Consider the following 64483-nt stretch of genomic DNA (forward strand, 5'->3'; position numbering starts at 1 on the left):
GAAGGCAAATGAGGATAAGTGAGGTATATGGAAAGCACTCTGCCAATCTTAAAGTACTCTAAAAATGTTTATTAGAATCCAGGTAATATTAGTTCATTTTCCTTCATATTCATTTCCTTCCTTCCTTCAATATTTGAAGAATTTTAGTTTCTCTTTGAGGTTTTATGAATTTTTCCTTCTGTTTGTAAGATCATCCCCTCTGTTGGTTTATCTGCTTGTGTGCTATTAGGAATTTTGAAGACCTTTGTAGCAATAAAACACAGGAAATATTTTTATTTTGTAAAACACTTTTATATTAAACTATATTTTTTGTTAATTTTCTTCTATATTCCAAGACCATTTATGTCAAAAGTTGTTTTTGACTTTCATTCTTTAAAAACCTCTTTTGTGATTTCATGAAGACAGTATTGATTGTTGTCATTTCCCTTCTCTCTTACTTTTTGGATTTCTTTTGTTATTTTGTATTCCCCATCACTTGTTCTTTAGTACCTTTTCTACCAGGACATGAAGCTACTGGCTCTTAGCTTCCTTAGGTTGGGGACCATAGGAGTCACCAAGTCTGTCCCTACCTTGAGTAACCTTAAGGTAGCAGGTAGAGGTCTGGTCTTGAGACAGTTTTCCAGCCCCCTTTCCATCAGGCTTCAAACACTTTCTCTCTAGTCTTTGACTCTAAGCATCCCACATTTTTAGCCTGTCCCTATTCTTCTGCCTCCCCTAATCCTTTTCATAGGCTAGCACAAGGGTGAGGAATCTGCATCCTTGAGGCCACCCACTAATGGCCTCAGTCCTTAAGTGTGGCCAAGGATCTAGAAGGCCACAGGTTCCCCACTCCAGCCTAGCAGAATCAGTGCCAGCTTTGATGTGTGGGAACGTTGGTCAGGCAGAGTTATGGGTTTGCTGCTATGTTAGTTTTGCTGGTAGTCAAGGTGGTGATAGGGAGAATTTTAAATATTAAAGTCTCTTGGTATTGATTCATGAGTTCTTTACCTTCTGTGTGTGAGAGGGTGGGAGGAAGGAAGTACTCTTGTGAAATCTGACGTTAACTAATCTGTCTCTGGAACAGAGTTTCTCTTTAGAGCTTCTGTGGTTGAAGAGGTTTGCATGACCATCATCTTGCTTATCATGCCAAGTGGCATGCTGTAGTCTTGGTGAAGACAAGCTGAATCTTAGTGATCACATTTTTTCTTTCTACATGTTTAGAAACCATCAGTTATGATAAGAAACTTTAGAATTTTGCCAGAAATCAAGACCAACCTCATACCTATCGTATGCATGTTGTTTGCAAAACCAGGACTTTTTTATTTCAAAGTGTTACAAAACAAAACTTACCCTTCTCTAGGCTTGAGACATCTTGCCTGTTCTCCAGGATCTTTAAAAGACATATCTGTGATCTCTGGAAATTTGCTCCAGCTAGCTTACAACCTATGGAACTGGCCTGTCCTCAGTGACTCTTGACTATGTCCTCCCATTAGCTCAAGACCTAGTCCACTAAACATCTAAAGATAACAGCTTGAGGGTGAAAGGAGAGGATGAATGGAAAGCTTGAGGAGAAATGAGAAGGTTTGGAACTGTCAAAGTGTGGAGAGTTGAGCAAATTCCTAGACATAAGGAGCTCATGTCTAGGTGGGCTCCAGGCCAAATTTTATATGTTTTCTGGATGACTTTGGGCAAATCATTTCATTTCAGCCTTAGAAATTTCTTTATGACTTAAAAGTATCTTCAGTCATATGGAAAAAATGCTCTAAATCACTATTGATTAGAGAAATGCAAATTAAAACACTGATGCACCATCCCACACCTACCAGATTGGTTAATATGACAGAAAAGGAAAATGACAAATGTTGAAAGGGATGTGAGAAAATTTGGACACTAATATTCTGTTGGTGGTGTTGTGAATTGATCCAGCCATTCTAGAGGGAATTTGGAACTACGCTGAAAAGGTCATAAACTGCATAGGCAGCTAGGTGGTGCAGTGGATAGAGCACCAGTGCAGGAGTCAGGAGGACCTGAGTTCAAATCTCACCTCAGACACTTGGCACTCACTAGCTGTGTGACCTTGGGCAAGTCACTTAACCCCAGTTGCCTCATCCTGGGTCAGCTCCAGTCATCCTGATGAATATCTGGTCACTGGATTCAGATGGCTTTGGAGGAGAAGTGAGGCTGGTGACCTGCACAGCCCTCCCTCACTCAAAACAAAGTCAAGTGCAAGTCATGTCATCATTTCTCTGATGGCATGGTCTTCTTCAGCAACGAAGGATGAACACACAAACTGCATACCCTTTGATCCAGCAATGCCACTAAGATTAAAAAAAAAAGGGAAAAAGAACCTTTATGTACAAAAATACAGCAGCTCTTTTTATGGTTGCAAAAAATTGGAAAATGAGAGGAATGGCTGAATAAGTTGTGGTATGGGATTGTGATGGGATCCTATTGAGCTATAAGAAATGATGAGCAGGATGATTTCAGAAAAACCTGGAAAGATTTACATGAACCAATGCAAAGTGACATGAGTAGGACCAGGAGAATGTTGTTCACAGTAACAAATAGTGATATTTTTCTATCAACAACTGTGAATGACTTAACTGTTCTCAGCAATATTCTCAGCAAAATTCTCAATCCAAGACAATCCCAAAGGACTCATGATGAAAAATGCAATCCACCTCCAGAGAAAGAATGATGGAGTGTGAATGCAGACTGACTCATACAATTTTCACTTTTTTTGGTTCTAGTTTTCTTCCAAAAAATGACTCATGTGCTTACACATGTAGAGCCTAAAACCTATATCAGATTGTTTACCATCTCAGGGAGAGAATTTGGAACTTAAAATTTTAAAAATGAATGTAGAAGCTTTTTACATGTAATTGAGAGAAAAATTGCTATTTGAAACAAATTAATTCATGGGGAAAATAACTCCAGGTCCACGTTACCTTACCGAACTGTGTGGATCCAATGGGATTATATAAGTGCTCAGTGTGAATTGCTATTTCTAATGCCCTTAGTGGTTTTTACATTGATTTCAGTTGGGTGGCAAACTAACTGTTTGAATCCTGGACAATTTGCTGATCTTCTCTTGGCATCATTTTCCTCACTTACAAAATAAGGACATTTGATCTGATGGACTTTAGAGGCCATTCATCTCAACATCCATGATCCCATAATCACTAGAAACAGATGCAACCATTTAAAATATCATACTTGATGTATCCTGCTCTATTTTAAGAAATCTCTTAATGCCAAAAAATATCTCAGCGTATAAGCAAATGGAAAACCAGTTTAAGTTCAGAATTCAAAGAAAAATCTGTTTTGGACCATTTGATAGGAAAACTGCAGTACTTTTCTTGTGTTTGCTAAAAGTAGCATTGTGGCAACTAAGTTAGGAAAAAGCCAAAAAAAATGTATTTATCTTTTGCTACCTTTATTTTGATTGGCAGTGAGATTGGATTAGAGTATCAGATAAACCATGAACTTTTAATACGATTTTTTTCCCTCTAAGTCAGGCCCTTCTTTAGGAGATCTAAAAGGCTCTGACAATTACTTCACATTCCTGGAATTATTTCCCATAGCCTCTAACTTATTTAGGTTGGCTGGGGGTTGGAAGTGTATTAAACAGCACTTAGTAAGCACCGACCACATGATAGGCACTGTGCTAGGTACCGGGTATGTGAAACCATCCCTACCTTTGAGGAGATTACTATGTGCTAACATTTGCTAGCATGTATAATTACATTTGCTATAATAGGATTTCATCTACTGAGCATGGGAAATTGTGATTTGTGGTTTTGTTGGCAAAGGAAATTCCTGGTGAAAAAACTTCTTTCACCAGTGAAATAACAGGACCAGTTCCCTTCCCCAACAAACAAACAAAAAGCACAACTGACATAATTGTCAGTAGGAGAAGCTTCCGTTCCCTAGGATTTCATTTTAAAGCTGATGGTATGAAATGGTTTGTGACGGGAATGAAATACAATAAGAGTATTAATCTTAGGGCTTTTCAAGATGGCAAATAAGACTGTGGGTGGTAAGTTATTACCAAAATGCATGGATATTTAGTTTTTAATTATTGAACTGCATTCCCATTTTGAGCTTCCTATTTTGAGCATTAAGCTACTTCCAGGTGGTCAAATGAAGCCACCTTGAGGCAGTTAGGTGGTGAAGTGCATAGAATGCTGGATGTGGAGTCACAAAGACTACTTAATTCAAATCTAGTCTCAAACTCTTAGTAGCTATGGGATCTCATTAATGCTACCTCAGTTTCTTTTTCTGTGGAATAGGGTTAATGAACTGGGATCATTTGTAAAGTACTTCGAAAACCTTAAAAAGCTATATTAATGCTGGCTATGCTCATTATGATGATGCGGTGTTAAACCACTTTAAATCTCCCAATTGGTTTCTGTGCCTCCAGTTTCTTCCTGTCTCCATTTCATTTTCTACATATCAGTAGAATTGATATTCCTACAACATAAATCTGAAAGTGTTGGATTCTTCAATAATCTTCAGTGATTCCTTGTTCCTTATAGGATAAAATACAAACCCCAAAGTGTGCATTTTAAATCCCTCCACAATCTAACTTCCAGCTATCTTTCTGGTCTTTATATTTCTTTCCTTCATTTTTTTTCTTTTCACTCCCTTCCTTCCAACCTTATCATTTAATTGAAATTGTTCTTTTGAGTTACTGATGATCTCTCTTTTTTTTTTTTTTTTTTACTTTTATGAAATGTTTATTTAACAGGTCAACCTTCCCCTCCCCCCCCAAACTGGAGCTTCTTCTTGTTTCCATACTGTGTGTGGGTAATGACAAAAACAGCTGCTACGAAAGCTGAACAGAACAGACTATTTCAAGAGAGTATGGCTAACAGTGGCTTTAGCTTTGATTTTTCTTTCTGAAGGCAAAATATACATATATATATATATACTCTACAGATTACAACAAGGTGAGTTGAGCTACTTCTGGGGTTCTCATTGCCCCATCTTCTGGCCACTGGTTGAGTCTTGAGGGAGAAACTTGCCTAATGCCAAGGAAAGGGACTGGAAGCACTGCAGGGCCATGTTGGAAAGGCTGTGCACAGGAACCAGCAGGCAGGAAAGTGGCATCCATTAGACATTGCTCAGGGCGGCTACCCCAGGAAAAGACTTTGCCCTCCAGGAGCTGCAGACTGGTACCACCCCCAGCGCTCACATGGCTGACTTTGTCCTCAGTGTTCCATTTGGCACAGCAAGTGGCAGTATCCCCACCACCTATGATAGTGATGCAGCCCCTCTTGGTGGCCTCCACCACATTATTCATTAGCTTTTTGGTTCCTTGAGCAAAGGCTTCCCACTCAAATACTCCAACAAGTCTGTTCCACACAATCTGTTTGGCCCAGGCCACAGCTTCCACGTACTTCTTGCTGCTCTTGGGGCCACAGTCCAAACCCATCCATCCGGCAGGAATGCCATAGGCCAGTGTGGCTTGGCCAGGCTTGGCATTTTCATCAAACTTGTCTGCTGTGACGAAGTCAACAAGCAATGTGATCTTGACGCTGTTCTTCTCAGCCTTGGCCATCAGGTCCTTGACAATCTTGTCCCCCTCTTCATCAAAAAGAGAAGTTCTGATCTCCATGTTGTTGAGCACCTTGAGGAAGGTGAAACCCATCCCACCACCAATGATCATCTCATTGACTTTGTCTAGCATATTGTTGATCAACTGGATTTTGTTGGCAACTTTAGCTCCGCCCAAGATGGCCAGGAAGGGCCTCTCAGGGCTCTCCAGAGCCTTGGCAAAGTAGGTCAGCTCCTTTTTCATGAGGAAACCACATGCCTTCTGGGACAGATTCACTCCCACCATAGAACTGTGGGCACGGTGAGCAGTTCCAAAAGCATCATTGACTTAGACGTCCCTCAGCTTGGAGAGGGATGCTTGGAAGGCTTCCAAGTTTGGCTGGCTCAGCTTTGAACTTGTTCCCAGAAGCATCTTTGCCTTTTCCTTCTTCTTCTACATGGAAGCCAAGATTCTCCAGCAAAATGATAGAACCTTTAGGTGGGTTAGCACAGGCTTGCTCCACTTCTGGACCCACACAATCTTTCAGGAACAGAACATTTTTGCCCAGCAAGGATTTGAGCTCCACAGCCACAGGCTCCAAGGAATATTTATCAGGCATGGGGACATCATCAGGTTGGCCTAAGTGGCTCATCAGAACAACAGACTTGGCTCCACTATCCAAGCAGTAATTGTTGCTAGGAAGAGCAGCCTTGATTCTCTGGTTGTTATCTCTTTGTTCTTCATAGGAACATTAAAATCCACCCTCATGATGACTCTTTTCCCCTTCAGGTCTACCTTGTCCAAGGTCAGTTTGCTGGAAAGAGACATGTTGGCGGTGAGGAGACAGCGTACTCGGCGGCGCGGTGGCGGCTGGAGCTTGGCTTGCTGAAGTTAGGAGGTGCTCTGCACACTGGGGTCAGCACCTACTCCGATGATCTCTTAATTGTTAAATCTCATGACATTTTCTCACACCTCATCTTCCTTGTCTTCTCTTTGGCCTTTTAACATCATTCATTGATCATTTTTATCTCTATAATCGCTTCTTTCTATGTTTTTATGACACTACCGATCTCTCCTTTAACTTGTCTGATTGCTTCTCAGTCTCCTCTTCTAGATCTTCATCCAAGTTACAATTACTAAATGTGGGTGTTCCTCAAGGTTCTATCCTGGGCTCTTTTTTCTTCTGTATGGTATTGATTGATGATCTCATCAGCTCCCATGGATTCAACGATGATGATTCTCAGATCTATTTATCTAGCCCTACTCAACTACCCTCCTGAACTCCAGTCTTAACATCTCCAACTTCCAGTTGGACATCTCAACCTGGACACCTCAAACTTAACTTACTGAACTGACTTGCTATCTTTCCCCTCTTCCTACTCTGCCTATTATTTTTTAAGGGTATCACCATCATCTCAATCATCCAGGCTCACAATTTAGAGATAATCTTGGACTTCTCTCCCTGTTGATTCTATCTTTGTAATATCTCCTATATACTCCCTTCTCTCCTCTTAACACTGCCATCAGGCTGGTGTAGATCCTCATCACCTCACACCTGGACCATTTCAAGAGCCTTCTGGTTGGTCTCCCTACCTCAAGTCTCTCTCCACTCTAGTTCATCCTCCACTCACCTGTCAAATTGAGCTTCCTAAATGACAGGGCTGACGATGTTGACCATCAATAAACTTAAGTGGTTCCCGATTCATCCAAAATCAAAGGTTGTCTTTTAAAGCCTTTTATAACCTTACCCCTTCCTACTTTTCCAGGATTTTTATACCTTACTCTATTCCATGTACACTGGCCTTCCTTCTCAGAAGTACATTACTACAATTCTCACCTTCCCTGTTTCTGTCTCCTGGAGACCAATCAGTCCTAACAAACATGTATTAAGTGTTTTCTAGGTACCAGTCATCTTTTGTCTCAATGCTTACCTAGCCCTTAATCATTGAATGGGCATTGCCAAAGACAAACTGAGACCTGGGAAGGACCTTAGCTTAAAAAGGCCAGGGTCACCCAACTGTATCCTGGACTATCTCCAGTCACCTGGATTTTTGTCTTGCAACTGGACTTTGATGACTCTGGAGGAGAGAGTGAGGCCGAGCCTCCCTTAAATCAAATTTTGAGAATCTGAGGTCAGATTCCTTCCTTGATGATGGCTGACCCTGGGCAAGTCCCTTCAGTTTCCTTGGGCCTTATTTTCCTCATCTATAAAGATTAGGGACTTGTTAGAACCCTAAATGGCTTTCCAGGTCCTTGCTGGCTCTGTATCTACTACCATCGATCCTATGAGCCCATGAATTGAATCAGAACTAAATTATTTCAGGCCAAATCAAACATAAACAAGACAAAAGATATGAAGGAGGCGGTGGCAGAGAAGATGATTTTTAAAAAGGAGCACCGAGGTTCAGGAGTATAAAGAATTCAGAGGGTGAGAAGGAAAGAAGGAACGCCTCCCCCCCAATTCCTTGTCCCCTAAGTTGCGGGCGGGGCTGGGACCAGGGGAAGAAAGGGCGAGTGACGCCGCTGGGTTAAAGTGGGGATCCCGCTGCCAGCTGCAGGAACGCTCGCCGCGGGCAAACCCAGGGTGGGCGGAGTAGCTGTCCCAGCTGCCCAGGACCTCGGGGCTGGGCACAGGGAGGGCGGCTCCTGGGCGCCCCCTGGCCCGGCTCTGGGCCCTGGGCGCCCCAAGGTTTCCGGTGAGCTCCCGGGGCCGGTTATGACGACTCCCTCCTCCTCCTCCAGAGCCAGCCCCAGGCGCCGCCTCCTCCTCCTCCTTCTCCTCCTCCTCCTCCTCCTCCTCCTCCTCCCTCGCCGCCGCCGCCGCCGCGGGTCCTCCGGCTCCAGGTGGGACGCGCTCGCCCCGGGGCTCTCCGGAGCCCTGCGCCCTTGACGCGCTCTGTCCAGCGCTCGCCGCGGCTTCCCGGAGCTTGGCCCGGGCTCTGGCCACGCCGGCCGGCTGCCGGACCGAGGGCGCCGCCGTTCCCCAGCCTGCCCTCTGGCCGGCCGGGCTCCTGCTGCGCCTTGTCCCCTCCGGGGCCGTGCCCATGCTGTCCGGAGCGCGGAAAGGGGCCTCGGGGCACGGCTCGCATCCTGCTCGGCCGGTGGCGTGGGCTCAGGGGATGTCCTGCCTCCAGGACCGCCTTCGCACTTGCCGAGGCTCCCCAGCTAAGATGGGACCACTGGGGCCCTGGGGACCCGAGCGGGGGTAGCCCGATGTCTACTTTCCTCCCCCTCCCTGCCTACGTCCCAGCTTTTGGCTGGCGCGCTGGAGGGAGGCTGCTTTGGCCGAGTGTCAGGGGCAGGACCTGAGCGTGAGAAAGGGTTCTCAGCATTGGAGAGGGTGGGGAAGAAGAGGGGAGGGAGAGGAGGGAAGGTGGGGGGTGGAGAGACAGACAGACAGACAGACAGACAGACAGACACAGACAGGGTGGGGTGGGGGGAAAGGACTGTGGGAAATTTGGACATCCTCAGCCCATCATCAGTAAGGGCTCTTTTGGAGAGGGGATTGGCTGGAGTGATTTAGAGAGAGAATTAGCTGGTCTGGGATGCTGTTCCTTTCTATTTTTCTGAAGGTTTTAGGATCTTAGATTTAGGGGTGTAATGAACCTTAGAGATAATCTGGTCTAACCCATTTATTTTTGCAGAGAGCCAAGGTCCAGAGATGTTTAGTAACTTGCCTAATGTCACACAGGTAGAACCAGGATTTAAGCCCATGTCCTCTGAATGTAAATCGGGTGGTGTTTTTTTTTCAACTATGATGGGCTTTCTCCCACAGTAGCCCAGTAAGGTAGGTACTTTCTCAGTTATAGCCCTCTGTACACTCTTTTGCTTCCCTCTCTCTCTTTCTCCTAATTCTCCCCCCTCTCTCCCTTTGCAAACTCTTTTCCTTTCTTCTGGCTCCTGTGGAAATAAAATGGATGGCATGAACACTGAGGGACAAACCAGAGGAAAGTGTCCCTTCTCCAAATAACTCTTGAGATGTTGTTCCTCAGCCTACTGGGAAAAATCTCTCCCCAGCCCTGTGGGTTCTTTGAAGGAAGGCTGCCAGGTGCCCCAGGGCCCACTTTTTCCATGGCAGCCAGCTTCCTCTGCCTAGGACTCGTGGGTACATGTCCCAGGCAGGGAGCCAAGGTTCTGATCAGGCTTCTCCGCTTTTCTCCCATGACCTCAGCACTGAACTTCCATAAGAAACTCCTTGAATCTGTGGATTTTGCTAGGGTCAGAACAGTCAAGGGAGGAAGGAATTTGGACAAAAATTCTGACTTTGAGTTATGAAGATCCGGATTCAAGTCCTGCCTGTGAACACATTCTAGCCATGTGACCTGGATAAGTCACTTAAACCAGGCAAATTACTAAGACTGTGAGTTGCCTATCTCTGTCTCCATTGGTGTGGGGAGTTCCCCATACATGTATACAATGCATTGTGGTTTGCAAAGTGTTTTACAGATATCTCATTTGATCAACAGCTATTGCCCACATTTTGTAGAAGAGGAATGTAAGACTGAATGATTTGACTATGAATGTGGATCAAATAAAAACCAAGTCATTATGTCTCTGATGAGGTTTGCATAGTGCTTTAAGATTGGCAAAGTGCTTTACAAACATTTGGTCCTGCTGAGAACCATGTGAGGTATAAGCTATTATTATGTTTTATATATTTATATTCATATAAATATTTATATATATTATATTTTACAGATGAGGAACTGTGGGTTAGGGAGGTTGACTGGCCCAGGGTCACACAGGTGGTATGTGACGTAGGATTTGAACCCAGGCCTTCTGATTCCAAATTTATCATTCTGTACACTGTACACTTGCCTAGTCTCAGTCTTTGCAGTAAAGATGGTGGGGTCATCTGCTGAAGGAAAAGGAGAAAGTTTAAAATGATGACTTTTGGAAAAGTGATAGGGAATCAATGAGAAATGAGTAGCAGGCTTGCCACATGGCAGTAAGGATCCAGTATAGGTTACCAGTTCAGGTAAAACATGGGATTTGTTGAGTCTTATTTAACTAAGCATCAGCCAGAAACAGAACTGTTGTCAGGATCCAGTGAGATAGATAAGATATATAAAGTCCTTTATAAACCCTAAAGTTATATATCTACATCTGTCTATATATGTGTGTATATACATATGTATATATTTTTTACATGTCAAAACAATTTAACATTTTTTAAAAGTTTTGAGTTCTTTTATACCTCCCTTCCCTCCCCCCCTCCCTGAGATGGTAGTCAATTCAATCACACACACACACACACATACACACACACACAAACACAAACACACACACACATAATATGTCTCATCTGAAAGTTTGATATAATACTATATGTATTTGGGAAACAGTGGACAGAGCAGTAGTGACTGGAGTCAAATGTCCTGGGTTCAGATCCTACTTTGGACCCTTTTTTGCTGCCTGTGTAATCTTAGACAAGTCAGATCCTTAGGCCTCAGTTTTCTCAGCTGTGACATGAGGGGTTTGGCCTAAATGACGTCTAAGCCCCTTCTAGCTTCCCCTCTGTGGCTGATACGATACCTGTCTCCTAGGGTCAAAATAAGTTATTTGATAGAATTAGATATAGCGTATTGAAACAAAAGCTACGCAGGATGGAGGTTCATGGTGTCACGGTTTTTTGTTCTTCATCTTTCTTGAAGTCTGTCAAGCTCATAATGAAAAGAAAAGAACATTTTCAAAAATAAAAGTGATTTCTCTTCAAATTGGTTTTAATGGTAGAATTAAATAATTTTTAAAAATGTTCTCCAGCAGATATTAATGGCATTAAAGGCAGCTGGGTGGTACAGGGGATAGAATACCAGCCCTGGAGTGAAGAAGACTCATCTTTGTGAGTTCAACTCCAGCCTCAGATACTCACTAGCTGTGGGACTTTTGGCAAGCCACTTTACCTTGTTTGCCTCAGTTTCTTCATTTGTCAAATGTGTTGGAGAAGGAAATGGCAAACCACTCTGGGATCTTTGACAAGAAAACCTCAATTGGGGCTATGAACAGTTGGACAGGACTGAAAGTAACTAAAAAAAAGCCTTTCCATGGGGTTATAAGATGTTAGGTTTGGAGCTAGATGGGGTCTCACTGGTCATCTTGTCCAACTTCTTAATTTTTATAAATTAGGAAACTGAGACCCAGATAGTTGATCAAAATGGCACAGGTAGTTAGGAGCTGGTCTTTAACTCCAAAATCAGTATCCTTCCCACTGCCCCACAGTTACCAAAATGAAAACTTGACCCACTTCTCATTACTATTGTATTTCTTTCTTTATAGGTTTTAGATTCTTAAAACCATCACTAGCAGCTTCTGAACTTCTGAGATTAAATTGGTAAAATCTCTTTTTCTTATTTGTCAATATTAATAGAGTGAATTTGTAAAATTGTATTCAGATCACTTTAGATGACAGTTTTAGTTAAAGACATTAATGAAAACCAGCCCAGACCTCCTTCCCCTTTGGCTTCACTTGGTACCCTAAGCCCTCTGAACCACACAGAAGAGGTCACCGCTACTGATCTCTCTCAGGTCAATACTGGCTTTCCCCTTGTGTATTTGTGATAAGATGGCCTACACAAATTGGTGTCTTTCTAAAATCCACTCTCCTCCAATCTTTTCAGTGAAAACTAATATTAAAATCAGAGGTACATTGAATTCCTTCCCCCTACAACACAACATGGCAGAGGTGTCCTAGCAGAAACATTCTTTCCCTATGAGAAAAGTGGGGAAAAAAGTAGAAAAGTAAATTGGTAGAAGGGAGAGAAGGTGGATCTTTGCCAGAAGAAAATAACATTTAGTTTTTAAAAGTGAATCTGGAGTAAGGTCATTATTGGGCATATATTGTATTTGATATATACAAAGGTTCCAACTATTGAGAAATTCACCCAAGTGGTTATAAATGATACAAACTGAGCTTTATAAAAGTGTGTTGCCCAGGTCAAAGGTTAGTATTAGGAAGATTTTGCAAAAGCACGTAATAGGTATGAGTAGTCTGCAACTTGTAGTAAGTTGAGGTAAGACTTCTGGAGCAAGTTGAATGAGATCCCAGTAGGGGAACCTCTCTCTGTTCATGGAAGGAAACCAGCCTCCCCTCTTTCCTCTGAATCTCATCAGGAGGAGCATTTTCAGGCTGATCTAGGGGGCTATAAAGAGGTATGGAGCATCAGTCACCCCTTGGCTATTTACTGAGAGCCAGCTTACTGCTTGCTAGGTGCTTTGTTAGACAGAGAAATCGGGATCTTACAATCTAATTGGGAAAACAAACACGTTAAAAATTAGTAGAAATATACATGGAAATACACGATATATCACATGAATGTCAGTATACAGTATTAAACTCAAAGGGGTCAGAAATGACCATGGACTGACTCCACATAAGTAGGTAAGATCTGAGCTCAGTCTTGAAGGTTAACATTGGACTGGTTAAGGAGGAGAGGACATCCCAGGTTAGGAAGATTTTGCAAAAGCACATAATAGATATGAGTAGTCTGCAACTTGTTATAAATGGGCAAATTGGGAAAGAGACTGGAGGAAAAGGTATCATGTAGGTAATTTTTTTAGGGGGAAAGTGGTAGGCATTAATAGCTGGGGGCAGGACAGGAAAGGCTTATGTAGAAGGCAGTATTTGAACTTAGTTTCTAAGGAAATTAGAGCTTTGAAAGAGGCAGAGGCAAGAAACCAGTGTATTCCAGTGCAAAGGTGTGGAGACAGTAAATGGAATGTCACGTATGAGGAAAGACCAGTTTGGCTAGGCTTGTGAAAAGTTCCAAAGGGGAGTAATATGTAATGAATCTGCCAAGGTAGGTCAGGGCCAGAAAGGCAAACAGAGGACCTGATATCTGATAATAGAGGGGATAGGGAACCACTGGAGTTTATTGAGTATGGTAGTGACACATGGTCGGATCTACCCTTTGGAAAATAATTCCTTTGGCAACTGTTCAGGGGGAGAATTGGGGTTGGGAGAGACTTGAGGTAAGAGATCAATCATGAGCCAATTATAGTAGTTCAGGTGAGAGGTGATTAAAGCTTTGACTAGCATGCTGTGCTGTCTGTAAATGGAGACAAAGGGGATATCAGGAGTGGGGATAGGTATAAGAAATGTTGGGAAGGTAGAAATGATAAGATTAAGCAATTGATTGGATATATGGGATGAATGAGAATGAGGAGCTGAGGATTCCATTCTATTCAATTCAGTAAACATTTCTGAAGTGCCTACTATGTGCCAGGCACTGTACTAAGCACTGCGCACATAAAAAGAGGCAAAAGACAGTTCCTGCCCTCCTGGAGCTTATACTTTTATGGGGGGAGGCAAGATGCAAATAACTATACACAAAGCAAGTTATATACACGATGACCCCAAGGTTGTGAATTTGGGAGACTAGAAGCATTATTAGCATATTGAATTGAAGGATGTAGGAATTTTAGAAGAGGGGATAGGTTTTGGGGAAAAGTAATTAGTTCTGTTTTGAATATGTTGAAATTGAGTTATCTCCAGGGCATTTAGTTGGAAATGTCTAATAGGAACTTGGTAATAGGGAGACTGGAGCTTGGGAGAGAAGACTGAGTTTAGCTATGCAGATAGAAAGGATAACAAAGCCCATGGGAGTGGATAAGATCACTAAGAAAGAAGGTGTAGAGAGAGAAAAGAACTCACAACAAGGCTGGGGGGAGGGGGAGACACTCACAGGTAAAGGATGTGATACAGACGATGAACTAGCCCATTACATAAACCCAAAACCTGATGATCATAGAATTCCAGCTCTGGAGTTAGGGGGGCCCTTTCTGGTCATCTCACCCAATCTCCTTACTTAGGGAAACTTTGTCTCTGCGACATGAGGTAACAGTCAAGATAGGAATCTGGTCCCTTTGACTCTAAATCTAGTATTTGGTCTTCGATGCCGTTTAATAGGTGAAGTGAATTAATGATACATTTCCATTTGAATGACAGGCTTTCTTTCCCTGGCTACAATGCTAAAGCTTCTTGTGTTTGGGGTGCTACTTCATGATATTCTGGGGAGCAACCAGGATGAAACTTCTCACCTGAAAGACTTTCCGGAGGCACTGTCATCCACCTACTGGAACCTTCACTTGCCGGAAGAGCACATTCCTTACTTTCTCCACAACAACAGACATCTTGCTGCAGTCTGTGACAAAGACCCACAATGCCCTTATAAAGTAGGTCTTTTCCCCTTCTTGCTTGTTTATGAAAAGATATTGTTTTGGTTTCAAGGCATGTTGGTTTTTTGGCTGATGAAAGGCATCACTTGTTGCGTCAAGTGAGCTATTGCTTAGACTTCAGTGGATGCTGTTAAATGGCTAAGCTCTTATTCTATTTCTTTTCCATTGTGAGGGACATGAAAATAATAACATATACATGTAGAGCTTTAAAGTCTGCAAAACACTTTGCATCTATCACATTATTTGGTCCGTGATGTAAGTGTCATTATTACCTCTATTTTATAGATAGCAAAATGTACTTTGGAGATTGTTGAGGATCCATGATGGTAATTTGATTGATGTGGGGTTGTTATCGTTGAGTTGATGTTGCTCATTTGCAGTTTTCTTGGCAGAGATCCTAGAGTGCTTTTCCTTTTCCTTCTCCATCTCATTTTACAGATAAGGAAACTGAGACAAACAGCATTAAATGGCTTTCCCAGGGTCACCCAACTAGTAAGTGTCTAAGGCCAGATTGGAACTCATAAAGATGAGGCTTCCTGACTTCAGATCCAGCATTTATCCACTGTTCCACTTAGAACTTTTGGTTAAAAAACACCTTCCCCCAATGCATAACAGTGACTCCGCTGAAGTTTAGAATGCTGGATGGCTGCCTAGGCACATCCCATGGTCATACGGTTTATTTGTGAGGGGCAGGACTTACAAGGCAGAGTTGAATTTGGAGTCAAAGCGCCTGTGTTCACATTCTGACTTTGACGCTACCCATGTGACTGTGGACAAGCCATTATCTCCTTGGCCTCATAGGTTGGACTCTGACCTCTAAGATCCCTTCTATCTCTAACTCTACTATTGTATGATTTGATTCCAGCTTTTTATCTACTGAGATACACTGGCTTTCAAAATGTACACAGAGAGTGCTTAATAAAGCATGAATATATCTATATTACCCACATCCATAGATCCTGTGCCTGGTAAATAAATACAGCAAATGATGATGTAAGGATCATACATCTAGACCTTAAGGGGCCACTAACGCAACTCTCATTTTACAGAGGAGGAAACTGGAACCTAGTAAGATGATTTGACTTGCCTTAAGTCCCAAGGGGAGTAAATAGTTAAAATAGGATTAGAACCCAGGTTTTCATTGACTCCAAGTTAGTGCTCTATGGGCTGCCTCTCAACTTTTAAAAAAACAGCCCCAAACTACACAGGTTTTCAGAAAGCCTACAATGGCATAAGCCATCCGAACATGATTTGTGCACTTTGTAGAGGAAGCAAAATGCGTCACTCAGAAGGAAAGACCCTCACCCCACATCTCCTTGAAGCATCCTTGAAACACTTGGTTTCAGTATTAAAGTCTCTCTCGGTGGTGTCCACGTAATTAAGATGACAGCCACTTTGGCCTTCTTTCTGTTTAAGTGGGGTTGGAAATGACTCAGTTTGGAGCCCATTAAGACATTGTTCCGTTGCCAGAAAGATCAAAGCTGAGCATTGTAAGGCTTCCCTTCCCAGGCTTGTTAGCACAGGAAATGAGGTGGGGAAGGACTGCCTAGGAATCTAGAAGGAGTCCGTTTGTGACCCAGCAGGAGAGCTGCCATCCAAACTCTTGAACCAGGGCAGCCCATGTGTTTTCCAGCAGCAAGCTCATGCTTCTCTTTTGGAACCAATGTTGACCTTGATGAGCAGTGCAGTTGCTTTGATTGGATTACAAGTCTGGCCTTTCTTTGCCTTTCACTGGGAAAGCAGGGGAGTCTTGCAAATACAACTTCCATTGAAAAGAATCTCTGAGGACTAAATTTAGGGCTAGTCTGCCTACCCAGGGGCCATTTTAAGAAGAAATCTACATCAAAAAGATTTTTTTAAGTTGGCCTAAGGGGCTGCAGGTGTGATAGTATTTGTTGGCAAACTAAGCAATGATTATTTTTGGGAGATGGTGATGAAAATAATCTAAGCACATTTCATTTCAAAGAATAATTTCTTTTGTATTGCTTTTTTTTGTTTTTAAATAACTTTCATTTCCAAATATATCCTTCCTCCCTCACCCAACATCCTCCTCCCTACCTTCCCCTGTAACAAAGAATTTTTTGAAAGCAAAATTTTAAATTTTAAGATTAAAAAAAAAATTTAAAATTTTTTAAAAGCAAAAAAAAATTTTCAGCAAAACTAACCAACATATCAATTAAGTCTAACAGAGTATACAGTACTCCAAATCCACAGTCCCTCCTTCTGCAAAGAGGGGAGAGTGATACATTTTCTCGTTTCTCCTTCAGATCGAGCTTGACTACAGATTTCACAGCACTTGGTTTGCCCTTTTTTTTCTATTCTGTCCATTTACATAGTCATATTCACTGTATTCTTCTCCTGGATCTACTTATTTCATTTCCTGTAAGCCTTCCCACATGTCTCTAAGTTTTTCATATTCATCATTTCTTAGGCTGTACTAATATTCTGCTACATTCACGTTATACTTTGTGTCCCCATTGCCGCAGTTTGCAGGCATCTTCTTTGTTTCTAGTTCTTTCCCTTTCAAAAAATTTTGTTAGTAAATACTTTAATGTGGATAGGGCTTTTCGATTTTTGACCTCTTTGGGGCATATGTCTGTCTAGTAGTGGGTGATATGTTTAAGTCAAGTAACTTTTGAAATAACTTTTTCAACTTTTCAACATGGAGAATGTGAAGCCTTTACTTCTAAGACCCTAGTCTTGATATCGACGTCATTTCTTTTCTTAAAATGAGTCTAGGAGAATTTAGTCTCCTCTAGGATAGGGACTATCCTGTTTTTGTCTTTGTATCCTTTTCACTTAGGACAGTGTCTGGTGCCTAGTAAAGCTATGGGCCCAGCAGTAATATTGCTGGCTCAATACACAGTTTAGTGACATTTAAGGTATAGCTCCAAACTTCTTTCTAGACCAATTCTCAGCTCCACCAACCGAGTGTTAATGTGCCTGCTCTCCCATACTCTCTCCAATAATGATCATTTTCATTTTTGGTCATCTTTGCCAGTCTTATAGGTGTTTCATGGAACCTTGGAGTTGTGTCCATTTGAATTTCTCTATTAGTGATTTGTAGAATTTTTCATATATTTGTTGATAGATTGGATTTCTTCCTGTGAAAACTGCTTTTATATATCCTTTGTTATCAAGGAATGATTTTGATTTTTATACGTTTGAATCTGTTCCTTCCATATCTGGGATATGAGACCTTTATCAGAGAAACTTGCCACAAAAATTTCCCCCTTTTACCTCTTTCTATTCTAATTTTAGCGGCATTGGTTTTGTTTGTGGAAAACTTTAAAAATTTCCCATAATCAAAATTGTTTATTTTGTCTTATATGATCCCTTTAATCTCTTTTAGTTATGAGAAATTCGTTTTTTAACGGCTTGCATCCAAATGAGACTTGAGTGTTAGCAGAAGATTCTAACAGTGTGTGAAAATCATGATTCTGTTTCTATTTCAGAAACATTTAAAGCATCTTGAATCCTGTTGGGGCTATGAGAAATCATGCAGGCCAGAGGCTCGGTTTGGCTATCCCATTTGCAGTTATGTGGATATGGGATGGTAAGTTTCTTTCTCTCTTTCTCTCTTTTAAAAATCTTGTATTTTAAAAAAATCTTATTGTATCTATTGTTTTCCTGGATACCCAACCAATCAGTAATTGAGTATTTGTTAGGTATCTCTTATGTTTCAGGAACTTTGCTAGGTAGATATTCAAGGTGGCTGCAAAAGCTGCCCCGCACGTTAATTAATCTGGCTCCCTTTCTCCCCTAGCCTTGAGAGAGAGGTCTGTTATCTTCTTTTGGGTTCCTAGGGATAAAAACAATGGCTTTATGGAGATTTCCCTCTCCGTAATACTCTGGAAGATAAAACTCTGGTTCCATACAATTCTAAAGGGGAAAATTAAGTATAAAAATCTTTTAAAAATCTATGAAGTTAATGAAGTAAAACTGTACTAATTAGCAGGCTGTTATCTTAGGTTCCAGGGTATAATTCATTCATTCTGCTTAGGATTTTATTATGAAGCCATGAATATTTGCTAAGACTTGATTCTTATTTTCATGATCACTCTTGGGTCTCTTTTAACTTTAGGAATTAGAAAAATAAAAATTGAGTATATTTTTACAAAAAGGTTAAGTATTCTGAACTTTTAAAAAAATAGGACTAATACCATTGAATCAGCTCAGGAAATATTCTGGAAACAAGCGGATTTCGGTTACGCAAAGGAGCGTCTGCATGAGTTACGAACCCTCTGCCAACCTATGGAAATAGTAGGTATTTTGTTCTTAAAAATCCTACATTTTTCATTTCAAAAATCATTTGAATTCCAGTTTTTAAGAAAAATCATAGATTGTACTGTGGAGTATATCCTTGTGGCGCAAAGATGAATTTGCTAATTGGATATTTCCTTAGTTTGTATCAAAATCTCCCCCTTTTCCATCCCATGTATTCAGTAATAATAAAGACAGCAGGGCATGGTTTACTCTCTGAGCCTGTTTGGTTAATGATAGCAGGGTTGCACTCTGTGGAGATGGAAGGGAATTCCTATGCCCAAAACACAGATCCTTGAGGTATTGATGACATTAATGATGCTTTGGGTTTAAGATTGCTTCTTCCTTGTGGAGAATTTTCAAAAAATTGAGGAATTTTATTATGGCTTATCTTTATAATTTCCCTCTGAATCTGGGAACAGGTGATGTTCTCCCCATTTTGCCAATGGCTATTGTACGGGTTACCCAGAGTCATTGATTCATCAGTTTGTGGCGGTTGGGCTCAGGTTTCCAAATTTGTAGGATAATATTTAAATCTCCTGATCCAGCTTGGGGTTTGTGCTCCAGTCGGATCCTAGGAGCCTAGCCCTAGAGCTGGAAAGAACTTTAGAGGTCACGGAGTCCATCAGCCTCATATATACGTATTAAGGAATGGAGCCACAGAGAAGTAATTAACCCAAAATGTTTCCCTTTATCTCTTGGAGGGATTGTGAAATTAAAAAAAATCCCTAAACTAAATTAATTCAAATTATATGAAATTATAAAACTTTACTCCCTTTTTCCCCCTCAGCAATTTGGGATAGTTCAATTGAAGTTCTCCTAAAAGCATAATCATAGCACTAGACTGATCCTGCAGGACCTGAGTTAGCTTTGTATTAGTAACAGTGACATTGCTGTACTTTGGCTAGAGAGACTAAGGATAGATCTGTGGATGATCCTGGGAAACTCTTCAGCTTATTCTGAATGGCATCTTCTAAAGTGATGGGCCAGATATTGTTCCACCCCATATGCAGTCGTGACACCCAGTTTTAGAAGTGTGGAAGGGGTCACAAATGGAAAAATTTAAGAATTCTATACCACCAAAATGGCACCAGTAATGTTTTTCTTCTATGGAAATTGGGGAAATGAATGTCATGGAAAACTTCAGAGTTGTGAATTTCTCTAATTATTAGTGATTTGTAGCATTTTAAAATATATTTGTTGATAACTTGAATTTATTCCTGTGAAAACTGCTTTTGCATATCCTTTGATCCTGAGAAATGGTTTGGATTCTTGTTTATTGTTGATTCCTTCAGGGTGATTCGTGGCTGGTGTGCTCACGCTACCTTCAGTACTGCAGAGCATCAAACTTATACATCGATCTAAGACAAGTGAAGAGAAATCATGACAGGTACTTTTATGGCTCATCTAAGTTCTGATGGACTCAATCAATCCACAAACATTTATTAAGTGCCTACTATGTTCTAAGCATTCTACGAAGTGCTGGGGATTCAAAATGAGGTGAAAGGCAGTCCCTGTCCTCAAGGAACTTATAATTTAATGGGAGAGACAGCGTACAAAGAAATATATGCAAAGCAAACTATATACAGGATAAGCAGGAAGTAATGGAATTAGCCTATCCTTCTCATGGGGGCTAGGGGTGCAGGGCCCCTGTGATCTGGAAAATCCATGTAAAATATTTTGGCCTTCCCTTTGTACCAGAGAAGAGCTCTGAATTTTTCCTTTTTTCTTTTATGGGGTGCTTACAGTACCTTATGGTAAAACTTGGGTTGATATTATACAAAACTAAACATGTATCTTATGCATTTCTGAGTTTCTAAACTTTCCCTGTGTTGTCTTCTGGTCTTCACATGTTGTCTGCAGCTTCTACAAAACTCCGCAGAAATTCCCATTTAATTTCTTCCAAAGGTAGAGAACCTGCAGCCTCAAGGCAAATCCTTTTATTAAAGGGATTCGTTCAATAAAACTTGGACACAGTCAAACGGCTGCACTTGAGGACCTAGAGAGCTGCACGTGACCTCGAGGCTGCAGGTTCTCCACCCCTGTATGCCAACCCTCAATATATCAAAATGGCAATGGGGAAAGTCGAGATGTGGAAGGGATAACTGTAGAGGGAAGGCACTGGAATTTAGAGATATTGAGGAAGGCTTCCCGTAGAGGGTGGAAATTTAGTTAAGACTTAAAACAAGGTTGGTCAGTAGTGGGAGCAGCGGGTAAAGGAGGGAAGCATTTTGGCGTGGGGGACAGCCGGAGATAATGCCTGGAGCTGAGAGATGGGATGTTTTGTTTGTGGAGGCTGGGGTCACTGGATCAAAGAGTGCATGTTGGAAGGAAAGGTGTAAGAAGACTGGAAAAGTAGGAGGGGGCGGGGTGATGAGGGCTTTGAATGCCAAACGGAGAATTTTATATTTGATCATCGAGGTGAGAGGGAGGCTATCAACTTTGCTTGACACAAATATATTAGGAAGTTGGAGATCGAAGCCACCATCTTGAGATTTTGTATGGAATATATACATTTATTGTTGAGAGTACATAACTCAGTATCTACTTCCATACGTTCTATTCCCATCAAACTTGTCTCTTTGCTTTTCTATAAATTTGGCACTCTATCTCTCATCTCCATGCCTTTGCATAGATTGCCCTTTACCTGGATTGTGAATCCTCATGACTTCTGACTCTTAGACTCCTTGGCTTCCTTTAAGACTTGCCTTGGGAAGTCTTTTCATATCCCCCTACTTGTTACTCTTTTCCCCTGCTGAAATTGTGTTGTGTTTATTCATCTTTAGAGAGGCAAGAAGGCTAGGCTTCAGGTCTCACCTCTAATACAGACCAGCTGTATGACCCTGGGCAAGTCACTTAACCCATAAATGCCCCAAATAATTCACTAATACTGTAAGTTACAAAACAATTGCTGGTCTCCATTGGTAGGGAGAACTTTCTCATCAAGAGTTACCTACACCAAGGAAATCACAAATTGGATTTAAAAAAATCATTTTAAGTGTTTTATTCTCCCAGCAGAATGTAAGATTCTTAGGGGTAGGAATGGTTTTTTATTTTGTCTTCGTGTTACTAGCACCCAGGGTAGGCCTTGTAGCTACCAAGTATTTAGTAGTACTTGTTGGATGGAATTAAATGTGCATGTTTTGATCCTGTCTGTGTGTTAAGTCATATCAGAAGCTACTGGGTGTTAACTTGATGTTTGTTTATTGTGAAACAGATTTAAGGAAAATTTCCTACAGAAAGGTGACATAGGAGGTCATTGTAAACTTGATATTGGCACATTGATATCTGAAGGTCAACGTAAAAGCCCTCTGCAGTCTTGGTAAGAGTAAAAAAAAATTCTCTCTCTCTCTCTAGATATATATCCTTGACAGGCATGGATTATCTACCTGTCTTCTGTTTGTCTGTCTTTCTGTCTGTCCATCCATCCATCCATCTATCCATCCATTCATCCACTCACCCACTCATCCATCCATCCATCCATCCATCCATCCATCCATCCATCCATCTATCTATCTATCTGTTGAGGCCCTCTCCCACTTACACTCCCTGCCTCCTCATGTCAAAGAGATCACAGGTGCTTTTGAATGTTTAAATATAGAGAGAGAGCGATAGAGATTGGCCCTGCAATTCCATGGCTGTAGAGATACCAGTGTATGTTTCCAGATGAGGAAACTTCTCATCTGGGAGTCAGGGCCTTCTCTGCAACTCACAGCCTGAGAGAGTTGCCTGGAGCACTGAGAGGTTAAGGGACCTCCCCAGGGTCACACAGTTGGTACATGTCAGACTCAGAACTTGAACTCAGCTCTTCCTATGTCTGACACTGGCTCTTTCGCCAAATTGTTTTCCAGTCATGTTGACATATTATCTGATTTTGGTGTGGCAGTTTAAATTAGGAAAATATCATATTTCTAGAAAAGACAGAGCTGGTCTTATAAAGGGATTCTGTTGCATCACACCCCAAAGAAACATATGTATATTAGAAATTCAAGGTAGGCTAATATCTCTAACAACACTTGACTTATCATAAACATCAAAGGGGAATAGATTCGTATTTACCAATTAGAGTTCATCAGAGAGTATCTGTGACTTCATACGTTGACAGTGATGGGAGGGAAACAGAAACAGAGTGATAGAATCACAGAGCTGAAAGAGCCTTCGGAGACCATGGAAGCCAACCTGTAGCTGGATGAGAATTCTCCCAACAGGACCCCTAGCAACTGGGCAATTAATTTTTGCTTCATGATCTCTAGTGAGGGGGAAACCCAGGGCAGTCCATTTGCCTTCTGGATAGCTTGGATGATTAGGAAAATTTTCCTGTCATCAACAAGCCTTGTTGTTGGGTGTAAAACCTGAAGCCAAAGGAGTTTCACATTCTATAGGAGTGATAGTAATGCAGTGATGTCTGTTTATGATATTGATATTTGAGTAAGAATAATGATATCTCTGTGTGGCAAACCATAATACAACTGTTTTCTACAGTTCATAATTGCTGTGTTTGGAGACACGGTTTGATTCATAGCATATATGGAGCAGTGGAAAGCAAGCTGGATGTAGGGTCAGAGGACCTGCTTTCCAACCCCACCTCTGTCATTTAGTACTTTTGTGACATAGGGCAATCCATTGGGTTCCTGGGTCACAGTTTCTTCATTTATTGGACTGGGTGACTTCTGAGATCCTTTCCAAATCTAAAACTGTGAGGCCAATGTAGTATTACAGTTCAGTATTTTGTACTCTCATTTTTTAAAAATAAAGATTTCTTTATGATGAGGTAGGTAAGTTTCTCAGGATGTTTTTTGATGTGGCTTTTCTATTTATGCTGAAACAGACTTCATTTACATTCAAGGAAATTATGCTGTATAACCTGGGACAATGCTTTGCAAGAGAGAACTGATGATCCATTTTTCCCGTAGTAGAGGTTGAGATGTGTCACTATATTCTTGAGGCACCTGATAATGTTGAGTTGAGATCTTTCTCAGAGATAAAGGGACCTTAGAGGCTAGGTTCAACCATGATGAAACAGATCAGGAATGAGGAAACTGATGAGGAATTTACAGATGAAGAAACTGAGGCGTTAAGAGGTGAAGGAACTTGATCCTAACCCTTTCAAGCCCGTAACCTGATTGGTGAATGCCACAACTGGCTGACTATTTCAGGGGGCCCCAACCATGCTTCATTTTCCTTCCCATTCCCAGGCCATTTTTATCTCAGCCATCTTGTCATCAGGGCCTGGGTCCTGACCTTCTCCCTCCCCAACATGCAGTTCTGGAACCATCATTTAGTCAGCATTTCTACTGCTCCTGCAAAGAGTGTGCCAATCTAGTTCCACTCTGCTCACTATTCCTGTTACTTTCCAAACCAAAGTACCCTTCCGTAGTCACTATTATGCATAATTTTTCATTATTAGGATGTATGTATAATAGAATACAATATATATAGCATAATGTAATATAATATAATATTAGCATGATATAACAGTATGATATGTAATATAATATAGCATGATATGATACAACACATGATATAATATATAATATGATAGGATACGATATAGTATAGTATAGTATAGAGTAGCATAATATGATATGTAATATAATATAGCATAATATAATATAATGTAATGTAATATATATAAAACATAACCTAATATAATATAATGTCATATGTAACAATATAAAATATAGTATAGTATAATAAAAGCTTGTTGAAGTCAGGATCTGCCTTTGCTTTGTGTTTCCACTCTAAGGCACATAATAAGTACTCAACAAATGCGTTTTTATTCATTCATTTTAGTCACTCATTGCCTAAGGTCACCCAGGTAAGTGTCTGAGGCAGGTTTTGAACCTAAGTCTTTCTCACTTCAAGTCTAATACTGTATTCACTAAAGCATGTTCATTTTTTCTCTACCTCTGACTCAGGAAAACTTCCCTGACTCCTTAGGCTCTAGACTACTTAGCCTTAAGTTGCTTAAATTTTTATTTTGCAATGCTACATCAGAATGTAACTCACTGGTTTAAATTTAAATTTAGTTTAATTGTTCAGTAGATTGCATTTTACTTCCTCTTGTATATTTTGCGCCTTAAAGTTGACATCAAGTTACTTAGATGCAACTTGTAACGATTGTAAGAATTCCATCTATCCACTTGTTCTAGTTCCAAGGACAGGGAATATCTCTAATTTGCCCAACTCTTCATCAGGAGAGGAAAGAGTTGTTTGTTTTTGGATTAAATGTAAAATAGCCTCATTTGACCTCAAAGCTGCTACCTTGGTTTCACTGGAGTAATTAATGTTGGCTGTCCCAGAAAGGAAATCTGTCTCCCACAGACTTGTAAGTTACTAGTTGGCAGCAGAGAGTCTCAGAATCTGAGAAGCGTGTCATAATTGATCGTTTCAGGTTTGCCGAACTACAGACGTACACAGAGCTAAGCTTCAAACCTATCGAAGATGGCAAGTGTGACATCGTCGTTGAAAAGCCAACCTACTTCATGAAGTTAGATGCAGGTAATGGATGGCTTGTCTGTCTGCTCCTTTTGAAAAGATGCTCTTTTGTTTCTGAACTGGCCTGGGGGATGTTTCTCGTTGTTAACAGTGAAGATGCTGTATATTCAGTAGTGATCACCTATGATGATTTCCTTTGGCCACAAAAGTGGAAATATGGTATCAATTAGAATTGGATATTCACCTTGGGCAGTGATTGGAGCAGTGAATTTCTTTTCAGTCTTTCCTAGCTAAATGAAAGTAGGGTAGGTCCCTGGGGAAGGAACTAAATTGGTAAGAACTTCTTTTCTCTGTCATATCTTACAAGGAATATTCTTCAAAGTGACAGAGCTGTCCAGTTTTCTTTTGATTGTGCTCCATGAAAACTAATTTAATTAAAAGTCGTTTTCATACTCAGGGTAGGCAAAATTTTTTTAAGAAACCTTTTCAAGGTGAGCTTTCTAATGTAGTTTTTTCATGACTGAAGGATTCACTCTTGTGAATTTTGAAAAATAAAATGATTTTTTCCCATAAAGAGCTGTGTCTTTTGACTACAAACCTATTATTTTAATATTTAAAATCACAGCCTATTTCTGAGTTTGAAGTGTTGGCTATAATACATTATCTCCCTCATTAGGAGAGGCAGATTACTCTGCTTCCCCTGATCAAAATTCATGAAAGGCTGGGCTTAAAGTGAAATATAGACAACTTTCTGTCATGAATCTTTCAGAATTATCACAATTTATTGATCGTATTTCTAATGTGCCCCGCCTTTTGAAGACATAATTCTTATGTAAGAAAGTTTTGGGTTTAGAACTCAGACAAGTTCAGGTGGTTTTTTTTTTAAAGTAGGCACGGCAAATAAAAATGAAATGATCAAGGTTCTGACTCATTAAATAAAAATGCAAATTAAAAATAGTCATGAGAAACAGTCTGTGAAAGAACTGACTTCACAGTGAACATTTGAAATTTATGTACATGCTGACAAAAGTATGTCAAGTTAAAGCAAAATGTTAGTGTGGAGATGTGCTATTTCTTCTCCAGATTCCTAACAACCAAGGTCAAAACTAGGGCAAAACAACTGGGGCTTTGCTCCAAGCTGCTGATGTTTAGAGGGTGCTGATAGCCTTTACACTTTTTCAGCATAGAAAGAATTGCATTTAGCACCCAATTAGTGAAGATAATTAATTCAAATAAGAAGTTACTAGATGGCTCATTGCCTCCCACCCCCTACTCTTGCCAGCTTCTACTTGACTTGTTCACTTCCAGTGGCAGCTTCCCTGTATGGAGGTGGGGGAGGAACTACACCTTCCTCTCACCCTTCCCTTTCCCATTCTCCCTCCCTATCCTGAATTGACTTGGTTATGGCTCTAACACTACATACAAACCATGATTGTCATTTGGTTTTTCTTTTCTTTCTTTTAAAAAAAATTCCTGGTAAAACTTGGGTTATGAGTTTGAGTATCTCTAAGTATAAGATTTATTACAATACAAATTCTTCAGAGGGGGTAGGGCCTGTGTTTTCTACCTTTTTTTCATTCTTTAGAACATTTTATATAGTTTGGGGACCACTTAAGAGCCTCAAGAAATATTGCTGATACATTGAATGATGAATGAATGGGTATTTACCAGGTACTAAGTTATTGGAATACAAAAAAAAAGTTGCACAGTCCCTGGGCTCAAGGAACCTGCATTTTAATAGATAATATTTATATGGATATGTTTACGGATATTTATAGTATAATGTGAGAGCAGTGTCCTGGACCCTTTGGGCAGTCTGGTGAAGCCTATGGAACTTTTCTAAGAACAGTGTTTTTAAATGTATAATATACAATACATAGAATTACCCCCTCCAAAATATAATGAAATGCAGTGCAAATATGTGTATATATATATATGTATATATATATGTGTGTGTGTGTGTGTGTGTGTGTGTGTGTGTGTGTATGTGTATGTATGTGTGTATTTCAAGTTCGTGAAAATCCAGCCTCAGATGCTTTAGATGCTCTGTGATCCTGCACGATTCATGTAACTTCCCTAAGCCTCAGTGTTTTTATCTATAAAATGGGGATGATAATAATAGCACTTACTTCACCAGATTGTTATGGGGATCAAATGAATTAACAAATGTAAGGCACTATATAAATGCAGGCTTTTATATGAATTAATTTTAAGAAAAGAGAGTTACACCCAAATGGGTAAGTGATTAATCTGGGATCTGGAAAATGGCTTTTGTTTGTTCTGTCTTTGGACCTATGATTTCATTGTTTTAGGGAGCTCCCTCTGCCAAGCCCAATTGAGAGGGTCACACAGTCAGTATGTATTAAAGGCAAGGCTGAAGCCCAAGATTTCCTGACTTTGTAACTAGATCTCTAATCACTACCCCATACTGCCTCTCATTTGGAAAATATGAAAATATAGTCTTTGTGAAAATCTAGTAAATCTGTATCTGAGAGAGTGTAACTAGAACGGGTGACTTTTATAGTTATCCTTTGTTTCACCATAGGAATAAAGCTGTAACGCTTCATGTTTTCAGGTGTTAATGGGCACAGTGTTTCATTTTATATTCAACATTTGCCTTCCTTAAAATGCATTTTTTAAAAAAATGCTAGTCTTTGGGGTTCAATTTAACCTCACAGAATTCTGCTGGAGCAGATTATTGACGTAGGTTTTGTTTATAGAATGGTGAGAGCATGGACCTTAATTTACAAAGTGTGGGCAGTAACCTAGTGATCTTTAGAATATGAAAACCTTGGTGTCCCAACGCCCCTTACCTAGTGTATCCTGTTTTTTACTAATGCCCTTCCAGAATGGAAATACCTCTACAGGGACAGGAGGGGAATTTCTCCTGTCCTGACTTGTAGCTTGGTAGGGATTTCCTCATAGAAGCACTGTTCTAAATGGCGGTTATGTTCTGCAGAACAATCTACACTCTAGTTCAGCTCCACTGTGGATGAAATCAGTTTAGCACCATTCATGGATTCAGAGCTGGAAGTGGCTTTAGAAGTCATGAATCCCACCCCCATTCCATTTTAGGTGTGAAATAACTGACATCAGAGAGATCAGGTATCTTGCCCAAGGACTCAGAAGTGGCCAAACTGGGATTTGAAGTCAGGTCTTTTGCCTCTTGTGGCCTGGGCAGGGATTCTCATTTGCCCAAGGTGCTTTAGGGCTCTCTGTTTTTATCAGTCATTCATCAAATGCTAAGCACTGTACTAAGTGCTGGGAATACAGAGAGAGGCAAAAACCAACCTCTGCTCTCAAGGAGTCACAGTTGAATGATGACATGCTAACAACCCTGTGCAAACAAGATAGAGACTGGAGAAACTGTGGCCAATTTCAGAGGGAAGGCCCAAGATTAAGGAGGGCTTCTGGTACAAAGTAGGACTTAAGCTGAGGCTTGAAGGAAGTCAGGGGGTGGAGCTGAGGAAGGAGATTGTTTCAGGCGTGGTGGACAGCTAGGGGAAATGCTTGAAGTCTGGAGATGGAGTATTGCATTTGAGGAACAGCCACGAAGCCTGTGTCACTGGGCTGCAGAATAACTGGAGGGGAGGCAGGTGTAAGGAAACTGGACAGGTAGGAAGGGGTCAGGTTGTGCTGGGCTTTAAAGGACAAACAGAGGATTTTCTGTGATCCTGGAGGCAAGAGGGAGCCACTGGAGTTTAGTGAATACAGTGGGGACCAGAGCCTACCTGTTCTTTGGGAAAAGCAATTCAACAGCTGAGTAGGAGATAGATCAGAGAGAGGAGAGACTTGAGGCAGGGAGACTGATGAACAGATCATTGCAGAGCTCCAAGTGTGAGGTGGTAAGGGCCTTCAGCAGGTCTTGCAGTGCCAGAGGAGAGAAGGGATTTTATAGGAGATATGTTATGAAGGGAGCACTAACAGAACTGGACAGTTAATCAGATATGGGGGAGAGAAATTGTAGATTCCTTCAGTTACCTTTGACATAGAGGCAACATGATACAGCAGTAACTTGGGTTCAAGGCTGTTCTGATCCTTACTGCCCATGTGGGCAAGTCACTTTTCTTTTCTGGACCCCAATTTTCTCTTCTTTAAAATGAGGGTGCTGGATTAGATGGCCTCTGATCTTTTCTAGCTGGAAATTTGTGAGGAGCCTCTCAGCCTTCCTGAGTCTCTGCTCCTCGTCTGTAAAATGAGATGGCCTTGGAGGCCCTTTTGAATTCGAAATCTATGATTCTTGATTCTTTTTGGTTAATGATAGATTTCTTTTCTTCAATACCAGGTGTTAACATGTATCACCACTTCTGTGATTTTATCAATCTCTACATTACTCAGCACGTTAACAATTCCTTCAGCACAGATGTCAACATCATCGTGTGGGATACTGTGAGTAAGACTGTGCTGTGTCCAAAGGCATTGCTTCCTTCAGTTCTCTCCTCTTCTCCCTTGTTCTCTCCCTCTTTTTCTCTGTCCCTCCTTCCCTCCTTTTTTCTCTCCTTTTTCCCTCTTTTCTCTCCCTCCCTCCTCTCCATTCTCTCCCTCCTCTCTCTCCTTTCATATTTCCTTCTCATTCTTTTCCTCTCTCCCTTTTCTCCTCTCCTCTTCTTTTTCTTCTGCTCTTATTTCTTCTTCCTCTCTCTCTCTCTTTATCTTTCTCCTTTCTTCCCCCTCTGTCTTTCTCTCAGTGTGAATATAATGGAATGTGACTGACTTCCATGAGACACACAGAAATGTGAATGTTTATCCTTCATGATTGACAATGATACTGTTGAAGGTAGAGAGCACCAAGTCTTGTGGTGCTGCGATTTTTTGGTGCATATTTTGTTGAGAAGATTGTAGAGTCTTTCCATTCAGCATAAAGATGAGGGTGACCTTTTGTTTAAGTAAATCTTATTGATTCCTCTCATGTCTAGATACAGCCTCAGCCCATAGCATTGACTCATCCCTTGTAGCAAAGAAAAACAGGTAAACAACAAACCTGATGCTGACGACTGTGCCTGGCACTGGATTCAATGCTCTCCTTCCATCCTCCCCACTTCTCTACTGAGAGCAGACCTCGATATTTGTTCTCTAGGACCAATGTGAGTCACTGAAGTTACTCAGAGGTCCATTGTCATTGACTGTTGTTTTCATTCATGTTGTTATGGTCATTGCTATGAGCACAGTGCTTGGCACATAGTAGGTGCTTAATAGGTGTTTATTCATTGATCATTGTTCCTTGAATCCATTTGGATGAGTTGAAAGGTACTCTCCGTCTCACTTCTGTTGACTTTCTTTGTGAGTGGGCTGCTCTCTCTCTGTCCTGGGCATCTTGACTGGGTTATGACAACCCTCCCAGTGTCTTCCAGTTCCCCTTCTGGCCCCTGTTCACGCTGGGTCACCCATGACCTCAGAGTGACTAAGTCTAGTGATTTTACTTTTCCAGTCTTCAACATCTTTGACCTCTTTGCAGCATCTGACCCAATTTGAGCCTCCCCTTCTTGGTGTTCTCTGTTGGCTTCCATGACTGCTCTTTCATGGTTCTCCTTCTTTTTGCCTGAACCCTCCTTCATCTCTTTTGAGGGGTTCTCTTCTTCTCTCCACTATGCTTCAATGACCTTCATTATCCCCACTCTCCCCCTGTTTTATTCCTTTCTTTTCTATTCCCTTTCCCCCAAATCAGAAAAAAAAGCAAAGCCCTTGTAACAAATATACGTAGTCAAGGAAAACATATACCGGCATTAGCTGTGTCTAAAACCTATTCAACATTGTAATCCACTATTTGAATGAAGATACTGAAAAAATGCTTAAGACATTTGCATTTGCGTTAAGACATTTGCGTTTCTCATTCACGATATTTGCATTGTGTGCAAGGGATTTGCAAAGTAGGAACCAGAATATTTTGATTAATCTCCCAAAGTCTAGGAGAAGGGGAAGGGAAGCAAAGATGCCAGAGGAGGACTGCCTATACAGAACATTCACAGTGTGTCAGGAGGGTTAGGGGTAGACTCAAAACTGGGGTGGGGGCTGGCTAATACCCTGCAGAGTGAAATCAAGATTAAAAAAGATCTACTAAGGTTGGAGTGAGAGTTATTTTTACCAGGATATAAAATGTTGTACTTGGGATCCAAAAATCAACAGCATAGCTACTCAGTGTGGGGACAACAGTCTTAACCACAGCTCATTTGAGAAGAAAGATTTAGAGATTTTAGCAGATGAGCCACAGTGACTATTCTTTCTTCTGTGAAAATCCTTAGTGCAATGCTTTTGGCCTATCCCAAATTTCTTTCTTTTTGGGGAGGCAATCGGGGTTCAATGACTTTCCCAGCATCACCCAGGTTGTAAGTATCCAGTGTTTGAAGCTAGATTTGAACTCAGGCTTACCTCACTTCATTTCACCACTCAGTTACCCAAGGGTGTCCCAAATTTCACATGGCAAGACTTCTCCTGTTACCTTTAAGAAACAGTAAAAAAAAAAAAAAAAGTGATTTTCTATGTCATTTTCATGGAGCCTCAGTTTTCTCATGTGCAAATGGGGTGGATATTAATAGCTAATGGCTAATTTGAGATAGTTTTTTAAGGTTCACAAAGTGCTTTTACATACATGATTTCATTTGATCCTCATAGCAACCTAGTGAGGTAAGTACTGTTATTATTCCCATTTTACAGATGAGTAAACTGAGGCTGAGGGAGGTTAAATGAGACAGCTAGTAATTGTCTGAGACAGCATTCAGACTTGGGACTTTCTCATTCTAAGTCCAATACTCTACCAGTCAATCAGCAAACATTTATTAAATGCTCACCTAGTGTTGGGGATGCACAGAAAAAGGCAGAACAGTCCCTTTCCTCACAAGCTTGCTTTCTAGTGGGAGAGTCTACATGTCCATAAGTAGGCATATGTGAGATTCTGGCAGACTAGATATGATAATGAAAACAGTAACAACATTAACACTAGCTAGCATTTATAGAGTTCATTAAAGGTTGTAAAGTACCTTACATGTATTATCTCTTTTGATGCTAATAGCAGGTGTTATTTTTAATCTCCATTTTGTGTATGAGGTGTTTGAGCAGACAGAGGTTAAGTGACTTGCCCAGGATCATACATCTAGTAACTGTCCAAGGCAGGATTTGAACTCAGGTCGTCCTGATTCCATATTCTGCACCCTATTTGCTTGACACCTAGAAGGGAAGACACTGGCCAGAGGGGAAGCAGAAGAAGCCTTCTGCAGAAGGAAGCTTTGCTAAGGATTCTCAGAGGCTGAGGTGAGAAGGGAAAGGATTTCAGACATGGGGGACAGTAAGCACAAATCCACAGAGATGGGAGATCCTATGGTTCGTATGCGAGGAACAGTAGATGTGGCTGGACAGTGTTGTTCATGCTGAGGAAGACAGTACAAGAGGAAAAGGGAGGACAAAGAGCCTTAAGTGTCAAGCAGAGAAATTTCTATCTGATCCTAGGGGCAGGCTCAGATACTTCCTAGCTGTGTGACCCTGGGCAAGTCGCTTAACCTGTTTGCCTCAGTTTCTTCCTCTGTAAAATGAACTGGAGAAAGAAATGTCAAGCTACCACAGTACCTCTGTCAAGAAAACCCCAAATGGGGTCACAAAGAGTTGGGCATGACTGAAAGGACTCGACAAGAAAACCAGCAGTAGTAAAAAAGGTAATTAGGGACCAGTGGAGTTTATTGAGTAGGGAGGTAGCATGATCAGGCTTGTGTTTAGGAAAATCATTTTGGCAATGAAGTTAAGGGTGCATTAGTGCCAGGAGAGACTGGAGGCAAAAAAATACCATGAGTCTATAAATAGAAAAAAAATTCCATTGTTTTGCTTGTTTATTTCTCCATAATAGAAAACTTACATTTGGAGGAGAAAGGGCAGGAAAGTATCCAGAGGGAGATCTTACTGAATTATACATCACATCTCTAAAAAAGAGATGAATCAGAATTACTCTTTCATTATAATTTCCCTTCCAAAGGTACCTGATTTTGTTTAAAGGAAGGGTCTGGAAGTACCTTTTCTAATTGTAGCTCATTCATTATTGAGCGTTGGCGGAGATGTTTCCCTTTAGGTGATATAATGAAGAACCTTACTTCAGAACTCATCACAGAGACTTGGAAAGGAGGGATTTTTTTTTTTTAATCAATTCATCCAACAAAACTCAGCAGCTTTGATAAGAGTATGACATCTGCCCAGATGTGCACATGACAGAATTACCTTCACCATTGATTGAATCTTACAATTCAATGTATAAGTGAAACAAGCTAACCTCTTTTCTCTCAGTAGCTATTATTGTGTGCTATTGGTTGCAATGATTTTATAGGGAATTAGGCAAGTTAGCCATCCATCATTGATGAGGTTAATATCACAGACTTCATATAGCTTTTATATATATGTGACATTACAGTGTTTCAGTGACTCATTGTGGAATTCTCTTACTGTGGGATTCCTTTTCTAAAAGTGGGGGAATTAGCTAAATTACCCATCAATCTTTGATGAGGTTAATATCACAGGCTTCGTATAAGTTGTATTTATGACATTACAGTGTTTCAGTGACTTGTTATGGGATTCTTTTACTATGAGATTCCTTTTCTAAAAGTGAGGGAGTTAAGCAAGTTACCCATCAATCATTGATGAGGTTAATATCACAGACTTCGTATAAGTTGTATTTACGACATTTCAGTGTTTCAGTGACTTGTGGATATCTGTTACTAGTAATCTCTTTATGGCATCCAGAACCCACACAAAGTAATATTGTACACAAATAATAGAAAACAATAATGAGAACACAGGCATTTTTTAGAAAAAGAGCCAGTGTTATATAGTGGCCAAAGATCTGACATCAGCGTTAGGAAGTCTGCCTCTCATATATGTAGGTGTTTGACCCTGGGGACATCATTTAACCTTTCAGATCCCTGGCAGCTCTCTAAGACTGTAAGTTGTAGTTCAGATCCTCTTCACTGGTAAAGGGAGTTTTGTCATGGAGAGTAACCTATGCTAATGAATTCATAGATCTAGGGCAGGAAAGAAAAGGCATTGAGCACATTCAAATCCTTTTACATACTAGCTGTCCTAGTATCTCATTTGAGTCTTACAACAGCCTTGTGAGGTAGGTACCCTAGATGCCATTATCCCTAGTTTACAAATGAGAAGACTGAGAATCAGAGGTAATTTGCCCATGGTCACACTGGTAATGAGTGCCAGAGACAGGATTTATACCTCTGACTTTCTGATCCCAAGGTTGACTTTAAGTCCAACAGTCTACATACCACCTTGGCTTTCTTTCAGTTATGTTGTAAGGGCTACATTCTTCATGAAGCTGTCGCCTGTCGCATTAACCCTTGTTAGAGCTCTTGTATTAATTTTGTATTTATTCTCTGTAGAAAGCCCTGAGTGTACACACTGTCTCTCCTATTACAGTGTAAGTGCTTAGAGGGCAAGGCCATCTTCCCTTTGTCATTGTAGCCCCAGTGCCAAGACAAGGTCTGACGTTTAACAGATGCTGATTGGATGCTTGATTGTGATTTACAACAAAAACAAACAAACGCCAAGAAAGAATATCATGAATCTTTTCAAGTGAACCTGGTGGGAAAAGTGACATGGAGCAGGCTGAGGAGACTACTTTTGCTGTTAAAATATTACTTCTGTTACGATTTACTAAGGCAAATAGGATGGGCACTTCCTCAGGTCTTTATTTTTTTCTTGACTATCAGAGAAAAAAACTATCAGTCCTTTGGTTAAGTGTTTTAGCCAGCAATTCCTTTATGTATATGCTTGACTACTTTGGATCACCAAAAAGAGAATGTTAAATGCCTGGGCAACCACTTATGCAGCCTCTTTGAAAAAATCCCAATTTCCCTCGCAATTCCAGATTCCTCTGTTGTAGTTATATGTGTGTGTTTGCTTTTGTTTGTGCATTTTCAGAGCTCGTATGGATATGGGGACCTGTTCAGTGAGACTTGGAAGGCATTCACCGACTATGATATCATCCATTTGAAAGTATATGATTCAAAAACGGTACTGAAAAATTTACCTATGATTAACCTGTGGGATAACAGCATGCGATTATCTAGTTTATCATTATAATTTAAAAAATACAACATTGCCACTTATTGACAATCAAAAATGTGTCTTTTAAAAAGGTTAGTTCTTTTTTGTAATTTTGCAACAGTCACTTTCAAAGAAGGAGGAGAAGGTGCCCCCACACCCCACCTCCTGCTCTTTTGCTGAGCTGGGGAACATTGTTTTTAATGTGTTGATTAGTTTTATTAAGTGTTTTCCTTCTTCCAATTTAAGCAAAGTTTCTTTGTTAGAAGGGATAGCTCTCGAGGAGTAGGCAGGGGAAGAGGTACAGCAGGAATGTAGGTGATGGAAAAACAAAACTTAGTAATAAAACTTATTTTAAAAAGTATCATCTGGTGAGCAGGTGGCAGAGAAGATCAATGGAAAGGTCGCTCAATTTGGAGTCAGAGGGCGTGGGTTCAAATTCTGGTATTGCTACTTGATAGTTATATGATATTGCATAAATGATTAACCTCTAGCCTCAAATTCCTAGGGAAGGATGGTCTCTGATGATATATGTATATATGTGTATATTGTGCATATTATATGTGTATGCACACATATAGCATATATACAGTACATGTACACACGCATATATACATTATGTTCAACAAAATACATAATAATGCTACATAGATAATACTAATTTGCAGTTTTTAAAATTACTATATGGTCTGTGAGGTTTGGCACCACAGTTTTAAACAACCCTTTTCTGCAGGTGTGTTTCAAGGAAGCTGTCTTTTCCTTACTTCCCCGGATGAGATATGGATTGTTTTACAACACACCACTTGTGAGTATTCTTGAATAACTGGGTATATAAATTTCTACTGTAGGGACTTGGTTCTTGGCACCTTTCAAGATGTAGGTTATGGGACAACAAAATCAACTTTTGGGAATGGGACCGAGCTTGGATATGATAGCTGTGACTTTGATTTCAGATCTCTGGCTGCCAAAATACGGGATTATTTCGAGCATTTTCCCAACACGTATTACACAGACTGAACATCACACGGGATGGACCACAGGTATCCTGTATATTGTGTGTCCTAAACTTGACCTTTTTCCTTGGTGACAATTAAAACCAATAAAAAGAAGAAGCTCTATTTATCCTTCCCCACCTTCCCAATCTATGAGGATTGAGCATCAAAAGTTGTCACTTTGTGGAATGGTGAGTCACCAGGGATGTTTCTCGGAGAGAAGAAAGCAGATTCTCCTCTAGTCAGTCCCCTTCACTTCTTTGCCCATTGACCAAACTAAATAAAACAGACAGGAAACAGTGAAAAAGAAGAAAAATTGTAAGCTGGTTAGAATGTTAGCTTTTTGAGGACGAGACAATTTGGATTTCACCTTTGCTCTTGTAGTGTCTGCTCAGTGCCTGCATGTACAATAGTTAGCTAGCCCTAAGGGCTTGGGGAATTGACATGCTCTGTCCCTTGGCTATGATGGGAGTGTGTTCACCATGGGACCTGGCTGGCTAATGATCCAGATGAAAAGGATGCTTAGAGAATCCTGATCAAAAGAATTTTGAGAATAATATCCAATTTAGTGAGTTTCTCTATTGAGAGCAGCCAGCGTTATTACATGATATATGTCCTAAGTCTCAGATCTTAAAGATTATAAAGATCTTAAAGATTATAAGACTTTTGAAACACCCTGTCTATCCAGTCAGTATTACAGCATAATTTGCCTTTTCTATTTGAATGCAGGATGGAAAAATTCGTGTCACCATCCTCGCCCGCAGTACAGAATATCGGAAGATACTAAACCAGAATGAGGTTGGTTTTTGTTGAATATTTTGATTACCGTCACATTGAATTTACTTTTTTCATAGTAAAGTTTTATCCAAATTAGTAACTTTTACAAGCATAATAAAATGAACTCTGGACCTGGAGTCCAGAAGACCTGAATTCAAATCCGACCTCAGACTCTTACTAACTTTGGGATCCTAGGCAAATCACTTCACCCCTCTATCTCAGTACCTATGTTCATGAGAGTTATGAATACCGTGATAGTCCCCTACCCAAGACCCTTTCTGAGTTCACTTTTCAGATCTCAGAGAAGCAATTTGAGCACTGGCCCTGCAATTTAGAAAATCTGCGGTCAAATCCCGCCCCTCCCAAATACTGGCTGAGGGACCCTCCCCTCAGATGATGCTTCAGTGAAAGAGAAGGTGCTGCTTTGTTTCAGTAGAGGAAATACCCCAGACCAATGAAAGAAATGGAATCATAGTTCTAGAATTAGAAGTCATTTCAGAGGCCACTTAGTCTAGCCCTCCCCTCCCCACCTTGCATTTTATAGATGAGGAAACAGGCCCAGAGAGGTTGAGAGATTCACCCAAGGCCACATAGGTAGTGAGCATTAAAGGCAGAAATCGAACCCTGCTCCTCTGACTCCAGAGCGTCTTTCCATTGCACCATGGCTGCCTCTGGGATTGTTATTTGTGTGTAAATTGATCAAAAAAGGGCAAAGCTTATGAAAAGCTACAATAAATTACAATGAACTAGAGTGGAGTGGAGAGTTCTGTCATCCTGCCTCATACGTGTGCCGTCACATACCACACTGATAGGCAATGCAGTAGAAGGAAGCCTGGGGCATTTGGGAGGACACTAATTTTGTAAATTGAATTTTATTATTTTTCTTTCAAATAACAGCAATCTATTGTCTCTCCCCCATCTCCTCTACTTCTATTGGGCAAAAAAGTAAAACCCTTTTAACTAATAAGCAAAGTTAAGGCAAACTAATTCCTGAATTGGCTGTGTCAAAAAATTATGATCAGTGTGCCCTCTGAGCCCTATCACTTCTCTGTCAAGAAACTTTTTGTCATGGGTTCTATGGAATTGTGCTCAGTCATATCACTGATCAGATTTCTAAGTCTTTCAAAGTCGTTTGTCTTTACAATGCTTTTGTCATAGGGTAAATTGTTCTTGTGGTTCCACTTAGCTCATTTTGCATCAGTTTATGTGTCTTTTTTTTGGGAGACTAACTGAAAGGATGATGCCTATACGGTCCCAGACTGAGAAGAGAGAGTGTGCAATCCACCATGGTGTGTGACTCTTGGAGAGCCACATCTGGTCTGCTTTTCAGACCTCTTTCATTGGTGTCAGCTCACATGTACTGTTTGACATCAGAATAAATAGAGTTCCCTTCTGTGAGATACTGGAGTGCAACAGGCCTCTCATGATGCTCAGAGTATGTTTTCTCTGATGGGCACTAGCAAAACATGGACAATGGCTACTTTATTATAGACTGTGAGCATGTGGCAGCCAAGATGGATGTAAGAATAGTATTATCAAACAATAGAATAGCAAGATCAACTTCCCAACAGCAGACATACTGACTCCCTGGCCCTTGTTTCAGAAACAAAGTGGCTCTTCTTTGGGGCCATCCTCATAAAGTAGAGGTGAGTTTGAAGGCAGCACCAAGTTACTGGAATGAAGGTGGAGAGCTTGATATTGCACCAAAAACCAGTAGATCCTGCATCATGTTTCTTTCTTATTTTATAATTATATATCCCTTCTCTTCTTCCCTATTTAATGGGTCATTCCTTGTCATAATAAAAGAGAGAGAAGATTGCTGCCAACTCTGCCCTTTGCTACTTCTGTGATCTTGGGCAAGTAATCTCTTTGGGCCTCGATTTCCTAATCTATAAAATTAAAGGTTATGTGCTTTCCAGGGAAACACTTTACTTTCCAAATTAGTAAATTTCCAGTTGAATACTCTAGGACCTGGCAGTTCCTTCAAAGCTGGCATTTTTGATTGAAAGTTCAAACTTGGTTAATTCTCCTATGGAAAAGGAAACTCAGATTCTCCTACTCATCTTCAATTGTCCTTTCCACATTTTAGGGGTTAGTGGTGTGGCACTCTTTGGATCAGGAAAATTCCCGTCAAATTTTTCGGCTCTTCCTGAATTCTTTTTCTTTTATGGGTTGTTTACAGTACCTTATTGTAAAATTTGGGTTAAGTATTTGATCTTAGGCTATAGTATACAATACTCTACATATATTTTATATGTTTCTGAGTTTCTAAACTTTGTCATCTGCTAGCCTTCACATGTTGTCTGTGGCTTCTGCACAACTCCCCCCAAATTTCCATTCTTATGCTGACCCAAGATATAGTGAAACCATTATGGGGAAAATCACAAAGTAGAAGGGATAACTGTAGTCCTCATTCAGCTCTGATGGAAATGGTTTGTGAAAATCTTGGAACTGTCTAGGAAGGAATACTGTCTTGTTAGCATTTGAGGGGGAAATTATTTCTGTCCCCTTTTGTCACAGGAACAACCCTGTACTATGTTACAGAAAATTTGCTAGTTCAGGGCTTTTGTCATTCATTATTACCAAATGGGAAGTGATTTATAAGTCAAGGCTACATAATGGTGGTTTTAGCAGGATGAGACCTAGTGACCTCCTTTTGTTAATGGAGTAAACATTTCAGTCTAAAAAGCATTCAGAGGGTTTCCCCAGCAAAGAATGACCTTGGCTTGCATTTTCAGAGGACAGATTAATATTTCTAGCACCAGGGAAAGGCACAGAGCTCACTTGTCACTGTTAGGATATCAAACCTTGTAATAGTAACATCCTGAATCCCAGCCTCTTTTTTATGTTCTGATTGAAAGTTAGATGAGGAGGCTTTGTTTTCACATGTAGTTTTAGCTTTGATAACTTTTTGGGATGGTAAGAAAGGAGATGAGTGAAGGAATTTCCAATCTAAATGCTTCTCTTTCTTCCTAGCTTGTAAATGCATTGAAAACTGTATCTGCATTTGAAGTCCGAATAGTAGATTACAAATACAAGTAAGTATGGAGTTGTCCTTTATGCCTGTGCTGACTTTTGCTTTGAACCTCATTAATGGAGAGTCAGGGCTTTTTAGTCTGATGTCTTCTGTAGACAGGGAATCATTAATTTTTCAAGTGTTTATGGAAAGCAGATTTGCATTGGGATTTTAAATCCATTCTGCCCGTGTTCTTAAAGAGCCTCAGTCTTTGTCACATGGTGATGTTCACACACGTCTCAGTGAATATCACTGGGATGGGATCTGCTGTAGAGGCTAGAAATATGTGGGTATTGTTTGAACAATGACAAAAAAGAAAATATTGATCATGTGCCTAATAAGTGCCAGGCACTAGAATCTGAGAGAAATGATTATTTTTCTCTTGTATTAATAACCAATTATTGAATTAGGACCAAGGTTTTCCCCCTTTTCTACTTCCTCATTCAGAAATCAGCCCCTGTAGGTTATTCAGGCAGTTTTTGAAGTGAAGCACTGATGATGAGAGGGAAAACTCAGATCTATTCAAAAGTTAAAGAAGTTTTAGTTTAGGTGAACTGATGGATATTGGGTTTTACTCAGGTCTGGGAAAAGTGGATTCTATTGATAAGTCTCTTTGACCAAGAGTAATTGATCATGTTCCTCAGACTCTCATTAGAATAAGCTCACCTCTCATTACTTATTAACCAATCAGAGTTGATTGCCACTCTCAGGAATACTCACTTTTCAAGGGCATATAAGCATTGAGTAGGTTCCATGATGAGTCTTTCGCATCTGAGACTGTTGTTGACCCCTCTTATTAATGATATGCTAGCATGATTAATGAAATGATTCATTACCAAGGAACTATGTATCTAGAACTTTTTATATGTTACAAAACACAGATAAAGATGAAAAACAGGCCCCCTGCTCTCAAATTGCTTACATTCAACTTGGGATAAATACCATATGAACGAAGCCCTTACCCAGTATGAATGAAACATTATACATCAAAGGAAAAATGTAAAGAAATTAAAAAAAAAGCGACCCTTTCCTGAAAATTGGGAGTAGCTGGCTTGCTCTGGTCACTTGAGTTGGGGTTCCTGCTCAATCAATCGGTCAGTCAATGAACAGATGCACTTATTAAATGTCTGCCAGGTGCCAGGCTATATGCCAAGTGCTGGCAGATAAAAATACCAAGAAGGAAACAATTCCTATTTGTACGGAACTCACACCTTCTAATAGAGAGTAAACAAGTACTTATTTTAGTATATACAGCATAAATAGGAGGTGAATAAATACAAATATATGTGAAGTACACAAGGTAGCCTGGGAGATCAGGAAATGCTTCAGGCAGCAGATGGCTGCTGAGTTGCTTCTTGAAGGATGAGAGGGATCCTGTGAGATGGAGATGAGGCATTGGAGTGGCTGGTGTAAAGCACTTGATCAAGGCATTTATTAAGCACCTACTACTATGTACTTAGCAGGGAGGCCATCCAAAGACAAAAATGAAGCAATCATTGCCCTCAGGGGGGAGCTAAGTGATGCAGTGGTTAGAATGCTGGACCTGGAGGTAGGAAGCCTGGATTCAAAACTTAGCTCTGGCTGTGAGGACCTGAGCAAGTCTTGATGCCTTGGTTTTCTGGGCAACTTGCTGACTTTAGGGGGTCCTTTCCTGTAGGGGTTGGCCTGCATGGCTGCTGAGGTCCCTTTTCATTCTTAAATTCAGTGATTGTTGTGTCTCTGGATTAGCAGAGGGAGTTTCTCCACTAGGAATCTCCCATACCAGTAAAACCGTGGCTTGCATCTGAACAAAACTTGAAGGCAGCGATTATGTGCCCGGTCCCACTCCCAAGACTGTCTTTCCTAAGGCTAAAGCAGGGTGATCATTGAGATGGTGGCTGTTATAGGCCCCCTCTGAGGATGGGACAATGTGACAAATTCAAGGGAGATTTTGGTGGTGAAATTGGCAGCTCCCTGAGGGTTTTAGGTGGGGGAGAGGAAGACATCAAGGGAGATGACTACGCTTTAATTCTGTGATATGGATTTATTGTGTTTTACTGGAATTGGGGGTTTCTAAGTTTGAGTGCCTGAAAGAACAGCTATCCTGTTCATGCAATTTAGAGTTGTGAGATATTTGTTAAACACCTGCTGGGGGCAGCTGGAAGAGATAACAAAATAAATGTCATGCAGATAAAGGACTTTTTGGGTCCTTGTGCCAGAAGCAGTGAAGGACTTTAGGTGGCTGCATAACTGGCCTCAAAGCCTGGAAGACCTGTGTTCAGATCTCTTCTCTTACTCATATTAGCTGGGAGGCCTCTCTGTGCATTGATGAGGACTTTCTTCATCTGATAATTAGTCCTCTATGCCAACGAATGACATGTCCAACCCTTATCCCTTTCCTGCTTAGCACCTAGTAGGAGTCTAATCAATGCTTATTGAATGGAAGTTTACAACCTGATAGCAGATGATGCAAGCGTTTCTCATATTCCACCTGTTACTGAGTTCTTTTTTTCCTCCCTACATTTTTCTCATGATATTTCTCCTGTGTGCAGGGAGATTGGGTTTTTGGAACAACTGAGAATTACGCACAACACAGACATATTTATCGGCATGCACGGAGCTGGACTGACGCACTTGCTTTTTCTCCCAGACTGGGCTGTGGTTTTTGAACTGTGAGTTCTCCTGTAAGGACTCCTTGGTTGGGTCCTGTCTTTATTCCTTATGCTGGTACTTGAGTGTGGCTATATGTTGTCATCACATAGGGATGTATCTCCCCACTGATGAATGTCTTTTACTTTGTCAAGTAGATGAACTCAATGCTCATCCCAAGAAGAGTCCTTTTTCCAAGGTCACTCAGTAAATCCATTGTGAGGAAGATAAAGAAAGCCTTAAGGCTCTAAATAACATAATACTGTTGTCTTGTGTTACCGCCTGTCAATGTTATTCTTTTATTTTCTCCCCTTGGTTTCACAGAGACATTCTGGTGTAGTGGATAAACTGTTGAACTAGAAGATTTTCAAATCCCTCCATTAGCTGGATGATCTTAAAAGTAACTTCCCCTCTATGGGTCTCAGTTTTCTCATCTGTAAAATGAGGGATTTGGACTCCATCCCATTTCTAGGTCTGTGATCATATTAGGGATTCATTCTTGGAATAATTGTAGTCAGAAGTAGTTGAGTGACAAATTTTTTAAGGAAAAACATACCACAAGTTCACAGTGATCAGATTTCAATGCAAATTATTCTCTATGTACTTTGAATCTTATACTTGAATTGAGTTAGCTATGTGGATTGTAGCTCTAGAGCTGGAAGGGACCCCAGAGACATCTAGTCCAATTCCTTCATTTTATGAATGAGGAAACTGAGACCCAGGGAGTTTATGTCTTGTCTAAGGTCACACAGGTAGTGTCAGAGGTGAGATGTGAACCTAGAGCCTCTGCTATTTCTACTGTACCACATGCAGTAATTAGACTTTTCAACCATTTGCAGTTATTGACATCTGTGTGAAATATCTAGATAATTCAGGCAGATGATCTGGTTCACAATTATCTGGTTCCTTGCCTCTGCTCTTTATTTCTCTGCCTTGACTTGATAATAATCATAGTAATTGGTATTGATAGAGTACTTCCAGGGTTATAAAGTACTTTTACAGACATGATCTCATTTGAATGTTACAACAGCCCTGTGAAGCAGGTAGTAAAGGAATTAGCCTCAGTTTACAAATAAGGAAACTGAGGTAAGTTGACATACCTGCCAAGGGTCACAAAGCTAATCAGCATCAGAGGCAAGTCCAGTGTTCTCCCTACTGCCTTAGGCCTCATCTCTTAATAGATATGGCACTAGTATTTATTTATTTTTAAATTCATCCTTACCTTAAAGATAGACCAAACAGTCCATTTCTGGTGACTTTTTAAAAATGATTTCACCTTTTCCTTATTGCTTAGAGATGAAAATCTATTTGTACTCCTAAAGTGGTCTTTTTCAAGGAGGCTTTTTATTTTCTTAGGGATTGTTTTCAGGTTGCTGGATGATAAAGACTTTATGAGGATATTATTTGTGAAAACCTTTATGTTTCTAGGTATAACTGTGAAGATGAACACTGTTATTTAGACCTAGCCAGGCTGAGAGGGATTCACTATGTTACCTGGAAAAAAAAGAGCAAAGTCTTCCCTCAAGATAAGGTAAGTCCTGCCCAATCTTATATTTTTGTTTTTAATTGGACTAAAATTAAAATTAATTTCCTAAGTCCTTATCGTTGTTCTTCCCATTTATAAAATTAGTCTTAATGACACCATTAACTTTAAAAAAAGTGTTCATATTTTTTCTTTTTACATATCCTACATTTCTCTCAGTAGCATGTCTCCTTCTCCCTCCCAGAGATCCATTTCATATGACAAGAAATGACACCATTAAACTTAAGCATGAAACATTGTTAAATAAGAAACCAAAAAGTAAGGAACATTTACTCAATAGAAGGCACAAGTAGGAATAATGAGAATATAACAATCCACTTGTAAATCTGGATTACCACTCTTTCACAGGATCCAAAAGTTAGAGTAAGCAACAGCTTGTAGGAACTGAGGCACATGTGTAGGAGATCCCATGTTTTCCTAGGAAAACTCAAACTCTAGATTGCAGGTCTAAATCTTTGATCTCTTTAGGGGATGGACTGTATGTACCACACCCACATTTGCTGGGTGAGATAGTTCCTCTTCTGAGCCTCTCTGCTCTTTTCTTGGATGAAACCTCTGCTCTGCTCCTATTATGCCTTTAAAGCAGTATTCAGCCCGTTTAAACAGTTAGCAGCCTTACAGCTTGGGGTATCCCGATACTTTTTGAGCAAAAAGCATTCTCTTTAATCCTGAAATCTGCAATGGTATTTGTTCTCACTAGGGTCTGGGGGATTCCCACTCCTGTGCAATAGAAGGCTTGAAAAGGTAACATAGGCAAGCCTTTTGGGATTTCCTCTCTTTCAAGTTGTAGATGGAAGATGTAGAGGTCCAGCTGTTGACTCACAAAGAAGGATTATACTTTTAGCCAATCAGTTCTTTCAAACAGCAGAGTTACCATCCAGTCACATCAGGTCCCTGTATCTATCACAAAGCTACTCTCTACCCTACTCAGCTACTGTCAGACTGTTGGTTCATTTTCTTCTTCTGTAGCCTGACGTCTTGACGTCTTTCAGTATCTTCTCTGATCTTTCTGTCTTTTATGGTTGCTGATGCCTGATTGAACTTCTGATTTCTAGCCTCATTCAACTTCTAATGACTCAAATCAGGGGTCTCTTCATGAATAGGGAGTGACCCATCTCTAACTTAGCTTGAGAAATTAAAATTCTACATTTCTGTCAGAGGTGACACATAGTTATTATGTAATAGTCCCATAGTCCCAGAACAGATCTTTGATCCTTAAACATCACAGTCCCGAAAAGTCAGATTCCAAACAGCTGCTGGGAAATGGATGCATTGGAGTCATCTCTACAATCAGTCAGGTCCTGCTTTCACCCAATTTTCTCAGAACTCTGTATCTCTTCTCAGCAGCCTCCTCCCCCCACCTTTTTCTCTCCTGGGGGACTGCTTTCCTCTCTGGTTATTTCAGCATAGTCTGTGTTTCTCCACAGTTGGGTTTCTTTTTGTTTCACATGAAATATTCTTTTTTTTCACCTGCCCCTTTCAGCCAATGAAATGTCCACCTCAGAAAGGGGTAGTGCCTTGTGATTGGACTTTGCACCATAACAGAGGCTTGATAAATGCTTGCTGAGTTATATAATTATAATAATCAAACCTGGACTGGAATAAGAGATATAAGAATTCACGTCCCACCCTTTGCAGAGATAGAGGACTGTGGGTATATAGAACGTTGCATAAACTGGAAGACTTAGTTGTCATTTTGGTTAGCTTTACTGAATTGCTTCCCCCCTCCTTCTTTCTTTTTTACCTTAACTCTAATATATAATGTGAACCATGCTTTATGTGGTAAAAAATGGAACTCTAGCCAGATAAGAAGCAATATTTTAGTTAAATTTTTCCTTCAGAAGGAAATAAAATAACTTGTGAAGTGATGATTTTCTAAGTGATTTGAGCTCCTCTCTGGGTAGTGGAGAGGAAATATTTATTGGGAAATGAAGATAATAATGTAAAACAAATATCAATATTTTAAAAAAATGATTGACTGAGTATTGGGACTGGACATGTATTTTCACCCATATAGGGAACTCCTTGGTGGGGAAACTCATTAGACAAATGTAAATTGACATGTTCTCTGTAAATGGCTTATGGAATTTCCTCAGGCACTGATACTTGTACAGTTACATAGCCAGTAGATGTCAGAGGCATGATCTGAACCCAATTCTTGGCTTTGAGTTCATCCAGCTCTCTATCCATTGTACCATGCTGGAGGAATTGAGTTTTATAAACCCCTTTCCCTTCAAAATATTCAGTCAATTTTGTTCAATTTTTCAAGGGTATATTGAGCCAGTTCCAGGTGAGTTAGCCTTGGGAAGATAAAAATAACAATTAAACAGTCTCCCCTCTCAAGGACCTCAGATTCCACTTAGGGGAAGTCAATAGAATAGGAAGATAAAGACTGAGCTTATGATTTTACTGGTGCAGGGAAATCCCAGATGAGGTACTTTTCTCTACTAGTGCAGGTCAACACCTTCTCATAACAGTGATATGGCTACTGATCCATACAGAAAGAACCCTGGGGACCGCATATTGATTGAGTTTTAAAATGTTATATTATCAATGTTTTATTGTATCTTTATTTATCTTGTTAAATATTTCCCTATTACATTTTAATCTGGTTCAGGCTGCACTCCCACTGGGATCTGGCATTATGTTTGACATCTGTCTAAGAGAGTTGCCTAGAACAGAGATGCTAGAACCAGATTAAAATATAATGGGGAAGTGTTTAACAAAATAAGTAAAAATATAATACAACATAGGTAATGCTAATTTGTGGTTTTCTAGGTCAGCATGTGGACTACAGGGATCATTTTTACTTGAGTTTGCTCAAAACGTTGAAAAGTTAAGTGACTTGCTTAGGGTCACACATGATACCTGACTTTAAGGCTCTCTCTCTCTACTTATGATGCCAAGCTTCCTCTTGAACAAATACATGCATTTTTACACATACATGTACATATATATGTATGCATACACATGTACATTTATATATATATGTAAATTAAGTCAACAAATAAGTCAATAAATACTCATTGGATTGAATTTTACCTCCAAATAAGCTACTTGGAACTACAATATTGCAAATTACAGTAGACAGTGACAGAATTGCACAGTTTTCTTCCTATGTGAGAAGCAAAGACCTAAGGAACATTGGTTGTTCACAAATGTTTTCTGTTTCTGCAGGGTCACCACCCAACTTTAGGAGAGCACCCCAAATTTACAAACTATTCTTTTGATGTAGAAGAATTTATGTCTATTGTCCTTCTGGCTGCAGATCATGTATCTCAACACCCAAAGTGGCCATTTAAGAAGAAACATGATGAACTATGAAAAAGAAATGCCAATTTCTGTTTTTCCATCAATTTCACTGGAGTGGAATGGAAACCAACAGGACCTAAATACTAGAGCACTCAAGCTCACAGTTTTTTAAACCAAAAAAGTGCCATATTTTGTACCAAAATGCACATCTAGAATGTTGAAATATCTGGACTATGGTCTTTGTTGACTATTCTTTCTGATTTCTCTATTGTTGCTATTTATCAAGACCTTTGAAGACTTTTGCACTGATCATTTTAATTTTTCTATTTTGTAAATGTTTTCAGGCTCATAAGAATGGTCAGTTTTTTGCTGAGTGATAATGAAAGTTTCATGGATGTGTCACTGAGCATTCTGGCCTCAGAATCTACAAAGGTTTTGTTGTTGTTATTTTCAGCTTTATTATATGATAGTGATTGTAATTTCAGTCATCACTTCAGCTTATTTCTGACATATTTGGATTTATAAAAGCGTAAATCTAGAGCCCAAAGGAATCTTAGAGGTGATAGGATTAGAGGAGTATAAATTCTGGGTTTGGAGTCTAACTATAACTCATGAGAGCTTGGACACTTAGAGAGAAGGAAACCCATGAGAGAGGGAACCTTGGAGTTTGACTTTCATCTAACTAAGACAATTGATTGACAAGAGAATCTAACTCATTTTACAAAGAGGAAATCAAGACCCAGTAAGGTGAAGGGTCAGCAGCTAAGACAGGTCTGGGGCAGAATTTGAATCCAGATCTTAATGAATCCAAGTCCAAAACTCTATCCATCACACCTTTAACAAAGAACTTGCTCTTTTCCCCTATAAACTAACCCTGATATGATTTGGGACATGGAAAAAAAAGAATTTCAAGTATAATAAGTCAATAATTCCTTCAACCTTAGTCTGATTTTTCAGTCACCTAGTGATGCCAAGTATCCTGAGATTAAACTGCATCCTATGCAATTGTGATAGGATGTATATAACTAATTGGAATCAAATTTTAATGTGAACTATGTATTGTATGGAAAAGTATTTAATTTTCTTGGTTAAGTAGCAGTATTTTGGTTAACTTTCCTCTTTAGTGAGGGAAAAAGACCCTTTGATTTGTGAAGTGTCTCTTTTTAAAGAAAGCTTAGGTTCTGTAATTGGGGTAGATAAACTCCTACTTCACTGGGTCACCACCCCCATGGAAAGACCCAAGTTTTTTAGGTCTTCATATGTTTCTTTCTTCAACCTTATTGTCAATGTAAAGAGTATTTTTTTTCCAAATTATAAAAGGAAGGATCTAGTATATCACAAGGATACCATTATGAAAACAGGTAAGATCTTACTAAACTCTTATCTATATATGGAAAAAGTATTAGTATCAACTCTGCTATTTACACCCCTCTAGGATGCTTAATTTTTTGTTGTTAGAATTCATTCTGCTGCAAAATGAGAAGTTTACAACTGTCTAAACACTTGTAGAGTTTAATTTTTGAGACTCTTGACTACCTTTTGTTAAATGACTATAAGTGACTTCCTAGAGGGTAGGTCTATTTATTATACTACCTGTGAAAATCCAGATGAATGATGAAAGCACTGACTGATATACAGGTTGGTTTGGGCTCTAGAAAAATCCTTTTCTTAGAATCTCAGCTGATTGCAGTGGATTTTCTAATCACGGTTGTTGCTGCTTTTCTATGTGCAGAATATTGAGTAATTATTCTGGAAAACATGCTTCATTCAAAAGGGAAATAGAAAAACCAAAGTCTGACTTTGAGGCAGGATCAAGAATTTTAAATGCAGTATTTCTGTATTTGTGTTATTACCTCATTTTACAGAAGTGTCTAGGACAATATTGTTTTGTAAAATAGCACGAATTTCAGAACATTTAGCTTTTTTAGAGGAAAGCTATATTTATTATACTTTGCACATGTTGGTAAATTTTATAGAAACAGGAGAATGCATCTGATAATTGTGTGGTTAACTTATCAGGCTTTAAAAAAATAACAATGGGAGTCATCCTAGCTTTTGAAAACTTTAAAATTTGAAAGGGCAAAACTTGCTATTTTTGTCAATCCAAATTTTTAAGATTAACTTGTAAAAAGCCTGGGATGGTTTTTTTTTTTTTTGCCATTTTTTTGGGGAGGGGACATGTTTTGAAATAAATCTCTTAATATTTTATTTTGAATGTCAATTTTATTTTTTAAAATTATTTTTCTCTTTGAATATTATGAGTTTCTTTCCTTGGGAATCTTATTTAACTGGTTTATGGCACATAAACTTTGCCTTACTCAAGAGATCTTGATTTGAATGGTCAGCAAAGGAAAATACAACTTTCTTAGTGTTGTGAAGTTACAAGAATACTTGAAATCTGGGGTCATTTTCTTTTCTATTACTATTGGGAGAGACATCAGAAAGATGGAATAACCTCCTCTTTTATATGACTTCCTTTGTATTTAACTTTCTTAAGGATTGACTTCTGATTATAGTTGAGTTCGATTTTTTTTCTCATCTGTTTTCTGGAGATTAGAATAAGCTCCTGACAGTTCTGACTGGCAGTGTGACTCTGGGCAAGTCTCTTAACATTTCAGGGTCCTCAGCTTTCTAAGACTGATGCTGATTATCATGGTTAAAATTACTATACTTGAAATACACCAAGGAAATTGCAAGACTGGTCCCCTAATCTCTGAAGATATTGTCTAAGAAAGAACAAAGCTTCCAGACATATTAGAGATAGCATAGCTTGGTAGATGAGGAGCTGGTTTTAGGATTAGAAAGACTAGGGTTTAAATCTTACCTTGGACACGTAATGGCCCATGTCCTTTAACTCCTTAGTGCCCCAGGAAACTTTCTAAGCCTTTAAGTGGCCCAAGCTGCTGATCTGTCTGGGTGGAAGGACTTTCCATTTCTAAACTGGGAGTCCACTATACTGAGATGGTAACAGGGCCAGATGCCTCTCCTGCTTCCCCAAACAAAACAAAATATATATCATATAAAGATTATTATTATATTATGCCATACTATGTTATAATTATATATTATATCATATGTAATATAAAAACATGGAAAATGATAGATGATGTTTTCCTGTGATTTACTAGATAAAGATTATTCAGTGAAAAATTTTATGAGAATCAGAGGCTCATTTTAGATTGTATTCTCGCAACAATGTTTCAGAAATTCTGTAATAGTTTTCATAGTCTACTCCTCCAAAAAGGGGGAGCAGGAGTAGTAGTAGTAGTAGTAGAAGATGATTCCTGTTCTCTTCTCCCATTAGTGTAGGTATTCCCTCCATTACTATCAGTTTCCACCCATTAATACCTTCTTATCTTGTGTGATTCTTATCCATATTCTATCATGCATCTTTTAGAGAAGGTGGCTCAATGTGCTGGGAGCCTTTGTCTAGGGCTTTTGATATTCCATGGGTACCAAAGAAACTTGAGGTGAGGAGTGGGGATCTATCTATTACTCCATGCTCTTACATCCATTCCCTTTTCTGATCACACATTTCTCAAGTGTCCATGTTTTTCCCCCTCTATGAACGCTTTTATTGAAGGTAATAATACATTTTTATTAAATTTTCTTTTTTATTGTGAACTTGACAAACACCAGCCAATATGAACATCTCCACACTCAAAGAAGAGAAGAAAAAATATTAGATATAAAACTGAAACTATTATGTATACCTTCTTAAAAAAGGATTAAAATTAGATTGTCAATATCAAATATTAATGAAAATATTAAATTTAACATGGTAATACCAACATTTCTCTGCTTTTCTGTGCCTCCTAAGCTTTCTTTGGCTCTCTTCTGTGCATTTTAAAATTGTTTCATTGATTCTTTTTTCTCCTTTTTTTGACATTACTGCCATTATATTCTTTACCCCCATAAAGGTCCCTCCCTTCCAATAAGAAAAACCCTCCCTTAAAGCAAACTAGTAGAGTCGAGCAAAATTGAGTGTCTGAAAATGACAGGTCTAGTAGTGATGTTCCTGGGTCAAAGAGTATGCACAATTCAGTGACTTTTGGGATATAGTCCTGAATTGCTTTCTAGACCAATAGTACGTTAGTGTGCTTCTCCTCCCAAAGCCCTTCCAATAATTGTCAATTTTTTGTCTTTGCTAAAATGATGCATGTGAGGTGGATCCTCAAGAGTTGTCTTAGTTTGAATTTTTCTGTTTATTACTAACTTGGAACATTTTTTTTCAATAAGGTTGTTGATAGCTCACATTTCTTTCATATCCTTTAATTTTCTATTGAATAGCAGTTCTCACACATTCGTATCAATTCCCTATATGTCACAAGTTATTAAAGCCTAAAACCCCTCTAAGACTCTTGAGACATCCTGTATATTTTAGATACAAGACCTTTATCAGAAAAAAACTTGCTGCAACTATATCCTCCCCTATTCCTGCTAACTGTTTTCCTTCTGTTTCTCAAAGCAATTCTACATGACTTCAATCCTAAAAGCAATGGAGAGAATGGTAGGTATAAGTAGACTTCAGTGTATTTCCGCTAATGACCTATATGCAAGAAGTAGAGAAATGGGAAAGACATGACTCTTACAACTATCCCCAGGGGGAAGAATTCTTAACCAAATAAGGGATAGAGAAGATTATAGGAAGTAAACCCAGCAATTGTGATTATATAAAACTGAAAAGTTTTTGCACAAATAAAGCCCATGTAGTTGAAATTAGAAGGAAACAACTGGGAAAAAAATCTTTATAGGCAAATTTTTCAATTAAAGTCTTATCTCCAAAATATGTAGGCAATTGGTACAAATATAAAAGGATGAGAACCTTTCCCCAATAGAAGAAATATAAGCTCTCAGATACTAATTGTGTGAACATGGATGAGTTAACCACTTTCCTCAGTTTCCTGATGTGTAAAATGGGGATAATAACACAGGGTTGTAGTGAAGAAAATTTGTAAAGTGAGAACAGCATGGAGGCCACTTTGGCTTGGTCTGAGTGCAGGAGGGGACTTAATGTCCAAAGTCCCTGGAAAGATAGCTTTATAAAGCTTGAGGAGTTTATATTTGGTTCTAGTGAGCTTCTCCCAGGGCTTTAGTTGACCCACTATTCTTCAGTAACCATTGGGGAGATGTCAAAAGGTATTAGGAGAGCTCTTGTAAAAACAAATAAACAAAAGGGTTGGAGTTGGTTGTTGAAAAGAATGAGCTCATCTGTTGATTCTTTCTCAAGGTGGGTCTGATGAAGCTAAGGGACAGCTCCTGAGTATAATTCAAGATTGCACCATTAGGTGTCAGTATAAGCCCTTCAAATATCTACCTGATTCTAAAGCATTCTCCAGCTTTTTGTTGTGAATTCAGAGCATTTCATAGGCAAACAGAGCAAACACTGGGTAGATGAATGATGGGATGTTGGTTTTTTTTTCCTCTTCCCATTTGTGGTTTGAGAGAAAGTAAAAAGAGTTAATAAGGACAGTTCAGATTTAATGTAGAATTTCGTAGCTGTATCACACAGTCAAATCCTACATAATTTCCCTGATCATCTCATGTACCTGAGCATATGAAAATGATTTCAGGTGACCAGAGCTGAACAGCCAAATACTTTCTCACTTGCTTTGGAATAACTTTAAAGGTGTATGTCAGCAAAAATAGGTCGCTTGCCTTTCTATTTATATGCCATGGCAGTGTTCTTTAAAGTGGAAGCCAGATTTGGAGTCACAGGACTCAGAATTCAAATTTAACTGTTTCCAAATCTTAACTGTGTGATCTTAGACAAGTCACTTAATCTCTCTGGACCTCAGTTTCTACATTTTTCCTACTTAATAGTATTTTATTTTTTCTAGTTACGTGTAATTCATTCAAATATTCAATTTTACAAGATTTTGAGTTCCATTTTTTTTCTTCTTCCTTCCACTCCCCCTTCCCAAAGTCAGCATGCAATCTGAGATAGGCTTCCTTCAGAAGAAAAAGGAAAAATCATGAGAAAGAGAAAACAAATACTATGCTTCAATCTCCATAGTTCTTTCTCTAGTTATGGATGGCATTTTCCACCTTGAATCCCTTGGAATTGTCTTAGATCATTGCGTTGCTGAGAAGAGCTAAGTCCATCATAGTTGCTCATCACACAATGTTGCAGTTACTGTGTACAACGTTCTCTCGTTTCTGCTCACTTCACTCAGCATCAGTTCATTTAAGTCTTTCCAGGTTTTTCTGAAATCTGCCTGCTCATCATAGTTTCCTCATTGGTTGGGTTAGATGGCTTATAAGGTACTTCCTAGCTCTCATTCTGTGATTCACAGACTGTACCTCATGCTTGGGATGTACTCTTTCCTCACCTCTATATGCTTGGAATCCCTAGATCGTGTGAAACCTCAGCCTCTATGAGATCTTTCCCTGATCCTCCTAATTGATAAGAACACAGATCTAGAGGTAAAAAGTATGTCAGAGGCCATCTTATCATTATATTGACAAAGAAAGTGGGGTTAAGTGACTTGGTTAAAGCCACATAGAGAGTCAGCAATAGGGGGCAGGATTTGAACTCTGGTGCTTTGTCTCTAGGGTCAGTGTTCTTTCCATTGTGCCATACTATTTCCATCTCTTTTGTTTTTTCTATTTACCTGATATTATATCATATTTAGTTTGTATATACTTCATATTCACTCACCTATATTTCCTCCCTTTTCCCAGCCCCCAGTAGAAAATAAACTCCTTGAGGTCAGGAATTGTTCTGGTTTTCTGACACTGTATTCTCAGTGTGTAGCACAGATACCTTGTACCCAGAATCAAAGGTTTAGAGCTGTTCTGGACCTCAGAGGCAATCTAGTCTTCATTTTACAGATGAGGAAACTGACATCTAGAGAAATTAAATGATTTGTCCAAAATCTCCCAGGTAGTAAGTGACAGAGCCAGGATTTGAACCCAGGTCCTCCAACTCTAGCCAAGTGGTACAGTAGAGAGAACATCAGGCAGGTAGGTTCATCTTCCTGAGTTCAAATCTGGCCTCAGACACTTACTAGATGTGTGACCCTGGTCAAGTCACTGAATCCTGTTTGCCTCAGTTTCCTTATCTATAAAATGAGCTGGAGAAGGAAATGGCAAAACACTCCAGTATCTTTGCCAAGAAAACGCCAAAGGGGGTCACAACGAGCAAGATGTTACTGAACGGCAACAAGCAACAATCTGTGGAATGGAAAAGAGAGGACCCGAATCTAAACACTGCTGTAAGAGTCCCCAGAAGAAGATACTCAGGGTGGAATGAACATAGAGACAGAAGAGTTGATAAATAAAGAAAAAGAATTGAAGACACATTAGATCCTGGAACAAGTGGGGAGCTCAGCGGAAAGGCCAATCCCAACATTTGAAAGCCAGTTAGAAAGATGGGGGAGGAAAAAAATCTTAGAAAACGAGAACCATGGTAACAGACAGGAAGCAGGGTCGACACTGGATGGCAGCAACCGTTCAGCTCTGCAGCCCCAGAGGAAAAGAGCAAAGAGATAAACGCCAGTTCAGAGCGTGGTGGATGTGAGTTGTGTTTAGAGTGAGGAAAACTTGAGTCCCAGTGAACAAAAGAAACTGGAGCCACGTTCACTTTTCAAAAGTACAGACTATTTAGTACTTTCTTGGGAACCACTGATAACTTGCAGAGAGAGCACATTTACAGTGTTTGACAGGAAATAGAGTCAGATGCACAATTCTCCTCATAAAGACACCAGTAAGCGAACAAGTAACGAGGAATCCTTCAGTGCTGTTTGTTTTTTGGGGACTAAAGAGTTGAAAACATCTGCTTCGAGGTGGAGGACAGTAGGTGCGGATCATTGCAGAAGATGTCAAACTGTGGATATGCTAGTTCTGCTGAAATAATTTTTAAAAATATTTTGTTATTTAAAAAATTTTTTAAAATTAAAATCTTTGTTATGGAGGAATGGCTCCCTGGGTAGAAGAGGTGGGAAGGATATTTTCAGAAAGGAAGGTGATATAAAAACAAAATATATCAATAATTTAAAAAATCTGCAATGTATCATTATAAGATTTTAAAAAAATGGTAGCCAAGATTGACTTTGGGGACAGCCTATGAAGAATCTCAATGTAAATAAATTGCCTTTCAAAAATCAGTTCATAATATGATCGTATTTATTTTTTACTGGATTATATGTTCTTAAATATTCTGGATTTTGCAGTTCAAATAACAGTATATTGGAAGAAAAATTTTATGGCTGCTACCACTTCTTGAGCAAGTAGTAAATCTTTGGGACAGGAAATAAAGAAATAAACCAAGAGAAAGGGCCCCATTCGTTTCTTTATGGCTGTTATCTCAGATTATTGAGCAAGTTAGTACCTGGGAAAGCTGTTTCATTTGGCCTTTATTGTTCTTTTACCTGCTTTTCATTTACTTTAATATTCCTATGGAAGGAACCATGGCCATAAAATCTGGAGATGTCCCTTTCTTCCACAGAACTGAGTGTCATCGTTTGTTCAAGGTAGCCTTAGTAGTAGCTCTCTCTTTCTGACCCCAGTCCATCCCCAAAAGGGTGGAACAGAATTGTGGAACTGTTATCTTTCATTTTAAAAATAATTTTTGACATATATTGTTTTTATGTCAAATTAATTTCTGAAAATATTCTTCTTCTCTTCCCCAGGGTGTCATCACTTGTAACAAAAACAAGACAGAGGGAGAAAAGTAGAGGGGGGGTAGAGAGAAAAAGAGGGAGGGAGAGAGAGAGAAGGAGGGGGAGAGACTCACACAGAAAGACAGACAGAAAGGGAGGAGATAGAGAAAGGAAGGAAAACAGGGAGGGAGAAACAGAGAGGGCAAGAGAGAAAGAGATGGTGGAGAGGGAGAGAAGAAACTGAGAGAATATTTTAATACAATTAGCCAACACATTGGCTGTCTGACAGCTTGTGTAATGTTCCACACCTATAGTCCCTTGGTTTCTTTTCAAAGAAGGCAGAGAGGAACATTTTCTCTTCTTTTCTTTGGGGACAAGCTTTGTTATTATTTATAGCAGCATTCTTTCTATTCTCTTTCCATTTGTATTACTGTAGTCATTATGCATGGTTTTACTTCACTCTCAATCAGTTCACAGAAGTTTTTCTATGATTCTACATTCATTATATTCTTCTTTTCTTGCAATGAATACAATAATAATCTATTATAATCATGAGTAACTTAAAACTTTTTTTACACCTCATTGGGGGTATATGCCTAGGAATGAGCTCTTTAAAATGAAGGTTGTGTACATTTCGGTCATCCTGATTCTGTGAATATTGTGTACAGTAGTATAGGGCAGAAAGAAAACTGTAGCAACTAGTCCCCTAGAGAATTTCCAAATAGGTTCAAAGTAGCAGAAATGAGACATACTAGGGTAAGCAGTACCTGACAGTCCTTTCTATAATATCCCTGAAAAATGGTCATCCAGAATTTCAGGTCAAGTAATAACTTGCACTGAAAACTTCATTTTAGCCTTGGTAGAGTGGGTGAGCTGGACCGACTGGTCTCTAGGGCTCATTTTAGCTCTAAAGCTTATGACCTTAGTCTAACAAATAGTGACTGCAGCTCAGCTCAAAGGACTGTGACAATATGCCCTCGCCCTCTCCCTCTCCATTAAAGGGTTCTATTGCTCTAGACTGATGCATAGAGTGACTGGACTCAATTCTGGGGGAGCCTGACTTCCTAAAAGAGGGTCCAGACTTCCTTTATCTTCCTCTTTGGCTCATTTTGCCCTCATCCTGGCACTCAGGTTTTGGACTATGCACCATGCACCATGGAAATCGGGTATGCATCAGATAGTTATTTCCACTAGACAAAAGAAATGCTGACCACAAATCCTCTCCCATATATGTATGCATTGAAAAGACTTAAGCAACCAGTAACTTGAAACTGCTGTGTTATTCTGTGGGAGGTTGAGACTTAAACATCAGAACATGAAGGCATTTATGGGACTTCTGATTAGGCTTTTAAAAAAAATTTCAGCTCTTCACTAACCAAATAATATCCTCCAGATTCATCTCTTCTGGCAAAGAAGGTCAGGAGCTCTTCTTTTTTACTACCAATCAACTCCTATCGATGGACTCAGGATGTCTGGATCTCTAAGTCTCAAGCTTGCCTCCTACCTGGATGCATGTATCTTGTTATCAACACTGGGTCACCCTTGCTTAAAAAAGGCAACTTAGAACAGAAAATATGTCTAAAGCTCCTCTAATCCAGGATAGGTTTTGGATGCCAAGTATGAGTGGTTTACTATTTAAGGGCAGGGTGATTTGGGAAAAGGGCATTTCCCCTTCTCCCTCCCTCTCTCCCTCCCCTCCTTCTTTCCCTTCCTTCTCTGAGTGACAGAGACAGAGGTACAGATAGAGGCAGGGAGAGAAAGAGAAAGAGAGAGGAAAAAGAGAGAGGAAAAAGAGAGAGAGATAGAGAGAGAGATCGAGAGAGAGAGAGAGAGAGAGAGAGAGAGATCGAGAGAGAGAGAGAGAGATAAAGTATACTACCCTTTTGAAGGTCCATTGAGTCATTGCTCTGCCTGGTCAAGATTTGTGGAAGTATTAGGGACTGTATTAAAACTTTGGGTCCAGTCAGACTTTTTGACTCTGAGATCTCTTCTAACTCTGTGATTCTATGAATAATTTAAAAGAAAGTATGCTCTATCAAGTTCTGGGTTTGAAGTATTTATTTATAGGGTCATGATATTTCTTAAATATTATATATTGTGTTATTCTGGAGCCAGGAAGACCTGAGTTCAAATCTGGCTTCAGATACTTCCTAGGTCTGTGACCCTGGGCAAGTTGCTTAATGTTTTGTCTGCCTCAATTTCCTCATTTGTTAAATTGGGGATGATCAATTTGATAGACTCTGAGGTTCCTTCTTGCTCCACCTTTATGGTCCTGTGTCATCAAGGAAGTAAATGATAGGAAGGAGAGAAAAGAGATTGGTCATGTGGCAAGGGAGAGAGATGATAAATAGATAGCCAGGGTTTTCCATTGGTACTCTCAGGAGTTGAAGAGAAAATGAGGAAGGCCTTCAGGATTCAAGGCCATAGCTCTTCTATGCTGAACTTTTGGGAGGACACTGACAAGGGCACAAGGGTAGGCATGAATTAGTTGTCATTTGTGTCACTGGAAGTATCTTCAAAATTGATGAGATCATAGGGCCATTTTATGTTGGAACATCCCCAGTCTTGTACATAATATGTGCTTAATAAATGTATAAGTGTTTAAGTGTTTGGGGACAGCTAGGTGGTACAGTAGATAGAGTGCTGTACTTGGAGTCAGGATGACTCATCTTCATGAGTTCAAATCTGACTTTAGACACTTACTAGCTATGTGACCCCAGCCAAGTCTCTTAACCCTGTTTGCCATAGTTCCTCAACTCTACAGATTTTGAACTGGAAGGGATCTTTTTGGCCATGTAGTCCAATTCTCTTAATTTTAGAAAAACAAACTAATCTGGGACTTGGCCAGTTATGGAAACCACTTCACTCACAGAATCACAGATCTTGAATTGGGGACCTTAGAGGTCATCCAATCCAATCATTTTTTAGGTAAGGACTTGAGAGGTTTAATTGACTTGCCTAAGGTCTGTCAAAAGTGACAAATTTTCAACCTAGCTCCTCTGACTTTGAAACCAACATTATTTCCACTCCACCATTTTGCCTTCCTCAAGTATTTAACAAACATTCCTCTAATGGAATAACTTATACATGGATCATAGACATGGAAACGAAAGATACCTTGCAGACCACTGATTCATAGAAAATGAGAGCTAAAAGGATTTCAGTGACCATCTACCTAGTCTAACCCATATAGAAAAAGAATTCTCAGTATAATGTATCCTACCCTCCGTATAACCTTTGTGTGATATTTCAAACCTCTCATTTTATAAATGAGGAAGTAGGCACAGAGACTATAAGCCTGCTCAGGTTCACATAGTGATCTTCCTGATTCCTAGTCAGTGTCCTATCTACTGCACCATACAGCCTTTTTAGATATCTTACAGACGGAAATTTACAAGATGATTATGAAGAAAGTATATAATGAAAAAAATTGATGCATACTCCAGATTCAACTAATAATACCCCACATTGATCTTTCCCCCTTGTAATAAATATATAGACAAGCAAAACCAAATTCCCTCATTGGCTACACACATACACAAGCACATACAGACAGACACAGACAGACAGACAGACACACAGACAGACAGACACACACAGACAGACAGACACACACACATAGACAGACACACAGACAGACAGACACACACCCAGACAGACACAGACAGACAGACAGACACACAGACAGACACACACAGACAGACACACACACACCGACACCCCCTCATTCTCCTCCCTAAATCCATCACTTCCTCTCTGTCAGGGGTAGTATGGTTCATCCTCAGTCCTCTAGAATCATAAATGGTCATTGTAAAGATCTTAGGTCTTTGAGTTTTCCAAATTGTTTGTCTTTATACTGTTATTATTATTATATAAATTGTTCTCCTGATTTTATTTCATTCTCCATCAGTTTATAAAAGTCTTCAAAACTGTTCATTTTTCTAATATTGTCATTATAGCTTAAGTTGTTTTTCTGTTTTGTTCACTTTATTCTGTATCAATTCATATAAAGCTTCCCATGTCTTTCTGAAATCATCTGTTTCGATAGTATCCTATCACAACTTATTCAATGGTTCCTCAATTGCTAGGCATTCTTTTAATTTTCAGGGTTTTTTTCTACCACCAAAAAATCCAAAACAAACTGTAACTATTTTTGTATGCACAGAACCTTTTTCTCCTTCTTTAATCTTTTATGGGTATGGACCTAGCAGTGGTATACCACATGTCAAAGAACATTCAGTGTTTAATAATTTTGTGTAGAATTCCAATTAGGATTTATCCATTCACAGCTCTACAAGCAATGTATCTGTCTTCCTACAGTCTGTCCAACATTTATCATTTTTCCTTTTTTTTTTTTTTTTGTCATTTTTGCCACTTTGGTGTGAGGTGGAATCTCAGAATTGCTTTAATTTGCATTTTACTAATTAGCAGTGATTTGGAACATTTTTTTTTCTTATGACTATAGATAGCCTGGCAATAAGAACTTCAAGGTTAACAAAACACTTTCCCCCATAACAACTTGATAATGTAGATCGTGAAAGTATTCTTATCCTAATTTTATTGAGGAGTCAGAGACTGAGAAATTAAATGACTGCCCTCCCCTTGGTTGTACAACTAGTAAAGGTCAGAGTGGGGTTTCTCTTTTCTCCCCCCCCCCACTTCTTTCTCTTTCTTCCCATTTTTCATTTTCTCTCTTTCTTCTCCCAGCTTCTCTCCCTCTTCCCCCTTCTCTTTCTCTACCCCTCTTCTCTGTTTCTCCTACCTTCTCTCACTACTGATCTAGCCTTCCCAGAAGTTCTTTCTATTTACAGCATCGATTTTCTTGGCCCTGATTCAGGACTGTAGTATGGTACAGTAGAAACCAGGCTGGATTTTGAATCAGAGGGATCTGGTTTCATATCCTGGCTTGGCTATTTATGACCTCTTTGACCTTAGATAAATCACTTAACCTCTCTGGGTCTCAGCTTCTCTTCTCTGAAATGAAGGAGTTCAACTCCAGGGTGCTCCCTTCTGGCTCCACATTTATGGTGTTAGGGGTGATGTAGTTACAATAGCAGCGAATGTACTTATCACACAGAAGGTGCCAGCCCCCTTTCCAACTGTGTCTGGACTGCTCATTTGTACCTCAATCCAGTTCAAGTATTGCCTTTGGGAGTGGGAGACAATCTTTGCTAGTCCTAGGATTTTATAATGTTTCTCTAGTTAACATTTGGGTCAAGAGTACAAGCCTTCTAGTTCCATACACTACAAAGAAATGACTGTATTGTTCATCACTCTCGAGATACACTCAATGGAGACTGAGGGGTCATCTGTTCCAGAGATGTCAGTGGGAACAATTCATTACTCCATCAAGCACTTGGCATGTCAATCAATGCAAAAAAAATGTACTTTAGGTCTGACAGCTCAAAATAGGCTCTTCACCAATTGTCATGCCAAAAATCTTGATAGGATAATGAATTATTCTTTATACCTATCATTCCATCCCATCAAACTGCCCATATAGCCATGTTTGTTTGGAATGGATTATTGAAGTATACAAAATTATAAATATAATAACTTTGCAACAGAGAGACTAGATGCATGAGAGGCAGACTCAAAATGAACATTTCTCAAGAAAGATATTGAAGCTGGCACACAAATACGCAATTCAAAATGGCATGAGAAAAGTTGATAGATTTTTTATGCCAGTTGAAAGAATAGAATTTAAGATTGAGCACTTATTAAGCACCTACTTTTTTCAAGACACTGACCTAGGAGTTGGGGATAAAGAGACAAAAGGAGAGAAAATGATTCCTGTCCAAGAGCATGTATTCTACTTGAGTTCTTTCCATTCTATTTAGAGGTGAAGTACATCGAGTTTAATCCTCTCATTTTGCAAAGAAGGAAAACGAGCATTTCTTTAACCATCTGCAAAATAATAATAAAAATTAGTAGAAAATAATGAGATAATAGCTTGTATTGGTAAAATATCAAATGTAGCAAAATTGAGCCATTTGAGTTCCTTCATGAGCTAGTAGGACAATATCTAACTTGTGATTAATTCAGGACACACAGGTGTTGCTGATTTTCTCAAACACTGGGGGCAATCAGGCTTCATATTCTGTTGGATGAGAATTTTTAGTAGTGTAAATCTTCACAAGGATGGTTTTTCCCACACTTGATTCATCTTTTCTTTGAATCTCATGTGTGCTAATTAATCCCATTCCTTCTGGTACTTGACCTCTTCAAAGAACTATGCCTAGACCATCTCCCTGGAGCCCTCTGTAACCAGGGTGAGCAAATGTACGGGGGCCCATGGTCTCACGGGGGAGCGGTTCGCATGTTGGCAAGCATGTGGAGAAGCCTTTGTACACGGCACAAGGCATGTTTGGGCTTCAGTCCGTCAGATTGTTTCCCCCTGAAAATGTCGGATTTATTTCGAGGATCTGCAGCTGCCACTTTTATCTTGTGTAACTCCTTTGAATAGCTTGTCAAAATGGTTATTTTTCAGTCCTGTTAAATAATGCTGAGTTCTAGAGTAATGATCATTCCAAATGCCACTTTAAAAAATACATAGCCACATATACAGTTAGACTAATTTGTTCTCAAAATCGGGTCTTAATTGTTCCCCCATTGTTTAAAAATAGAGGACTGCAGCATTAATCTACTGCAGAATATTAAACATTTCATTAAAATATCGCCTATAAAGGACAGTTAATTCAAACCTCCTTCATGTGCCCTTGGCTGCTAGCAATATTATCTATTTTGCATTTTTAACTATCCACCCAAAGACAAATCTGGGCATACGAGACCTTTTAATTTGGGCTTCAAAGAAAACATTTCTTAATGTTATGTAATAAATCAATCATTACTTGCCTAATAATCTTAATGCATCTCTTTGAAGTCAGAAATCCACAGGAGAGGCAGGGATTTTAAAAAATTGACAACTTTCCGGTCATTTGATGTAAACTGTGTTTTATTGATCAGATGGGAAACAGCATTTGATATTAATGGAAGCCAAAGACGTCACATGTTCATGGGGAATAATGAAAAATGAAAAATATCTTTTGTCCCAGAAGTCCTATCTTGCAGGAAAAGAAAGTTACTAGTATTTTGATATTTCTTAAATTGTACCCTCTCTGTACTGGAGTCCTATATGTCTTCATGCCACAGCTTAGAAGAAACATGCCTTGGAAGCTATATTTCTTTTAGAGTTCTCATTATCTTGATGGAACCATTATCACCTATGTCTTTTCAGTTTATACACTATCAAACTTTCTATGTCCTTTTTGTGTTTATTTTATCTTCTTTTCCCATTTTGTATAAGAGTTGGCAGTTGGAAAGGATCTCTGAGGCCGTCTGGTTCGGTCTCCTTATCTTACAGAAAAAGACTTATCCAGGGTCATACAGGTAGTAAGTATCAAACTCTGACTGTAGATATGATGTTTTCTCCTCTGTATCAAATTACTTCCTTTATTTTACTGTTGCCTTACTACCCTCCACTCCCACACTCTTTACATTTCATTAAAATTGGCCTATTTCTTATTTCTTGGAATTGACAATTCACCTCTACCCCTTCCCCATCTCCCTGACTTTACACAAGCACTATGGCACAATTCTCTCTCTTAGAAACCTTCAAAGTCCACCTTAAATCCCCTCTGCAGGAGGTCTTTCCCAATCCTCCTGGTTACTAATTCCCCATCAAGCTTAAATGACCTTATGCGTATTTTATAATTACTTATCTGTGTACATGTTGTTTCCCTCAGATAAACAGAATGAAAGTACTTTAAGGAAAGGGAATTATTCTTTTTGTCTTTATATTGTCCAGTACCCACCACAGTGTTTGGTATGTAGCAGGAACTTAATAAATGCTTATTGATCGATATGATTACAGAACTATTAAACAAAGTATTTTTAGGACTTCTAATCTGGTTATTTATTATTAATGAATGGTTTAAAATATAAAAAATTTCTTACTTTTTATGTGAAAGATGAGATGCTGACTCCAGTTTGAATGATCTTGCTTCAGTGGGCCCAGACACTTGGAAGTCTGCATGAGAAACACCAAATGCACTTGATTGGTTATTAACAGACCACGAAATTTGCCTAAACCTGGACATAACTACTCACTGTAGAATGAAAAAAGGGTACTTGGGGATGATAGTACTTCTATATAGTTCATTTCAACTGTATAGTTGCCAACCTTTCCCAATATAGCCAGATTCTGTAGAGCTCAGGCATGTTTAGATTAAGAGACTAAAACTGAACAATCTG

The 64483-nt window shown here is 39.5% G+C and overlaps 1 protein-coding gene and 1 pseudogene across 2 annotated transcripts; one reads left to right on the forward strand and one right to left on the reverse strand.

Annotated features, from left to right (window-relative positions):
- Positions 1-4940: 4940 nt before the first annotated feature.
- Positions 4941-6435, reverse strand: LOC140497590 (phosphoglycerate kinase 1-like; annotated as a pseudogene).
- Positions 6436-8288: 1853 nt separating this feature from the next.
- Positions 8289-49306, forward strand: EOGT (EGF domain specific O-linked N-acetylglucosamine transferase). 2 transcript variants are annotated; one of them, XM_072598720.1, is made up of 18 exons: positions 8289-8362; positions 9163-9305; positions 11795-11849; positions 14463-14689; positions 18148-18248; positions 18847-18955; positions 20251-20345; positions 22173-22277; positions 25350-25456; positions 29679-29782; positions 35297-35389; positions 36153-36224; positions 36373-36459; positions 37141-37209; positions 40165-40226; positions 42736-42855; positions 44261-44363; positions 47553-49306. In XM_072598720.1, exons 4-18 carry the CDS (start codon positions 14483-14485, stop codon positions 47697-47699), a joined length of 1581 nt encoding a protein of 526 aa, XP_072454821.1. In that variant the 5' UTR covers positions 8289-8362; positions 9163-9305; positions 11795-11849; positions 14463-14482; the 3' UTR covers positions 47700-49306. The 2 variants fall into 2 exon arrangements, with proteins under 2 accessions (XP_072454821.1, XP_072454822.1); XM_072598721.1 differs by lacking the exons at positions 8289-8362; positions 9163-9305 and adding an exon at positions 10091-10148.
- The last annotated feature ends 15177 nt before the right edge of the window (positions 49307-64483 follow it).

Source organism: Notamacropus eugenii, chromosome 3 (genome assembly GCF_028372415.1).
Source record: "Notamacropus eugenii isolate mMacEug1 chromosome 3, mMacEug1.pri_v2, whole genome shotgun sequence".
In the NCBI taxonomy this organism is placed as follows: Eukaryota; Metazoa; Chordata; class Mammalia; order Diprotodontia; family Macropodidae; genus Notamacropus; species Notamacropus eugenii.

Excerpts from the sequence above, each read along its gene's own strand:
- EOGT (XM_072598720.1), top strand. The coding sequence starts at position 14,483 with ATGCTAAAGCTTCTTGTGTTTGGGGTGCTACTTCATGATATTCTGGGG. Across the intron at positions 29,783-35,296 it reads ACATCATCGTGTGGGATACT|AGCTCGTATGGATATGGGGA; the intron begins GTGAGTAAGACT and ends GTGCATTTTCAG. Across the intron at positions 37,210-40,164 it reads AGATACTAAACCAGAATGAG|CTTGTAAATGCATTGAAAAC; the intron begins GTTGGTTTTTGT and ends CTTTCTTCCTAG.